Here is a 71,610-nt window from a genome sequence, read left to right on the forward strand (position 1 = left end):
GGACGTAGCGTCTGATTTACAGTTTGGGACGTGTATATTCATTTGAAAATTTGCTACCTGAAGAAGGCAAAATACTTCGAATGTTTAATAAATGAAATTTTATTACATAGGCAGAGGCTAAAAAATTCAGCTCGACGAGGTGAAATGCCAAAAGTCTGGAGCGTTCAAAACTAAAAACAATCACTGATGGTGGTGATGGCCTTGGCTGATTCTGAACTGCTGAGAAGTGACTTTCTAGGAAAGATGATATAACAAATCCCTTTTGGGTTTCAGTTTGTCCTGAAACTATAAATAAATGCTACAGACAGGCTCCAGAAGATGGGGATGTGCCCGCGGGGTGGAATTTCAGAATTTCCGCAGTACATGAATCTCAGCGATTTTCTTTCAGCACAAACTCATGGAGCTCTCTCAGCCACCAGCTTTCTCTTGGGTGCTGCTTTCGCTAAATGAGCTGCGACATTCCACACCAGTGGAGAAACTCCGTTTGGGTGGAGGTGGATATAACCCATCTAGTGCAGATTTAAAGGGTAAGGGATATTTTAAAGAGAGTCTCCTAGCTGTCCAGTTATTGTTGGACGGTTTCTCCTGTCCGTCCTCATTTCCAGCTGCGGTTTATTCAGCGCTGTGGAAGCCGGTCCAGCCACAGCCCGAACTGCAGGAAATCTGAGACAAGGAACAGCCCCAGAAAGGACAGATGAGGAAAAAACACCGACAACTCTTCCTCTCTATGTAAAATAAGCTGATTCAGGCTGTCAGTATGAAAAACAGCCTGCGGGATAAGAATATACATGCAGCTGTCTTTCCAGTCATAGAAGCTGAAGCGGGGGTTGGATCGGTGCTCTGAACGTGTTACAGAACTCGCCGGTTCGGATGGGGAGAAAGGCTTTTTGGAACTCGACGCCCTGATTAATGCTATCGGATATCACCCGTTTTCCTGACACGTGAACTAGAATTTGCCGACTTTTTGTAAGGCCTGCCAGAGGGACAATTTGATACTAAACGTTAATTTATTTGAGTGTGTCTATCACTAAGGGAAGCTCCCTCAACCAGCTTGTTCATGGAGCCCGGAGGCCGTAGTGCAGTTAAAGTCCTGTTAAAGTTCTTCACACAAAAGTTCTCAATCCTCCTACATGGAAACATATAAGATCTGTGTTTGATTGTGTTTTTCTTCCTGAAATTTAATTTTGGTGAGTCTTGAAAGCTGAGATTAAATCTCCGAACGCAACGTGGGTAAAGGGGAACTGTGAGAACGCATTTTTGGTTTTGCATTCATGTTTAAAATAGACATAGTTTTATCACCCTTAGCCATGTGGCATTTTTTTTTTCCAAAACTGTGTAGCAGGGTGAGTTGCTTTGCTTTTTCATGTGAGTGAGGAACATTGATTTTACTTAAATGGCAGAGTGATCGTGCAGATGCAGTTGACACACGCCAGGTGCCTTAGTAACTCAACACAGTTTTGTAACCTGTGGAAGGGGAGCGATTCGTACGTAGAGCAAAAAAAGCCTTCGCCAACCTCTTCCAACCCAACGTTTGAGGAAATGTTTGCTCAATCTAAATCGCCATCTCACCCAGCTGCTGACTCATGAACCAGGGTCAGTTTGCTTAGGAACTGCTTGTGCCTTGCTATGCACATGAAAGTATTAAGTTGTCCGTTTAGCAAAGTGTCGTTTTTCAAGACGGCGCTTGTCGCTTTAAGCACATGCCCAGTGCTGGTTTGTGTGTAGCGTACATTCATGCCAAGTGTTTCTGAATTTTCTTGCGGAATGCGAACATTTCGGTAGGTTTTCGAGGAACGTTCTCATTGTGAGCAGCAGCCCCAGCTTTGCTCCAGCGGGCCAGCCGCTCGCAGGCAGATGTTGCTCTGAACACACTGGCAGAATCAACTCAGCCCTTCAGTCAGCGGCAAGAAAATTTGCTCAAGGGCTGCTTTCTACAGGGGAATGCCTTTGGAGGAATGTGGTAGCAAAGCCGTGGCTGCTTCAGTTTTCTCTGCTTCGAGACAGAAGCCCCGCTCCGTTCCTTGGCCGGCAGCATCCTTGTGTCTTGCAGGGCAGGGAGGGAATGTTCCATGTCTGGGATGGTTCTGCAAAGACCCCGGTACCATTACAAAGCGGCCGCTCTGCTCGAGGACGCCGAGTGGTGGTGTTACCGCGGTTAAACGGGGCCGTCGCGTGTGCAGTGGGATGTGTCGGTGATGACACGGTCCTGCAGACGCGCTTTGGCCAGGGATCACGTCGGGTCTCAGAAGAGAGGCCACGAAACCGGGAGCTTTCTGCGCCTGGACAGGAGCTCTTGGGAAACCTACGTTACTGCCGAATCTGAGGATGATTCCGTGATTTTCGCTTTTTATATCCTGCGCTGAACCAGAGCTCTTCCAGGACACAAGACGCCTGGTAGTTTATCACAGGTAGGACTAAACTTCACCTGTGTGTTCACGTAGGGTCTGACTGCACATGCCCCAGAACAGCAGTGGTAACATTTAATATCATAGTCTCCGCAGCCTAAAATTTGGTAAAGTTTTACTCTATCTGATTTGGAAACACAGGATGTCATAAATAAATACCAACGACTCGCACATTTGCGTGGAAAAATGAAACCAGAGGACCTGAAGTCCTTGGCACTGGGCAGCCTGTTCCAATGCCCCGCAACCCTTTCTGGGGAGAATTTGTTCCTGATGTCCAATCAAACAACAAATTGCTCTGGCGAACAGGCTGTGCTCCCAGAAGTTTTTTTAAATATTGTTTTTCTCTTTTTTTTTTTTTTTTTCCAGCTGCATGCCCAAAACACCTGGGGTGGGTGGTGGTGGTGGTGTTTGGGTTTGGTTTGTTTGGTTTGGTTTTTTGGTGGTTGTTGGTGGTGTTTCTGTGGGGGTTTTTTTGTTTTTGTTTGGTTTTTTTGTTTGCTTGTTTTGGGTTTTTTGTTGTTGTTGTTTTTGGTAATTTGTGGGGTTTTTTGGTTTTTTGTTTGGTTTTTTTGTTCGTTTTTTTGCTTGTTTGGTTTGGGGTTTTGGGGGTTTTTTTTGTTATTTTTGGTGGGTTTAGGGTTTTTTTGTTTTTTGGTTGGTTTTTTGTTTGTTTGTTTTTATTTTTTTGTTTGTTCGTTTTTGGTTCTTTGTTTCGTTTAGGTTTGTGGTTTTTTTGGTGGCTTTTTTGTGGTTTTGTTTTTGTTTGGTTGGTTTTTTGTTTGCTTTTGGGTTTTTTTGGGTTTTTTTTGTTTTGTTTTCTCCTGACAGCTCATAAACAGCTGGAACTCCCGGGGTCCCGGCAGGAGCGGGCGGTGGGTTTTTTCCCCGCCCCGGGCTGCCGGTGCTCCCGCCGGTGTCCGCAGGGCGGGGACGCGGGGACGCGGGGACGCGGGGACGCGGGGACGCGGGGACGCGGGGACGCGGGGACGCGGGGACGCGGGGACGCGGGGACGCGGGGACGCGGGGACGCGGGGACGCGGGGACGCGGGGACGCGGGGCCAGCGGCGCGTTCGGCGGGTGACGCTGCCCCCTGGTGGGGCCCGCGCGCACAGCACCTGCCCCGCGGGGGACACGGTGACAGCGACCGGGGGACCCCGCCCCGATCCCGGGGAAAGACTCCGCTTGGCTTCGTGGTCTTTGCAGTTCCATCCGCAAGGGCGACAACTTGCCAGCGCCGTTCGTAACGCTGGTGCTGCTAAAGTGATTTTTTTAAAATTTCGAAGTACTAGAGAGAGGGCAGAGGAGGGAACGGAGCTGGTGGGGGGCTGGAGCACAAGGGTGACGGGAGCGGCCGAGGGAGCTGGGGGTTCAGCTGGAGAACAGGAGCTGAGGGGAGACCTTCTGATCTCTGACCTGCCTGAAAGGAGCTTGGAGCCAGGGGGGGTCGGGCTCTGCTCCCAAACAGCAAGTGACAGGACAAGAGGAAATGGCCTCAAGTTGTGCCAGGGGAGGTTTAGATTGGATATCACGAAAAAATTCTTCACGGAAAGGGCTGTTGGGCACTGGAACAGGCTGCCCAGGGCAGTGGTGGAGTCACCATCCCTGGAGGGGTTTAAAAGGCGTTTAGATGAGGTCCGTAGGGACACGGTTTAGTGCTGGAGTTGGGTTATGGTTGGACTCGATGGTCCTGAGGGTCTCTTCCGAGTGAAATGGTTCTATGATTCTAGCAACAACTTGCATGAAATATATTAATACATGACTTGAGGCAGCATACTTTGTGCTAAGCCCTAACTAATGCTGGCCAAAAGCAACCTTGTGGAGCACGTTACTGCCGAGAGAGAGACACTGGGACGGTACAAGCCCTGCTCCTATTCTGCGCTAAGCTCATCGTTCCTTCCTGCTCAGAAAACCATTATTTCTCCCTTTTCCCCCCATCCAGCAGGGACACCAAAATGGGGCGGTGTCGCTCAGCTGGGCCGAGGCAGGAAGGGCGCTCCGCAGCCCCCCGCCATGCCCGCCCAGAGGAAGGGGCTGCGGGCGCTGTGCCCCCCGCAGCGCCGTCACCCCCCAGCCGCCGTGGCCCCTCAGCGCCCGGCCCCGCCGCAGATGGAGCCGACCCGCGGGCAGAGGCGGCCGCGCGTGCCGCTCGTCTATGTCAACAGCTTCGGCTCCCATCGCTGCGGCTCCGTCATCCGCTATGGCGGGGGCTGCCGGGAGGACGAGGCGGGCCGGGCTGGGCCCCCGCTTTCCCAGCCGAGCCCCCCTGGCGATGCCGGGGGACAGATGGCCGCCCTCATGCCAGGGGACAAGGCCGGCCCTGGGGCCAGGGCGCGGGCAGCGGGGAGCTGCGGCGTGGTGAAGCCTGTCAGGCGCCATCACGGTACGTGTCACCTCCGTGCGGCCCGGGAGAGCGCAGGGCTGCCCCCGCCATGGCCCCTTTTCTGGCGGGAAAGCGTTTTCCTGCGGCGCGTTGTTGATACCGTCCCAGCAGGGTCTTCCCTCTCAGTCACTGTGCACACTGAGGGGTGAATGTGAATTTTTTTTTTTATTATTGTGCCCGGTACGGTTGGAGTGAGTATTTAGGCAGGAGGTGGAACACGGTGTTAAGCTTCCATGAGTGAAAAATTCAATATTTTTGCCCCAAACTCTTACGCCGTTGAGCTACAGCGTCTCCATCCTGTGCGGTGCGGCGGCCGCCTGCAGGGCAGGTGTCCCTGTCCCTTCCTGTGACAGCCATAAGGCCCAAAATAAAACACATGCAGCAGGGCTGCTCTGTTATCCACCCAACCTCTGCGTCCTTCCTGCCTCTTCTCACGGGATCCCCGCTTAACCAGCCAGCCATTGTGCTGCTGGCCGCCTTTTGGCTGGGAGGGCCCGAAGGTGTTTCTTAATTTTCTTTCTTTGTGGCTGCACAGGATGAAACGGAGTGAAAATGGAGAATGTGACCTGGCTTCTGGAGAAGAAGCTGGGGTGTGAGCTGGAAATGATGGGTGATGTGGACAGGGTGGTTCTGAATTATACTGGCTTGTTGCTCTTGAGACATTTTTGCTTTCTTAAATTCTTTTCCTCCTCCTAAAAGCCTTTTTTTTTTTTTCTTTCAAAGATGACAAAAAGTGAAATGTTGCGTTAGTTTGTAATTAACAGCACCGGTTCTGCTGGGTTATTATCTAAGCGATGCCAACATGTGGCTCGGAGGCAGCCTGTGACTATTGGTAACTCTTGTCTTCATTTTTTGGTGGCTTTACAGGCTTGAAATGTGTTTTGTGGAGTTTGAAAGATACCCCCCTGCCCCTTACTTATCATGGAGAAAATAAGCAAGATGATAGCACAACGTGAGAACCGATATTCTGTATCCTGCTGGGACCAGAAATAAGTATTCCTCTGGAAGATGAGGGATCTACAGCTTCCTCAGCAATGTATTGTAAATGCTCAGAATATGTTTTCTAAGCTCTCTTTCTAGGTGACCGTCGAGAGGCTAAGGCTGACACCTTTGACTTTCCCTTCCCTTCAAGAAATGTTGATAAAGTGATTAAACGAAAGAAGCAAAAGGTATAAAATGTGGGAGCTGAATGAGCTGCCTTTGCATTTGAGAAAATTGCTTCCTGCTTGTTCTGTATATGTCTATGTAAGAGCATGAGGGCGATTAAAAGATCAAATTGGTAGTCTGTTACTGAAAACTTTACTTACAGAAAAGAAAAATGTCATTATTTTCCCTCTCTGGAGGCTTTAAAATTCTGGCTCTCATTCAATAAAGCACTTAAGTGTGTGCTTACCTTGAAAAATGAGAGTAAGCTGTTGACTTGGAGCCTGTACTGAATTGCTTTGCTGGATTCAGGCCAGGGTGCCGCACACCTTGCTGCGTGAAACTCGGCACGGAAAAGCTCTGCAGCTCCTCTTCCTCTTACATTTTTAAGCAAAGAAACCCCACAGGTTACAAATAAGCGAAGGCAAGAATCAGAGGTATTAACACCGTAGTAGCAGCAATACCAAATTACTTTCTTTTTCACAAGTGTATTTCTGTTCCTGTCCAGTAGTTCAACAAACGCTTGAAATTTTAACAGGCACATTTATTAAAACAGTAACTCATTATGAGATTTTTTGTAACGTGTGAAGTACAAGTAATCAGCTAGACTATAATACAGTAATGTCACAGATGCTTGATTTAAAACCAGCAAAACACTACTGACTTCAGAGGAACAGCAAATAACATACTATAATATTGCTCTTCTAGTACATTACATAGTCTTCAAAAAGAAGGAGGAATATGTGTAATGTTTTAGCAATAAATGTCCATGAGAAAGGAATTATCTTTAGATTTAAACTAGTTTCGCGGATGGGGTGCAGCAAAAGTAATAACGTTAGCATGTTAACAGCCATTTATATTTGTTAGGTGTGTCCCTGAATGCCTGTGTCAACAATGCCAATTTAATATTTTCAATATTCAATTGGAAATGTACCAAGTATAGATGGAGTTTTGTGCTTCTGAAATAAAGGTCATCAACATCTATAAACCAGATTAATATGGATTTGACATGAAATATGGAAGGCTGTTGCTATTCTAGAATCTGGCCATGGGGTCTGCATTATGCTGCTGTTGAGAGATTACATGGGAAAGTGTTTGCTCCTGGAAAAAAAAAAAGCAATCTTGTACCATTCTCGTTTTTTCTCCCATTTTAGATGACTTTGGAGAGAGTTTAATGGCTCTATACAAGTTTTCATAAGCTCTTCTTCTCTAGAAGGGCACTTCATAAGTCCTGGATAAACAAGAGTTCTAGGCAAAACTAGTAGAAAATTCTAGACTAATTAATGTTTTTTTAAATTTTTAAATAGAGTTGATTCTTCTAGCATATCCCACATATATATCCCTCCTCCACATCTCCCCCTTCCCAATCCTCAGCAAAACCCAGTTGAACTCCATAGTCCTGGAGAATTCAAAGTTCTACTGTATAGGAGATGTTTTAATACAACCTTTGTATATGGCTCACTGAGGAAGTTCAATTTTATCTTTCAGTCCAAAGCCTGGCTTAAGGTTTGGAAAGTAATTTTAAAAATGCTTGAAGAAAACGAAAAGTTCAGAAGTCGACTCTTGACTTGCAGTCAGCTTAATGGAGAAGGTAAGTAGTGAACTGATAATGTTTTACTAGAGAAAACAAATTATTAATGCAAGTGCTTTGACTTAAGATACATAAGTTTAAGGTCCATTCAACTCTTTGGGTTTTACAGCTCACAAATTATGGAATTAATTGCATACTTTGGATACTTCTAGCCAGGTTTGAAAAACCCTTGTGTTTCATTGAGGATCTTAGATGTATTAATTCGGAAGAAGCATGGCAGAAGTGTTTACTGCAGTCTAACATTAAAGACATGAACACAAAATATCTGCACATTTTTCTGAACACATTAAATATGTAATTAAACTATTATTCGCAGATCACTCTAAGGAAGTACTTGTATGAATAATAATTTATATTTTCACATAGGAAAATAGTAGTTGGTTTCATACAGACAATAAATAAATTAGATGCTCCCAAAGGTAACACAATCTGGCATAACCATCAAACATGTTCTCACCCTGTGCCCTGAATTACAGCTATTTCATTACTGGAAAATGACTCAGGAATTAAAACTTGTGCTCTGCTTTGAGACAACTTATATTAGAGACATTGTAGTTGCTGCACAATTTGAGATAATACAGTGTATGCTTACGGATGTAATTGCGATTTCTGACCTCACAGTCTGACAAGCTTTTAGGAAAAAGAATATGCTAATCCATGAAGAGTTACCAGGCAAGTTAAAAAATGGCATATTCACCTGCGGCGGCTCTGCTCAACTTACGTTTGTGTTGATGGAAGTTTTCCATGTGTAGGCATGTTAGGATATATTAATATACAAAAATGTATGCTCATTGTTGCCCGTACTCTATTTTTGTATAACGCTATATGTTGCATACTGATTCAATTTCCGCATACATGACCAAAAAAATACTCCCTCAAAAATTTTCTTCATGAGAACCAAAGGAGTGCTGGTTCAAACCAGAAATCTGCCTACCCCGAGGGATGTCCCCTGCGACCTACAGGGGATGTTATTGGAACAGTAGAAGAAATTCCACAATATGCTGCAATGACACATTCTGCAATTATTCTGCATGATGTGGAAAAGCAATTCTTCTGTTTGCTTGAAAGCCAATTCCTGATTAATTCTGGTATTATGAGATGCCGAGTATTAATTATGTGCTATTCATATTCTTTATACCGATCACGATTCCATTGGTCTCTGTCATATTTCCATTTAGTTCTCTCTTTCTCAGGCAGAGAAATTCCAGCCTACTAAATCTCTCCTCATAGGGAAACTGTTTCCTGGCTCCGATAAGCCTTATCCTCTTATCTTTGCCATCAATTCAAACGCTATCGACTTCTCTGTATGGTGCATAGTTCATCCATATTACTGCACATTTGTCTGCAGTAATTAGAGTAATTATTTGCAACTGATTCATGCCTGTGTAAGTGAGCACCTGTGAAATATAAGAATTCCACAGGGCTGAGCGTGGGAATTCTTCCTTCTGAGCCCATCCCTCCCTGCTCATGAGGAAACATTTAGCTAAGGGGTGAGTGTCCTTTGCAGGATTTTTTCCTCTGTACCACCTGTTGCAGAAGCTGCTGTAACATTGCGCTTCTCCACCTGATCCGAAGGGTTTGATCGAGCAGCTCCCACGGACTTTTCTCCTGCAGCTTCGATCGTTGCAGCAGGTTTTGTGCACAGCTGTGAACGGGTACCTAGGACTTAGTAGTCACTGAAGACAAAAATAAGCCTTCTGGGATTTTAATTTACATGCTTTTAAGAAAGAGGAAAACAAGAGACAAGGAAAAATCTTGAATATGTTACTGCCTCCAAAATTGCAAGTTATTGTAAAAAAAACCCCGAGAATTCTGCGGATGCAAAAGATGTCCTGGGCGGATTTACCATCTCAACATAATGGCCGCTAATGTGCCTTTCTGTTTGTCATGGATGAGCAATGTGCTGTTTTGCCAAGCTTGGCTTTATGGGCCTGGCCCATTCCCCTTTCAGGCACTCACTTCTTTTTGGCATCTGAAGGGAGAATATTATATAGAATTTCCTGTGTCTTAAAAAAAAAAAAACCCAAACAACCCACTCGCCCCCCAACCCCCCAACTCTTACTCTATCTTTAATTGTAATTATGCCTCATTTCTCCAGAGCTTTAAATGACAATCTACTATTAAGCTCTATTTAGGTGAAAACCGTCAATTCTAATACTTTCCTTCTAATTAGCAGATTTTACACAACATCAAGGAGATAAGTCTCCTATTGATCTGAATTTTTCATTAAACAAGAAGCAAATGGAATAATTCTAGCAGACATTTAGATATGTATCAACAATCTGAATAAACTGGATTCATTTTTTTTTACTAGATTAACAAAGCTAGAAAATGAATGCAGCAGTTTGTTGTCTCTATAAATAGTTTTCCTGAGAGAGCAAAAATCTGCTTGAATTCTAATGGTACCTATTTAATCCTTGGAATACTGCAATTAAGATTAGATTCAGTGTGGCTGAAAATGCTGATGTACCTCCGCATAATATTCTCCTACAGGCAATGATATGAACCAAAGTTCACAGAATGAAACGTCCTGCCTGGACAGGGTATGTATGTAGACCATAAATTGCCAAGCAAGCTTAAATGCTAAAATAAACAAAATATCATATTTAAAAGATGCAGTGATATTGTTTAATGTTATTAGTAAGTACCAATTGTATAGGTCACTCTTATTGACATCGGGCTCAAATGTTCATCAAGATTTCATCATGTTTGGGAAGCAGAACAGCTCTGTCTTCAGCAGGAAGGGCTGCGTGCATTGCAAGGCTGGGAGGTGGATTTTTACCTTTTTATTGAGCTAAATCTTTCTTTGATGGTCTGAAGTAAAATCTGAATAGAGTTTTTATTCGTCACACTTGATATCTGGCTTTTTTATACTGAAGGGAATGCACAATTTCACTTTTGTCCTCTTTTCTCTAGGAGGAGTCCGTCTTTGGCTGGGTATAGCGCGAGAATAAAGGAAGATTCAATCCAAACCGAAAGTGTTTGTTTTGATCTAGTTCTTGCTGAAGCTGCTTGCAAGTCTGCAAGTGATTTCAGTGAACACAGGTTCTTTGTTGTCTGTTTGCTGTATGTGCTTCTCCTGTTTAAGAGGTTTCTTCTTACAGTGGCTTAAACAGTTCAGTTGTGAGATATTCATTTCAATTCATTAAATCTAGTTTTTCACATAGCTATTAGTTTTTGAAAGCTTTTTAATGAGCATAATATTGTGTCAGTTTGCTTGCAAAAGAATAGAGATACACATTTACTGTTGACTATTTATAGCTATTTTCTGTAGCTTGTCAGAATCATAAACAAACACAAATTCAATAAGGCTGAACTCCACACAAGAGATAAAGAAATACTTTGTTTTCTTACTGATTTGAACAAATTTGACTTCATTATATTAAAATAATTTGCAATTATCCTTCTGTTCATTCATCCATTTATACATGAATCTCAACGAGTATTTTGAATATGAAACCAGGTGAATGTTTTCTGCCTTACTGTTCAGCATGAAGCACATAATGATATCATCATCATCAGAAGGGATTGTTTATCTAGCTGGCTTCAGTAACACAATATCATTTTCTTCTGTTATGGAGTTTCATACTTGAGCTCTTGATTGACTGTTAAACCCTTTTAAACTAGCAAATGGTGTAAATGGAACATGCAGACTGCATAAAAATAGTATGTATATGGATTTCATCTCTGTAGATAAAACATTCACCTGTCACAATTAGCCGTCCTTGGTTTCAATAAAAGGATTGTTTTCTCGTTGCATAATGTCTTAGTGTTTGCAGATATAATGACTGGAATGTCAGCATGTTGGGCTTTAACAACATGTTAGTGATTGTGTCATTAAGCAGCAAAGCATCGGGAAGGGTTTAATCTCTGTTTTCTCCATAGTAAAACTGCAAGTATATAACTGGAATGTGCCTTTTTGATGACAGCTCTGGCATCAAGGTTCTCTTCGGATTTGTGGTTGAGTAATATTCCGATTTTACTTAAAATAGTTGACATTTCAGCTTGGAAAAGGAAGTGAGAAAGCAAAGTATTCAATCAAAATGTGATCATTTTTCTGGCAGAGCAAAAATGTCATAGTTCTTTGGTATTTTCAAAATACATGTTTGAAGTCACATGTATTTTAATTTTTTTTCTTTGTACTAAGGGAGATGATCTCTGAATTCCCACAGTTCAACCAATGAAATGTTTGCATGGAGAGTATTTAGTTTATAATCCTGGATTACAAATTGTAGAGTTGTTGCTCTAATGTTTCTTTTCTTGTAAACTATGGCTGCGGTTGGTAACTTTACTGGCACAGACGCGGCCCTGGAAACAAAGCTTTTCTTCCAGGTACATAATTGCTACTTTTACAGGGTAGATGAGACGCATTGGCCTAAATCTCTGAACGAAATTCAGCCAACTCATTACGATTCTTTGGATAAATATAGATCTTTGTCTGTGGGACTATGCTAAATAATTTTAAAAGGAAGAAATTATAAAAGATAAATATGGCCCTGGATCATCCCCATCCATTTACCTCTTACGATCTGTCCGGGTCGGTTGTCAGTAGCTGCTGGGGCTGCCTGACAGCGTTTTACCCGCTCACTGCAGCCACTTCACAGGTGGAAATCACCCAAAGGGCCAAGGGAAGACTCTGGCCTTACGAAAGAGATTCGCTCTTTTATTGGTACACATGTGGGAATGGAGGGTTCCCCGGCTTCCCCTGTGTCTGGGGACCGGGGAGCTGTGACCGTCCAGCCCCAGCACTGCCCACCTTCAGTGGCTTTGCTGCATTTTTGGGGGAAATGGAGCAGCCTGGATTGATGTGCTGTGCTGCTCCATCTCCATCCCGGTGTGATTAGAGGGGAGGACCTATGCAACATCAAGCTTGCCATACGGCTTTATACTTGTTAACATCCCGCTAATCAAGGGAAAGAAACAACCACTGCCTGCCTTATTGATCCCAGCGAATCTGTCTTCCTGCCTGCTTGTCTCAGCTCTTGCCCCCTTCCCCTCTGTTCTGCTTTTGTCTCACTTCCAGCTCACTCCCGAATGCAGTTTGTGTCCAGAGCGGAGACTGGTCAGCAGCAGCACTTCTCAGCCTGCGACGTGTGTGAAACCACAAGTAAGAAACCCTGGGGTGGTGATGATATGATTAATTAGTTGAAGTCTGCTAATGGAAAGTTGGCAGTACTTTGAAATGGATCTTGCGCTTCAAGTCACTTTGGGCCAGAGCAGGTAATACAGTGGGGCAAAAAGAGATGTGGTCGTTTAGGTTCGATTTCTAACTCTTTGGGTGACAAAGTCCAGCTTATTAATGTAGGGACAAGATTTCAAAGGTACTGTTGTGAATCGAGGTAGCTAGAGCAGTTAAGCTGCTGAAAAAAACAGTCTGGAGAAAAACCTAGCTCAAGGTACACAAACCAGACCAGCTGACACATCCACCATCACTATCTGCTCAGACCCCCCTAGTAATGCATTCTTTTTTTTTTTTATATGACCATTTAAGTGTAAACTGCAGAAGTGACTGTAATTGTTGTGTTGCATTAAAATATATTTATATGATCCAAGTAAGCGATAACTTCGACAAGTAAGAAAAAAAAGGTCAGTTTATACAGGAAAAAACTTTATTTAAACCCTCTTTGTTAAAAAGAGTCAGAAATAAAAAAGGGAACCTTGGGGCACTAGACCATATACTTGAGATTCAGAAAACAGCTGATCCTTTTCTGGAGTCCTTGGTCATCACTGCAGAACCAAAAGCAAGTGTCACACTGTCCTGCTGTGCTTTCCTGGGAAGTGGTGTTGTTCTTTCACATTCTTCAAAATGCAGATCAGCTACCTGAAGTTTTTAATAACAAATCTCACTTGGAGCGTGAACCGAAGCAGATGTGCAAATATAGGTGGTCACGCTTCGTCTTTGTTTTGCCTCGTTCTCAATACGTGATTTACCTTTCTACAGAAAACAAAAACTTTGCCGTATTCTAGAAGTTCAGAAATGTTTCATCTCAACCCTCTGAACAGTTGCCAAGAGATCCGGGGAGGCACCTTTTGTTATAGAGGTGGGAGTGAGCACCCAGAGCAGCTGAAAGCATTGCTGCTGGATTCTTATTATCTGTAAATAATAGTGTCAGCCACTTGTCTCAAAATCTTAAAGCTGGTGTGAATAAGTGTTCTTTTGTACTGTGTTTTCATAAATACAAATGACTCTACATGAAGGTAAGCAATGGAGAGTAAGACCTTAGGTTTTTCTATTAGTATTTATTCCATGCTAGTTAGACATTTACTGGTAAAACAAAGTTTAGCTGGAAGTGGTATTAATACATCTGTGAGGCCTGAAATGTTTTGAAGTTGTCCCACTTGGCAAGTTCTCGCCAAACTGAGCTCCCCCGGTTCCTGGAGCACTTCTTGGCAGGTCACCCAGGCACCGCAGCCTCCGAGGCTTGAAACCCCAGCTGGTGGGCTTGCTCTGCCGCTTCCGACCTGCTGGAAAGCTGAAAGCGAGAAAATCCTGGGAGCTTGAACTCCGCTTTGGTTTCCATGGAAGCACTAAGAGGCCCAGCTGAAGCGGGAGCGCCGGAGCTCCTGCCCTCCCTGACGCGGAGCGGTGGCTTTGGGCAGCCTGCCCGGGGCGGCCCTCAGCAGCACGGCTGTGCTGGAGCCAGGGGGTCTGGGGAGCTCCCTCAGCTGCTGGGTGGAACTGGCATCCGCAGATCTGCTGCTGTTGCCAGAGACGATGCTGCTGATCAGCCGCAGGCTTGGGAACTTAGGAATTGTGTTTAGATGTTTCTGAAGTGACCTTTCTGGGAATTTCCAGTTTGTGGGCACGTTCAGAAGAGTTTGTTTCCTGCTTGATTTGGACCCAAGCCACCAATTCAGAGAAAGCCTCATTTCCTGCAGACTGGAGGCTTGGCTTGCCGGGCAGCTCTTCTGCTCGTGCCCCATCTGCTCTGGTGTCGTGATGAACTGGATTTCTCTGCCCTAACAGCAGGGGTTCTGCAGTCCCATGGCCCGTGAGGTTATCATAACTTGGCCATTACAACGTAATCGATCACCGAGGTTAATAATATTTCATTGCTGATTCCTTCCATGGAAAGATTTCAGCTCTCAAGCAAAACATGGGAACAGGATGCAGAGTTTCTAACATGGTCAGATTTTGGGAAAGTATAAGGTGACCTTTGTCTTCACTGAACATTTACATCCAGTAAATGTCTTTGTCTTTAGGGCCCTCTCTGGTAGTCAATGCTCATGTTTTAACTTCAAAGCTTCTAATACAATTTTGCATGGACTCTGACTAAAGAACAGCCTTCAGCAGGCAGTTCGAGTCTCTTTTTTTGTGGGGAGGGAAGTGACTGAAAGCAAATTTTGGGCATATGTGACATTTATGTGTGCAGTAGGTCCTTAAATACTAAACAAAAGAGGATGCAACTTTGATTTATAGCTCTTGTAAATAATTCTCAGCAACATGGGCAGGTTTTATGTATATTTTCGTTGCATAAGCACTTATATAACTGTGATGACAGGAATTTGCATAAAAAACAAAGCAGCCACACTTTGATGACTTTAACATTATAGGCTTTCCAGCAAATTGAAGTAGCAGGGGAATCTATCGCTTAATTGGAACCTTACTTTATGAGGAAAAGAGCAAAATGTATTGAAGCATATTAAGGCCTCAGTGAATTTTTAATAAATATTCCCAGGAAATTACTCACTTGTTAGGGACGGCGTCATGGCCAGCTGATCTGATGCAGAAAAATTCTTGTTTGAAAGTTTCTGCCTGCCTTGTAGCTAGTGAAAAATCAATGTGTGTGGCTGCAGTTTCATTTTGTTAGAAGCGAAAGGTATGGAGGCCCCTAAGGAAAAAGGGAGAATGCCTTGATCCAGAGGGGCTGAATACCGCCGGGAAGACGCTGAGAACTTTCACCTCACATCGACTGTGGCACCTCTTAGAATGAGCTGGATTGCACCTTCTGTGCTGCATTTATGGGGCATATTAATGAGAATATCTCCTTCTTTCCCTAAATTGTGAACCCACGTGTGTCTCGTCCGAGTGGTTCAGCTGAACTGTGGATGTTGCTGCTTGTGGACGTGTCTGATCTGTGCAGTCTCACAGGGATCATGACAAGATGACGTTCATGCTGTGAATGTGTGACATTTTTGCACGCTTGGCATTCCTGCATAGATGGCAATGGCAGCAGATGAAAAGTGTTGTGCAGGAAGGTTCACTAAGGCTCTGACAAATGCTCCCTCTCTTCCAGAATCTTTGTAATCTCTTGCATTTTGAAATGAATAATAAATTAACACGGCTTTTTTTCCTGTTCTGCTCTATGCTTGTTTTCTTGTTCCTAATGCACGTGTGACAGGAAGGCGGCGGCGCCAGTGTAATTCTGTGTAATGAACAAGCTCCTCCACAGCAACGACTACAAGCAGTTAACCCCAACTTAAAATGTCCGTGATCACTTTTTACATCTCTTGGTATTTTAAATTTCTTTAACTATACAGGGAGTAAAAATTCTTGACTGTGGTGCTAATTTGTGGCGTGATTTCCCCTTTGCTTGACCCTGTCAAACGAGACTGAGCAAATCGACAGGGGATGTGCAGTGAGGAGCAGGTTGGAGCACGGGCAGGGAACAGAGACTTGAACTTTTAGAACCTCTACAGGTCTGAAGTTCATGCAAGCAAGCATTTCAGTGGCAATAGTCCCACATTTTGGGTTTTGGATGAGGTTCTGGTGAGATTCCTCCCCATGTCAATGTGCTCTAAATGTTACTTTCCGTCCACATTGTAGTGTTTTCTCCAGGAAAACACAGATCAGAATTCTGACTGTACGTGTTTGTTAAGTCACAGGACTGAGAATTAGGGCTGGGTTGGGCTTCGACTGTCTCCTGAACTTCTGTACTGGTTTTCATTGTTGCATTAGACTAATTTTGAAAGGATTTAATGTGAATATTCAAGAAATAAACCTGATCTTTTGGTAGCGGAGTCTGAGGTGGCTGATGTCCCTCCCAGGGTTCTCCTACCTTGACAACCTTGCCTGGTCTGACCTCCTGGGACTTTGTCCTCACTTTGTGCCTTCAAGTTTTGTAGTTTCTCTTCTCAGTAATTCCTACTGCCTGTTCACGTGATTTTAAACACTGTCCTTGAAAGCCTGATCCTAGTTTTTCAATATATGAAAACAGATAAAAATAATGTTACTTATAATAATTAATAAGAACGCTATAGGGAAAAATGCACGGTGTGCAAGAAATTTGTTTTAGGAAGGGAGACAAAGAGCATAAGAGTTTCACAGATAAAGGAGCAAGTAAGTAAAATAATATTCATTAACATTGAAGAGAAGTTGACTTACATGTTCAGGTTTGAAGTGGGCAGAGGTTGAACTACTCTGTGACTGATATTTTGTTTACAAGTTGCGGAATTTACAACACAGCGAAATGTTATTCCCTATTATAAATATTATGCCTCTTAAGGACAGCAAATAATCTCAAGTGTAAACTGATAATGAAAACAGTAATTCTGCTCTGATTTTTTTAAACTGGAAATAGAAGATAATATATCGTGGGAGTCTTATTAAAAGAATAAAAAGAGGCGCTTTTCTTTTTGGCAGGATAAATATATTGTTTATTCCTCTGGAGTCTCCTGTTGCTCATATTGCTGCTTTGTCTTATTGCCGGTCACTGAGCTGCTCCATGTAGGTGGAAATGTCAGACTTTGTATTTGCTCCAGAAGAAAATCGGCATGTTACTCTCTGACTTCTCATATGGGGTTTGGTTTGCTATGATGCTGTCCCTAGAGAATGTTTGCTTTTAGGATCTTGGTGGCAACTTTAGGCATCTATTTTTTTCCATAAAACATCCTGCTACATACATTTACTCCTGGTAGTTTGTCTGCTTGCGAGAGAGGCATTTTGCAAAGCGTTCTTTTCAAACCGAAATGGGGCATATGGAACCTAAGTAGTTACAGGGCTCGTTCAGTCTCACAGAGGAAATGGAAGTTACTGGATGTAAAACCAAGGAGGGCTTTGAGAGATCCAGCATCTTTCTGCACATCTCCCTCCACCACACTGCCAAAATTCTCAGATGGTGCCACTGAACGTTTTTGCTTAAAATGGGCTTTTACACTGAAAAGCCATAACGTAAAATTAGCATCTGCTCACTTACTGCAGGTTCTCGCTGCTAGGACTTACAACTAACAGTCTTCTAGTGAAAAAGTGGCTCCGACTGCCAGTGCTGGTGATGTCGACCTGCGTTCTCTGGGTTGTACGGAATATCTCCAGCAGAGCTTAGTTTTGATTGGTTAACAGTAGATTTGCAGCTCCATGAAAGGTATTTTACAGTGGTAGTAACGTACGAGGAAGAATGGGATTCACCTCATTGCCCCTTAGCTATGTTACTCTGAAGAGTATTCAAGTATAACCAACAAAAGTTTAATATATTAGGCCCTGTGAGGATATCAGTGTATTCCAGGGATTAGACACACTGAGCAAGCAGATAACCTCATTTGCAACCTGGTTTTTCATTGTGTAACCACCTTTTCCATGGGTTTGCACAAGTGATTCTGGAGATTTAACATCAGTGTGTTTGTGAGGTGTTGCTTAAGCCATCTCTTAAGCCAGAGGATCTGGCGAAGTGTTGCTAAGGTAGTATTTTGGCTAGCAGGATATTAGTTACTAATATGCATGAAAATGATTTGGTTTTCAGATCATAGGACGCATTTGCGAGCTGTGAAAGCCATCACTTTGCTTTTCAACAGAGCTCTCATGTCCCTTGGTAATCACCAGATAAAGGTGGAAACCCACAATGCCACCTCTATGGAGTTACAATGCAATGTTTCCTTTGCATTTTTAAATAACATTTCCTAGCCCCTTAGTTGAAAATAGCCATTTTGCTGACAGCAGAGCTAGAGAAGTTCAAATGTATGCATTCGGTGGAAGATAACTACAGAGGCTGTGAATCTCTTTGAATGGTCAAATCACTTCTGATGATGTGACCTGTAATATATTGAAAGTTGGGGAAAGAGTTGCTGCAATTGCACTTTCTTGCTCAGACCAGCTGCCATATGGGGAGAGGCTGAGAGAGTCGTGATTGTTCAGCCTGGAGAAGGCTCAGGGGTCTCAGAACCAGCCTCAGTTGTCCCCAGTGACAGGACAAGGGACAGTGGGCCCAAAATGAAACACAGAAAATTTCATGGCAACATAAGAAAACCTGTTTTACTATGAGGGTGGCTGAACACTGGAACAGGTTTACCAGAGCGTTTGCAGTGTCTCCATCCTTGCAGATATTCAAAACCCAACTGGACGTGGCCCTGAGCAACCTGCTCTTGTTGTCCTTACTCTAAGCAGGGGTTGGACTGGGTGGTCTCCAGAGGTTCCTGCCAGACTCAGTGATGCTGGACATGAGGAGAAGAAATACTCTGAGAGGAGCCCGGTCTAGTGCCCTCCAGGACCAGAGGCTTCTGCTCGGGATCTGGAGAACGCACAACGTCTGGGACGAGACTCATCTTCTGTCATTGTTTGCAAGGTACGTGCTTTGGAATTTTCTTACAACCTCCACATTTTGAAGGCCCTAATGGTCATCCTGTGCCAAACTACCACAGTGGCATTCATCCCTGTGCAGAGCACGAGCAAAGGACTTTGCAGAGTTTGAAACTTGCAATGTATTTGCACAGATCCTGGCCCAGATGAGCATTGGTGGTTGGCTTGTGGTATTACTGCAATATTAAATCATCATATTGTAGTAGTTTAATCAATAATCTTTAGTGAGTGGGTTTATGTGCTTTTCAGACCTACAGAGTGCAAAGTCCCACACTTTCCCTTACCTGCAGGACACAACCTGCTGGCTTTCTCTGTACATATCTATTCGTGGTCCAGACTGCAGCCACCTGGAGCTGGAGTTGGAGTGAAAATCTTGTTGAGTCTGGAGCTGAACATGCCTCTAATGGATGGGAATTCTGCTACTCAGCTTAAGAAATCTTCACTGAATTCCATGAATATGAACTCCCAAAGTCTTATGCCATGATCAGTTTTTTGCAAATGGTTCTGAGAACATCAAAAACTGACCTGCTGAGAATTTTTAACACTCTGAGCAAAAGTTATTCAAAGTTAAATTTTATATATGACAGAAGCTTACTCTTAAAAACACTCTTGGATGAAATTTTCTGTGGAAGTTTGGCCTTATGCAGAAATGTGATACAGAAAATTCCAACCCAAGCATTAAAAACTGGCAAAGCTACTGGAAAGAAGCTCTTTAATGGGCCGCGTATGATGATGATATTAGTAGAAGGTAGTTTTAGCCGCCCCACCTCTACTGACTGTCTCTCAGCACTTCTCACTCTAGACATTAAACTGCTGTACTGTGAACAAGCTCATCCCAAAACATAAAGCGCTTTCACTTGCTCTGCCAAAGCATGGCTGTAAATGGATTTTCACAAGTGGATTCTAAAAGGCTTTATTATGGAAACAATTCATGCTTTTCCCGAGTATATTTAGGTCTTGCAAAAGATGCCAAGTTGCAAGCTCTGGAGGCAAATTCTATATTTATAAACAAATCAGGTTAAAGTCATCCCAAAGTGTCCCGTGTCTCTAAGCAAAGTGCTCCAGCCTCATCCTGCAGGAGCTGGTGACCTCGGTGACGCTGGGGGGGTGGACAGTGTTTGTGGGCAGACCACTTTGTGGCGGTACCTGCTGTCGTGGGGTGACCTGTTACCAGTCTGGGTCCTGGAAACTGAAGGAGAGTTCCCTAGAAAGCCGAGCAGGGCCAGCGCTTGTTCCCGTCCTGCTGTTCCAGCACTCGAGTGGGCACCAGGGAGCAGTGACTGACCTGGTGATGGACACAGCGCTCACTGGTGATCTGGGGCCAGGAGGTGCCCAGTGGACGCGGCAGCAGCAGCAGTCGTGTCTCCAGCCCCCAGCCCTCCCTGTGACCTGGGGAAGCATCACAGTCTGTGTGTGGCCCTCTCTGCCCTTTGTGCAGCTGCATTTCCGCATGCACCGCAAAATGAAATATTACTGAAATATAACAAGGGCAAGTGTAGAGTCCTGCATCTGGGCAGGAACAACCCCAGGCTCCAGTATAAGTTGGGGAACGACCTGTTGGAGAGCAGTGTGTAGGGGAAAGGGACCTGGGGGTCCTGGTGACAGCAGGGTGACCATGAGCCAGCACTGGGCCCTTGTGGCCAGGAAGGCCAATGGTACCTGGGGGGGATTAGAAGGGGGGTGGTCAGTAGGTCAGAGAGGTTCTCCTGCCCCTCTGCTCTGCCCTGGTGAGACCTCATCTGGAATATTGTGTCCAGTTCTGGGCCCCTCAGTTCCAGAAGGACAGGGAACTGCTGGAGAGAGTCCAGCGCAGCCACGGAGATGCTGAAGGGAGTGGAGCATCTCCCGTGTGAGGAAAGGCTGAGGAGCTGGGGCTCTGGAGCTGGAGGAGACTGAGGGGTGACTCATTCATGGTGATCAATATGGAAAGGGAGAGTGTCAGGAGGATGGAGCCAGGCTCTTTGGGGTGACAACCAGTGATGGGACAAGGGGCAATGGGTGCAAACTGGAACACAGGAGGTTCCACTTAAATTTGAGAAGAAACTTCTTCCCGGTGAGGGTGCCAGAGCCTGGCCCAGGCTGCCCAGGGAGGTTGTGGAGTCTCCTTCTCTGCAGACATTCCAACCCGCCTGGACACCTTCCTGTGTAACCTCACCTGGGTGTTCCTGCTCCGGCGGGGGGGTTGCACTGGGTGAGCTTTCGAGGTCCCTTCCAATCCCTGACATCCTGTGACTCTGCGATCCCTGCAGCGCTGGGATGTCCCCCCCGGTGCAGCCCCATCCGAACCCGCTCCCCCCCGCCTCCCCCCGCCCCCCTCCTCCCCCCGCCAGCCTGCAGGGGGCGCCCCGCCTCCCGTGCGCGGCGGGGCCGCCAGGGGGTGCCCGAGGCCGCGGGGCGTGCGCGGCGGCGGCGGCGGCGGCGGAGGGGGGGGGGGAGCGGGGGGGGAGCTGCCGCCCGCGCCCGCCCTCAGTCGCGCGTGCGGAGCCGCAGCCGAGCGCAGGGCGCAGCGCTGTCCCTTCAGCACCGCGACCCCGCGCCTCCGTACCGCCCGTGGAAACCTAACGGGAAGCTTCCCCTGCCACCCCCCGCTCCGAGCCGCCGCCTTCCCCCGCACCGCCCCCCCCCGCCGCCGCAGCGCCCGGGCCGAGCCGCCGCCAGTCGCCGAGTGGTCTGCAGTAAGTAGGGGCTCGGGGGCGGCGGGAGGGGCGCAGGGGGGTGCCCGCAGCCCCCCCCCCCCAAATCCTCAGCATCCCCCCCTGCAGCGCGCCCCGCAGAGGGAGCTGCGAGGCGGGGGGGACACCCCCAAGTCTCCAAGGGTGCGGGGTTTGCAAAGGGGGGGTCAGCGCCCTCAGTGGGGCTGCAAAATGAAAAAAACCAGGGCGGGTGTGGCGGGTGTCCAAAGCATCGGTGGGGCCGGGCTGCCCGCGGGGGGTGCGCCCCGTCCCCCCGGTGCTTGGAGCTGTTTTGGGGCTGGGTGCGTTGGGAGCAGCCGTGCAGGGCTTGTAAGGGGTGTCGGGGTGTCCGCGTAGGGCAAAACGCACGGGTGAGGTCGGGTCGCGGTGTGGGGCGCGGCGTGTCCGGCCACCCAGGTGTGCAAGCCAGGTAACCCGTGCGCAAAGTCAAACCGAGCGGGGCGAGGCAGAAACCCCCCCCTTCCCACCGCCCTTGTGACACCGCTCGTCTCGCTGGTTTTAGGTCTGGAAAGCAAGGTCCAAGGATGGTGAAGCTGGGGAGTAATTTGAACGACAAGAACAACAAACAGCCACCCACCGAAGATGGTTTTCAGACAGTTCCTTTGATCACACCTTTGGAAGTAAATCACCTGCAGTTCCCGGCTCCGGAAAAGGTAAAACAAAATTGAATGGCACTCCTGCATGATTATGCACACGTATATACCCCTTGGTTTTCACTGCCTTGGTGATTTTACTGCTCTCTGATTATATGAATGAGGCATAGTGGTTATTCAATAAATAAAAGGAGGTTTCCTTTCATAGTGTGTTTATCTGTTTTAACATGGCAAATAAGCACACAGCTGTCCCCCAATGCCTTCCCTCCTCAAAAAAACCCCAAATGTTTCTTCATAAATATAACTGGAAAAGCCCGAGCGTGTTTCTCTTGCAAATGCTGGAGAAACTGAAGAACAATTTACAGTGTGTTATTATTATCAGTAAGATCAATTGAGAGTAACGTGACAACTCTTCTGAAATAAGCAGCTATTTTAATTATCTCAGTTAAGGTTTGTTTTATTTTCTCTGGCTTTGCAAAGCTTATTTGGGCATTGAGGATGTGATTTCTCTGAGGCTTGTGGCTGTGTCCCCATGCCCTGGGTGGGACAGCTTTGTCCCCTGCCCACTCACTGCTGTCAGAACCGAATGCAGCACTAAAATGCCCAGAAATGCGCATTTGCTGTCGGCTGCGTTTCGGTGGTTGGGGTTTTTTAGATGCAGTGTGTACGAGGAAATCTTTTGTCTCTGTCGGTGCAATGATGATGCGTATCAATATAACCTGGTGAAGACATGATGAGACTGTAAAAATCTGTGTGCCCTGACAGTCCTTACAAAAACAAAGCCTGTCTGCAATGTAGTTCCCAGATGCCACAGAGATGGAGCCAACTCGCCCAAAAGTACAGACGGAATGATTAGATCTCACAGGATAATGGAATAATAGTAAAATTAACACTGATGATTATTGAACGTGTATCCTGTTTTTACCGTAGTACAAAATGAATTTTCTCTAAATACACCAGGAGAACACGATGATGGATGTGATAAAACTGTCTAGATAGATAAATTATGTTTATTTTATGATAGAGCTGAGTCAACTGCCTTGACATCCTGGGAACCAGAGCCGTGCCAGACAAAGGAGCTGGTTCCATTCTCCATGTGCCTCGTGGCAATCAAGAGTAACTTCGCTGCATTAAGGAGACTTACACTTCCGTGAATTGTTGTGAATGAGAGACTAAACCTGCCCTTATCTATGACTCTGATAAATGAGATTAAGGAAAATAATTCAAGCAAAGCAGTATGATTTATCATAAACATCTGAAAAGCTCAGAGGGAACTATGGATGTGTAAAAGTAACTCATTTGATGCTGGTACCAACGGCTCGTTGAGATCACACGCTGTCACATGAGGTGAAATTTAAATGACTCATGTATCAGATGAGACATGGATAAACTAACAAAAATCCTTTCAAGCTAATAAAGTGGTAATGAGTGTTCTCATGACCACCATGTTCCAATTGCTTGTTGGTGAATAAACACCGGAGTGTATTGGTCTGGTGTGATTCCTTGCTGATTTTTCTGTTTAAACATGCCTACATCAATAATTCACATGTTGTTAGGTTACATTACCTTCATTAGCATACATTACTGTCAATGCACCTCCTGACATCCATATTTTTCTTTGCTGGAAGAGTGAGATGTATCTCCGGGAGTGCTGAGCGTGATTCAGAACTCATTAGAGTCACTGGTATTGATTTCTGCAGGCTGTGCTTCAGCTCCTGCGCGCGGGAGGCCTGGAGTTAACGGCGACTGGAGATCTTTACAAGGAGAAGAGGTTATTTATGATAAAAGCAAAATAATTCACAATCTGTTTCCTTTGCTCTTTGTAGAACAGATTCTGTTGGGGCAAGTCCGCCCTGGGGCAGAGGGGCTGTTTAAAGACCTGCTAATAAGGAGTTGAGCCTCAGGTGAAAAGCTTGGACAAAGGTTAAGTGAGAGGGAGAAATTTCAGCTTTGTGTTAATACTTAGGAAAGCAAAGCTGCTGCAGAATTCAGTCAGACTGTGAGCCCGAGGAAGAGTAGACGTGGATTTCAAGTCTTTCAGAGTGTATTTGTGTTTGGACTTGCCTTGCAGTCAGGGTTGGGTTAAAAAAGTAAAAAAACCCTAAAATTGATTTGACTTTTTTTCTGTCTATTCCTAAAACCTGCCAGTAGTTGATTTTTAGCTTGGGAAAGTGAGAACACAAGCCAAGGTGCTTCCTGTGTCTCTTGCAAAGGATGATGCATAAATGACCAGAGCCAAAGCAGGTTTGGTGTTGGGTGCAGCAGCTCAGAAGGGCTTTGCTCGCTGGTTTTCTGAAATGCAAAGCCCTTGCTGCTGATTAACCACAAGGAGGCAACGGTCCCGGCCCTGCTGCGATTGCACACAGAGCTGGTGTGCCCTGGCATCTTGAGTCAAATCTGGGGGGGGAAAAAAAGCAAACCAACTGCTGTTACCACCAGTGTGCAGTAATGACTTCACCTGGTCTACGTATAGTACATGGCAAAGGTCTGCAAGCTCTGTTAATTTATAGGCTTTTTCCCGTTGAGTCTTAGACACCTTCATGCAAGTTGAAGAAAAACAAACCTGTTGTTTGTCAGTGTTCTTACCTTTGCAGATCCTTAAAAGCACCCCACAACGCCCATGGAATCTACAGGCTGAAAAATGTGTTCTAAGGGCTGTAAATACTTGATTTTCCATCATTGTAAGGATATTTTTCTAACTGGATCACTTGAGAGTCACTCAGAGTGACTCTCAGCATTAACCTCTGCAGGTGTTTGACCAGAGCTTCATCTCTTTCAAAATATTTTCTGCATTTCACTCCCCTTTCTGAGAAAGGATACAGAGAAAGAATATAAAAATGAGGCTTTAACTCATGTGGTTTAATCCCTGAAGCCCATCTCTTTTCAGATAGCTCTTTGATTGTAAGAAATCCTCTGGCGGTGGGGGTGATAGGGGGAAACACTTTGTAAAGGGTATGACAAAACTTGCCGGCTGTCCTTTTGGGGATGCTTTCCTAACAGGCTTGCTTTTCGAAGCGCTGTGAGCTTAGCAGCTCTCTCCGACTTCCACCTTGATGCTGTTGGAAAAATCCAGGCAGGAATTCAGGAGGTTTGAATTTGGCAACCTTTTTTCTTTTTTTTTTTTTTTTTTTAAATTATTGGCCACTGGACTGACTTTTTCTTTTTCCACCAGACGAGGATGTCTCTTCCCACGGCCTGTGCTATTCCTCCTGCAGCATCAGCATTCTCCTTGTTCTGTCAGCAGTTATGTGGCTGCGATGGGTGCAATGTCCCCGGGACAGTGATTTCTCCCCTCGGGTGCTAAGCCTGCTGTGTATTTATATTTATTGACTATCTTCAAGCATTTTCCTTGCCCCCCTCTTCTCTTGCTGGGGCGGCATTTGCAGAGAGCAGAGACAGATGCTCTTCAATCATTTTTGCGTGGCCTTTTTTTCTGAAATCCCTCCATGTAACAGGAATAATGGCCATCACCGGTGGCAAGCCCTTCACCTGGCTTTTTGTGTCTCTGAATTTAATTTCTACTGTATTCAAAAAGCAAAAAAGAAGCAGCCTTTTTTTCTTTGAGGACAAAAGGGGCAAAGGCTAGCTGTTCACTTGTTTTCCTAGGCACAGACAAACTGCTTTGGCAGTGGTCGTTACGTGTCTCTGCAATGAGAACACTAAAAGATACGCAGCTTTTCTGGGACCACACTGTTTCACTGTAATTTTAAATGAGACCAACAACTGGGGACCCCTTGGTCTCATAGGCTCGCTTCAGTATAATCCAGCAGGAAATGTCTCTGTTCTGGCAGTAAAACCCCTAATTTTACATAACACAAAAGTACGTGAAAGCTATTGTCAGGGCCGAAAAAAACATCCGGCGTCTCTTTTGTGGTGAAGGCTGCAGAAGGCTTATCATGTGCTCCATTGTTCTTGATTTTGAATGCATCTGGAGGCTTGAGAAATCATTTATTTGGTGACAAATTCCTGCCGTCCAACCCAGGAAAGAAAAAAAAATAGGTGTAACTGTGCTCTTCGGATGCTTTTCCCACCCCGTGCTCCTGCCTCTCGCCGTCCCTGGCTGCGTTCCTCTCCGAGCGGCCGAGACCGCGGCGTTTATGCAGAGTAATCAAGGCTTCCTGAAAATCAGGGGGGTCCCTGGGGTTCACAGCCTGTCCCTGTTGGTTTAACAGAAAATAATGTTTTGTCCTGGCCAGCTGAGCAGGCATAATTAATAGTACGCCGGGTGAGTGCTTTTGTACCTGGGGGACTGCTTGCAGCTCTGCCCTGAAATACTGATGCGAGGCTTTCCTCTGCACGGCGCTCCAGCCAGCCCCAAGGTGCTCCCCGTGGGGCGGCGCGGGGCTGGTTGCGGGGTGCTGCTGCATGGTGTGGGGCCAGGGGAGGCTCAGTCCCCCGCGACGCCGCCCGGGGGGCTCCTGATGCAGCCGAGGGCCGTGTCTGCGCCCCCGCCGAGTTGGGTGGGATGGAGCAAACGGCAAAAGGAGAGGTGGGGCAGGGCCGGTCGTGGTGACGGCCGAAGGAGGGAAGAGTGAAAGGGAGGAGGAGGATACAAAGGGAATAAAAGTGTGGAAAAAAAGAAGGGAATAAAAAGAGAGCGTTGCAAATGTGAAGGAGTGCCAGGCCGTCCTGCCTTTCCCCATCCTTTCCTTTCTTCACTTGGGATACTCTAATCCCCACCAATACCAAAGCCTGAGCTTTCCTCTCCTGCAAAACCTGTCCCCGTTCTGCACTGTGCAAATCCATTTGTCCTCTAGATGTGTATTTGAATGTAAACACCGCCTCTGCTTATCGAGCTGTAATAAATAGCGCGGGGCTTCTGGGGTAACCTTTTTGATTTTGTTGGAGTGTCTGGGACAGCCCTGCTTGGGGTTTTGGCAGTCCAGGCTCCTTTTCCTTGGACGCAGCCGCCGTGGGGTTATCGTTCCCAGCGCACGCTGCCCCGCTGGGCACGGGCTGTGCCCCGCGATGCTCGCCGCCCTCGCACACACCCGGGGCAGCGTTCGGCTGCCTCTCTTGCATACGGAAAACACGGTGCTGCTTTTGAGCATGGGAAGTCTCAGGATTTGTGCAGCCTGTGCAGAAATTTCTCTCCCTAACCGCGCTGCTACCGATGTCTGAGTGGGGTTTGTTAAAGCCAGCTCGTGTCTGGTTTTGTGAGCTCCACTGCATCCCTTAAACCCTGTTATGTCTGCGCTGCAATCCCAGAGCCGTGTTCTGCAGAAACAGCAGGAATGGACACAGAAATGTGTTAAGAAATGGATGTTTGGCTAAGCCCATTGTGATCTATTCTCTATTCTAACATGAAAGCCCATTGCTGCAGGTGGAAGTTATTTCAGCGAGGCTGTGAAGTGAACCCTGCATACCAGTAACTTACTGGTCTGGAAAGTAAGACTGGGCAGATTCTTGACGAGTGTAAATCAGTGTAGTTTAGATGAAATCAATGGGGCTCTGCTAATTTACCGTGGCCAATCTGCCATCACTGTAGTGGAGTGATTGATTCTTTTGTCTGCTTTGCTATACCCTCTCCTGGCTGAACCTACTGAAATCAATTTTTGTCACCCCTCCACAGCCTCCTGTGGGTTCCCGATGGTTATGGTCACCTAGGGATTTGTAGGGAGACTTAGCTGAATAATTTCCAAGCTCCCTTTGTGCTTGCGAGCTGTGCCTTTCCCTTCTCAGCTGCTTTCAGCTCCCAATGCAGCCTGTGCTTTCTGTGCTGCCTTTCATCGGTGATGCCAGGGCTGATTACATTTGCTGTCTTTGTCCTTTTGTGATGTTCCTTATGCCTGGAATATCCTGGCACTGATTCAGGAGACCACTTTTTTCTACCACCCTCTGTGAAACTCATTTCCAGCACAACATCCATTAGATGAGCTGATACAGGAAAAAAAAAGGAGAGTATTTCTACTGACTGTGGCTTTCTCCATTCACTATGGATTTGATCCCTGGGCATTCTTTTTTTTCTTTACCTTCCTTTCGCTGTTCGATATTTCAGATATTCCACGTATTCGAATAGTGACTAGGAGACCATGGGGGCTACAGTTACATACATCCCAAATGCCAATTGTAATTCTAATCTCTGGGAAGTGTGCCTGCTGAGATGTGTTCATCCTGTAGATCTGGAAGCACAGCTTTCTCACCCGCAGGATGGGACAGAGTCATAATTATTTGGGAAAGTTTTAAAAGACCTAATTGTCTAAAAATCCTTGAATTTGCAGCACAGTGATTGCAGGTAGTCTCTGATGACTAGTTACAGAATCATAAGAATCATGTTGGGTGGAAGAGACCCTCAGGATCATCGAGTCCAACCATAACGTAACCGAACTCTAGCACTAAACCATGTCCCTAAGAACCTCGTCTAAACGCCTTTTAAACCCCTCCAGGGATGGTGACTCCACCACTGCCCTGGGCAGCCTGTTCCAATGCCCAACAACCCTTTACATGAAGAATTTTTTCCTGATATCCAATCTAAACCTCCCCTGGCGCAACTTGAGGCCATTTCCTCTTGTCCTATCACTTGCTACTTGGGAGAAGAGACCAACCCCCTCCATGCTCCAACCTCCTTTCAGGCAGTTGTAGAGAGTGATAAGCTCTCCCCTGAGTCCATCCAGTCCAACGTGTCCTGTTTGTGGCAGCAGCCAGTGCAAGAGTCAGCAGGAGGTACAGGAGATGCTGCAGTAGGCATGGAGCTGCACATGTCTATGAATGTTCATCCTAAGCCTGCAAAGAAAGAGATTGTTTTAAGCCCTGAAACATGATTCTTGCATCTCTTTTCCTATACTCTTTTGCTGCTAGGTGTTTTAACTTCAGCTGCTGTTGGCAACGCGCGCATCTCGTTTGCTTTTTGATGCCGGCTGTGTGTGAGGATTAGGGCTTGTAGGTCACTGGAGAATTTTGCGTGCGAGCAGGTGGTTTTAGCCATCCCTTGTCTTGTAGCGTATGAGCATAGGAAGTGACTGAGCCACAGCAGATTTAGTGCCAAGCCTGGGGGTCACCGCGCTGCTCCCATCAGTACCCGGCCAGCCCGCTGCAGCTGGGACTCTAAGCGATTTCACAGCCATTGATGCTCACTTGGGTAACGAAAGCAAAAGAAGCTCCCATGTCAGTGCCAGCAATGAGTTTACATTTTCTGTTCTCTCTCTGCAAGGAACTAAGAAAGGCATGTCTTTGGAAGCCAAGAGTCTCATTTTCATTTAAAAGTGAGCATGACTAATCCACATGGAACCGAGGGGTGTATTACAACCATTTGGTGGGACTACAAAGTCCAGCTTTGAACCTGGAGGAAACCTTTCTCCTTAGTAGGAGAAACACATTTTGTTTATCTCTTCTGTCAATCTGAAAGCCACTCTGAGTGAGAGACTCTTCATTATTAATAATCCCAGGAAGTAGTATTTTAAATTTTTATGGTTTGCACTTTGCAGCACCTGAACCACAATATATTACATGCACCGTGGCAGTGAAGTGGGAATTACAGGAGGGCTGCATGTCCTTTTCCAGATGAATAATTTAAAGTTTTCACAATGCCAGTTATGTTAAATATTATTACTCATTTCTTCAGGGAAAACCATAGAGCTCAAATGCAAATATAAAGTGGCAATAAATGATGTTACATTTAGCCAGTCTGAGACAAGACTCAGAATTCATATCAGTTCATTTTCTGAAACACTTACTTCATCCCATTGCAAGAAAATCCTTTTTAAGGTTCCATGGTTAGTGTGATATTTTCCCATTTGTCACATTTCACATCTACTCTGCTCCTTCCTCCTGAAAGCAAATGCTTTTAATATAGTCAGCTTGGTTAGAAGCTGGCTTTCTTTTTTCTTTCAGCACCCAGAATCTCTTGATTTCCCAGCACTCTCCTACTGTTTACTTTCTCAGGGCTGTCGATGATGGATTTCCTGCTGGTGTACACAGACTCTCGTCTGTTCTCACCTCAGCACATCTATAATTTTCCAAAGCATCACAACAGAGAAGGTGCCTGGTCCTGCATTCATTAAAGCTGAGGAAAAGTTTCGTATTGATTCCAGGGGTGTCACCAGCAGTAAGCCTAGAATAATAAGTGCATTTAGTTTTAGGACTCGATAAATGTATCAGCGAACAGCATCATTAGAAAAATCTTGCTCGTGTGGAGCAGCATGACAAGTGTGGCTTGTTGTCGTGTCGTGTCTGGGTTTTTATAACTTTTATGGGCCATTCTCTATAGCGTGCTACTGAGCTCTTGCAGAAAAGCTTCTGAGGGATTGGAATGAGGAACCAGAAGATGCAAGAAAGAGAACAGAAAGTAACAACCTTTCAAGACATGGAGAATGTTATTACATCTGCTAACCTAGGATGATTGAGGACAACAATTCTGCAGAGAGCATCATTTTCCATAGAGCATCTGACTCCTACCCAGCCCAGCCATGTCTCTTGCTAGCTCCTAATCTCAAAAATGTTATATTTATATGGAAAATGAATTGGAGCTACTTTTATCCCTCAGTTGATGAAAAACTGAGAAAACACGGTGCACTGTGAGTTGCAGCAAGTGTGGTCTGTCCTCCTGACTCAACCCCCAATTGCTGGTGTGACTCAGTATGTTACCAGAATTCTTTTCTTCTCTTTTTTTTTTCCTACTCTGCCATCAGTAATATGGAGATATGGGGGTCATGCTGGTGTGTAAAGTGCTTTGAGCGTCTTGCTGAAGAATGCCCCAGGAGCCCTGAGCATCGGTGTTAGAACTGGCTGTGGGAAGGTTCTTGAGCCCAGCTTAAGCTCTGACCTGGCCAAAGCACTTGAATGCACGCTTAACTTTAAATATCTGACTAATCCTGCTGATGTTAATAGGACTCTTAATAGGACTGCTTGCGTGCTTAAGTGCTTTGGTGAATTGGAAGTTAATGAGTTCACATGATAAACTTAAGTTTCGGAGGAAGCTGCAAGGACTGGCAGTGCAGACTCCCATAATTGGACAGGTCTTTTTGCTGCTCTGTGGAAGCCTTTTTCTCTTATATTCTTGCAACCAGTGTGCAAACTTTAGCAGGAAAGCAGCTTTCAAAGAACAGTTTTATTTTGGATGTAAAATGAAGAAAGTCCCAGGTAATTTACTTGTGTCTCCTTTGTTGCATCTGCCATAAACTGCACAGTCTCTCTGCATTTTAAAGGCGGGGGTGTCTGGGAAATAATGTGAAAACTTTAAGAACAGGTTACAACAGCAACATAATTTGCAGGGAGATCCCCTGAGCTGGTGTTCTTCTCGACTCCATCCACAGTACTGGCTTTAAAGTGCTGTAGATAGGCTGGGCTGAGCTGGCAGGGAGGCAGATCCCTGGTGCACGATCACAATGCAGAAAATGAGGCACAGGCAGAAGCTGGTGCTAGATCAGGGTTGAGATAACGAAACGCAAAGGCTGACAAGTGTCCAAGAAAAGTTCAAAGGGCATTTATCTGGATATTGCAAAGGCTCAGACAATCCAAAAAGCTGATGGGACTGTTCTTGCTTTTTAATGTTCATTTGCAGGTGATCAGGTTGCTTCATGAGATTAATAATATTAATAAAGATGCTGAGGGATCTGGAGCATCTTTCTTATGAGGAAAGGCTCAGCGAGCTGGGGCTGTTCAGCTGGAGAAGAGAAGCCGAGAGGGGATCTCATCAATGCTTATAGATATCTCCAGGGTGGGTGTCAGAGGATGGACCAGACTCCTTTCAGTGGTGCCCAACGACAGGATGAGGGGCAACGGGCACGGACTGAAACACAGGAGGTTCCATCTGAATACGAGGAGAAACTTCTTTCCTTTGAGGTGCCAGAGCCCTGGACCAGGCTGCCCAGAGAGGTTGTGGAGTCTCCTTCTCTGCAGACATTCAAACCCACCTGGACACATTCCTGTGTGATCTGCTCTGGTGACCCTGCTTTAGCAGGTGGGTTGGACTGGGAGATCTCCAGAGGTCCCTTCCAACCCCAACCATCCTGTGATTCTGTGTTGCTGCAGTGGGGGTGGAGAGGGGTCTAACTGTATTTTCTGAGGAGTATTCAGTAGGCTACTTGTTCATTTAAGTGCTGGTTCAATTGTTTGCATTTATTGTCCGTACTCATGAGGCCAGCGCACAGCCAAGCGCTGCTGCCCCCTCTGGGATTTACCCCCATGCAGCAGTTTATTTCCACCGTAACAGCATTGCAGAGAATGAGGAGCTGGGCATTTCTTTCACTTTAGTTTGCTTTGAATTGCAGCCTACCCAGGACCTCAATTTTATACTCCCTTTTAGCAGTTTCAATCACGAATAACTCTATTGTAAAGTCAGCAAGGCTGCAAAATGGTCAAGAAGAGGGAAGGGGGATGATTCTGTTTGCTGTGGTTTGTATTAAACGCCAGTAGCTCTCCCAGGAAACCTGTCATGGTGTGAGATGGATGTACCTTGTTTGCATTGAAACAGTGGGATCCAGGGCTCTGATGGAACCGCTTTGGGGCAGCCGGTGATAAATGAACACTGAACCTTGCGCTGCGGAGTCAGTGGGGTTTTTATTACTGTACATCCAATTTGGTTAGAATTTCTGGAAGACTTTACTGCCAGGAATTTTTTCTCGGTGACAAAATGGAAAGAAAAGGTGAAAAAGGAGTGCTGGCAGGGAATAGGGGAAGGCAAATCTTCTTTCCCACCCAACCCCAATCAGAAAACTGGAAAATGAAAACAGAACAAGCAACCAAAATAGGAAATAACCAATAATGCTACAAATATAGAAAAAAAAAAATCTTTATAAGATTAATTATTCCTTTTCTAAATTTGCGCTTAGATTAATACTTGGTGCTTTAGAAAAGTTCTCGTGGGTTGTGACCAGCTCTCATGTGGAGTTGTTTCAGAGGCACGAGTGACATTTGCACGGGAGGCTGTCAGGGTAGCAGACGCTCCGCTGGACGCTGCGTGTGTGTGTGCCTCTGCATCCTCACCCGCAGTGTGCGCTCCCGGCTCTGGGGGCTGCCGGGGTGGCCCTGGCCGGGCCGGTCTCGCCGCAGGAGGCTCCAGGAGTGTGAGGAACACAATTCGGTTCCCAGAGCCTTTGCGTGTGCTCCCCGAGGCAGCTCGTTGGATGGAGAGGGGTGAACGTTGCTGCCAAAGTGGGACCCGTGCTCGGGCGTATTTATTTGGACTGTAGGCGACTGAACAAGAGGCAGCTCTTGTCTTCTAAATTTGCACCCAGTGCCCTCAGGAAAATTGCATTTTTATCGTTCCTGCCACAATATTGAACGCTACCCCCACGCTACAGGTTTCCAGTTTTCTGTTTGTCCTTTGTCATTTTATTTCCGCGCTCTCCTTCAAAGAGGAGACCTGGCTGACTGACCCGTCTTTCTTCTGCCGAGTAATTCCACCAGATGTCTGACAAAGGTACTCCTGCAGAGCAGATATTTAGCTTTTGCAATGCCAAAAGGCATTTAGCAAAGGTACGTCTTAGCTCCTCTACTAAAGCTTTTTGATACCTCTGCATATTTCCCTGCAAAACACTGACCAGCGGAATGGCTCCGGCCCTGTGTGCACGAACACATGTCACTGCTGGCACAGGCAGCAAATGGGTTTCAAGGAGCTTCTGATCTGGCCGGGGACTGAGCTGCTTTATTTATTCGCAGACGTGATAGACGTTACTACTGGACTTGAATGTGATGCCTTGTGAAGGGCTGTGTGGGTTTATTTTCAGTCTCATGCTGGATCCCTGTAGATAGCATAATGCAAATTCTCTTGCTTATAAGATATTGGTTGAGTGTAACAACAATTAAAAAACACCCAGAAGAAAACCAGCATTAATGGCACAGAGTGAAAGAAGATGAAATTACATCTAGAAACAAGCGAGCCTTTAAATTTTCTTCTTATATTCTGGCTTTGTGGTCCTCCACTAAGATCTAACGTTAGAGTTTGTGAGAAAGCCCTCGTGTACGTTTAAAGATTTTGTTTGCAACTGAGATTTATGTCAGGCAGGAAGCGTGAATTTGGGAGAATTGGACACTGTGACCGGTGGATTTGAAAGCAGAAAACACAATTTCTGAAGGCTGGTTGGCAGGTGTTGGCGGCCGACACGCTGTAATTTACTGTTCTGGGTTTGCAAAAGGCCAGCGAGGAGGGTGGGAAGCTGGGGGCCAGGTGTGTGGAGTCCTGAGTGCACTTGCCTCCTTTTGAGTGAAAAAATGAGGTTATTGCTTGTTCAGAGCTCAGAGCTAAACTGGGCCAGTTTGTCCTGGATGGAGAGGGAGCTTTGCTTTATTTACTCCACTCTGCATTTCAGAGCACAGTGGGATTAGATTCAGTAATAGGTTCAGACCAGAGTTAGGGTTCGTCCCAAACCTACCGGATCACGGTTGCCCCCGTGTGTCATATCTCATCATCTATGTTGTGTCATCAGAAATCGTGAGTTCCAAAATGCTAATATAAATATGTTTGAGCGGCTTTTCGTCCCCTCCTCTTCCCAAGTCTTAGTGTTGCAAATGCTACTGTAATAAATATTATTGAGAGGGATTCACTGAAGGATGTAAATATTCATCACTCTTTAACGATTTGCATTTGAATCCAGAAAATTGGCTTATGACTCCACGCTGATTTTCTCTCACTGATTTTTCATGTGGCGTGAAGTGCAGGAGGATTAAATACCTGGGGTTTTCTCTGGTCCAAATCAGACTTTGCTGTCTTCATTTGGAAATAAGGTCTTCATCAGCTGGTAACTCAACCTTGTGCATCACTTAATCTTTTTCAGTCCTTCAAGACCTCAACCCCCTTTCTATAGATGAACTCCAGCTCTTGGCCAGTGCTGAAGACAAGGCCATTTTGTCTTCTCTTGCATTTTCCAGCGAGATGAAGGCAGTGTAGCTATCCTGGCATGCTCTCACATCGCTGTTGTGCTGCATACGCTCATGGATGGGTAGTTTTTGAGATTCTTGTGTATAATGGGATGGATACACTCACTCCTCTGAGGGACTATTAGTTTCAGAGCACAGCCCTGATGCTCGTCCCCTCTGGGAGCAGCTGGCATTACGTGTTACCTTTTCTGTGTTTGCCCTGAGTGGATTTTGCCCAAAATATTTAGAGTCATTCTAGGTTACAAATAAATTTGATGTGGATTGACAATGCAGTTTTGGTAATTTGACCGTAGCCTTTTAAAAGCCACTGGGGGCTTCTCCATTGGCATAAGACACCTCATTTTTATAACATCAGTAGGACCTGGATTAGTCAGCAAGTGACACTGAGATCTTCTGGGGAAAACCCGAGGTGATAGTATGAGATTAATATTGATAATCTGGAGCCTGAATAAATGAGACATCAAATGGCCTAAGTTTAAATTGGCTTCAGTGGAACTTGTTAGGATGGGGCTTTTAATAAGTGAGGCTCCTCTTTAGGATGGGCTGTTATTCTGCATGTTCTGCCTGTTGAATACAATATAGAAATTATATGCTTAGTCCTAAACAAAATGCGTGTCAGACGTTTTGCTGTCTTCTATTTTAAAACTCAATGTGATAAGATCACTGGCCTAGGTCTGTGTATCTGCCTATTTGTCTGTCTCTCTTAGTTGCGGAGGGTATGATTTGTTTGTGTTAATTTGTGGTCCCAAGGTACTTGTGTAGGTCCAGGGGATGGTTTATATAGAAAAACTGCGATAACAACAACAACAACTAAAAAATGTATGCTTGGTGCAGAAACCTTAAAAGTGTCGGTATTTTCCAGGTAATTGTGAAAACAAGAACAGAGTATCAGCCTGACCAGAAGAACAAAGGAAAACTCAGAGTGCCCAAAATTGCTGAATTCACAGTCAGTTTCACTGATGGTGTAACAGAAAGACTAAAGGTAAGAAATGGTTATTCTGCTGCCTTCTGATGCAAATGCTATTTGTTTTAAAATAACCGAATCAAAGTGACAGTAAGGACATAACAAATTTAACACTCCACTCATCGCTAAGGTCGAAGTGAGGTTTATCTCCAGCAGTATAAAGCTTTTTCTTTTTTTTTTTTGGACAGTCATGAAAATACCTTTTCATAACCAGATCTAAAGTAGGAAATGTTTTCCTTTTCCCAGGAAGACTTATATAAATATTTTCCAGCCCAAATTGAAAGTAAATCAAGTTTGACTCTTTTTTCTTCTCGGACATTTGTGTTTAAAAAGAATTAAAAAATCACAGTGAAGCTTGACTGAACCAGTTTGTTTCTCCTTTTAAAAATTCTTCTGTCTTGTAGTCAAGGAACCCTTTTCATATTTAAAATATTTTATTATTACATATTTATACTATTATAGGTTAAAATCCATTTCAAACTGGATTAAAAATATATGTTAGACAAGTATCCAAGCATATCCTATCCTGTAAGCAGTTTTGCTTCACAGGAACTGGAATTTTTCGATGAAAAATGTTTCCTTGAGAAAATTTCAACAGGCTCTACTCAAACATGGAAAGAAACTTTGTGAATTATTGAGTGCCCTCGGTTCCTGTTGGCTGCAGCATATTAGAACAGCTCAGTTCCTCCTAAAATTCAGTTCCAAGTGTGTAGCTGCTGGCGATTTCTCCCTTTTCATTGAGAAGATACGGTGCTTTTTCTAACCCACAGAGCATGGCAGTGATAACCATGTGAGATCTGATTTCACATTTCCAAAATCAGAGGAAACATCAATGATTTGAGTAGAAAACATAGCAGATAGGCAGTGCCTAGCTATAGTGCTGCTCCTCAGAAAGCAAGGATTTGGCGTATAAATTTTTGTGAAAGGGTGTCATCCCCGACAATCAACAGGAATTGACTCAAGGGACTGCGTGGCCTCTCATTTGGCCCAGTTGTTCTTAGTCTTGCAAGAAATAAAAAAGTTTATTATAATAATTTTCTAGTACTTTAGAAGAAAACTATCACCTTTAAAATTGGGAAGTGATCCATAACAAATGGTTACCGTTCATCCTCGATGAACTTCATGATAAGGTTTGTTCAGCTTTTGAAAGGAGAAATGTTTAGCTACTCTCTTCTAAAGACTATAGAAGGACACTGTTTCTGTTTTTTTCCCAAAATTCACTAACACGTCGTTCACAAGGACAATTCTGTTGCTTTCACCCAGGATATTTAAAGCCGTAATTTATTCTTAGGAGGTCTGTGAAAAAAGGTTTATAGCTTTTTTTTTTTACTTTTTTTTTTTCTTTTTTCAGTGGACATCACATGTTTTGATCTAAATTACTTATCAGGGACTTACACGCTGTTGATTCGGACTGAAGTCTTCACTGGTCTCATTGCATGCGTAGCACCTGTTTACCACCAATAGTGACTCCCCATTGCTACCACTGGTAACTTCAACAGCCACAGTTAAATCCCCAAGCTTGGAAACCACAGCAGATGTTTTCCAGTGTGAGCAACATACAAATCAGAACCAGACACACTGTGCCTGAGAAACAACAGTAAATGTGGAGTCTCCTGGAAGCGATGCGTTGGCTTGTGACCCGCAGGAAATGGCATTATTGATATTGCAAGTACCAGTGCTTCACTGGGTATTTAAAACTTAATCCTGCAGCCCTGAACAGTGTTAAGGTCAGCGCGAGACCAAGTTTTAATCCCATCAAAAGATCTGGCCTCGTTATTTCAAAAAACAATCAAGAACATCTCATCCGTACACACCATGTATGCTGGTGGCCCATAGGTTAGATACACAGCTCCCCCACGGCTATGGATAAATCTCATTTCATCTACTCCTGCTAGAGAGCATCTTCTTTTTCTCTGCCTCCTGCCCTGCAGCCTGGCAGCACCACACTTTCATTTTCCAGCTATTTCCTTTCCCTAAAGTCCATATGATTTTCATTCTGGGCTCTTCAATGTCAACTTATTAATCACTCAGCCCCTCGTCTAATACTGGATAAGACTGTAAGCCTCTCCCTGCCTGCTTTTCATAAGGCTTCCATGTCTCGTATTAAGCTTGTAATATTATTTCCTGACAAAAATGAGCTCAGATAATAGGTAATATTTCATTAAATCTTGTACTTTTTTTTATTGCATCACATTTTTTTATACCAGAGCACATTTTTAGTGACATTATTAAAAATACTGCCCTCTGGTTATACACAGGCCTGTTATTTGGTACTGATGAAATCATTTTACATTTGTTTTTTGTAAGAGGAAATCACAGCAAATACTTAACTTTTACGGTGTCAGTTTAGCTACACTTTAAAAAGCTTGAAAAATGGTAGTATAAATGAGATCATATTTTCTTTTGCTGGCTGGTCGCTTTATATAGCTTTCCAGTATGTGGTGCGTTGGAAATACCATCCATACCTTCTTCTAACGCACTTACTAAAATCAAAGTATTTGTCTATACTTGAGCCAGGCTGTTGGTAGCTATATACTGGCAGAAGCAAGTAAATCATCCCATTGATTTCTGCAAGAGAAATAACGGAGGGAAAGGCAAAAAGTCCATTCAAGTGTAGATGGTCCATTGGTTTAGTGCACTCTAAATATGTCAGATCTGTATGGGAAATGCGGGTACAACTAGGGTGAGTCCACAGCAATGCTTGAATTCAAGGGTTTTTGTCGGGAGCAATTTCGCTATCATGGCTCTACTAATCTGAGGAGGAACCCGTCTCGGTGTGTGGTACCTGTGTGCTGGGGCAAGAGCCGGGACAGAAAGAGGGTGCAGAGAAATAGCCAAGAGATCCTCTTCTGTCTGCTATTGCACTCCTTTGGCATCCTGGAAAACATGAAGTGAGATGTCTTGTATTTTATTTTTCACCCAAAGAGTGCAGTTATTGTCACTTGAAAGAGAAATATGGCAAAGTGAATCTCTGTCATTACTAAGTATTTGTGGAAAAATGCTGCAGGGATTCCATCCTTATGGCTGTGCTCCCCACCCACTAATAATATCTTTGGAGAGGGTTTTAACATTCCTGTTTCGGTAAATGAAGTGCTTTTCTTTCCTCTACTTCTGGTCACTTGGTATGGAAATGCTCTCAGGGAAGAAGGAAATTTTTCCCAAGTTGTCTATTTTTTTTTTCTCAAGTCATGTAGCTGCATTATACAGAAGAGCAGGATCTCTGACGTAAATGTTGGGACCATATGATCATGGCAGTCAAATCCACAGATGCCCTTTATTCCACCTTTTGGGTATCTTTTATTGAAGAGGCTAATGAATTATTAGACACCTTTCTCGCATGAGCAAGCCAAAGCCAGAATCTAAGCTTATGCATGCATATTTTTCATCCATCCAGAATAGCACAGATCTGAGCTCTTTAATTATCGTAGAGACTGTCCCTAGGCGACGGTTCTTATTTCACACCACCTCTTCCAGTAATTTTAGATCGCTCCTGCAACTTGTCACATCTCCTAATAGATGAGACTATGATTCTCTGTAGCTCAGCACACAGTGTCCTGGAAGTTGGACCAATTAGGCTAATTCTTCAGCGGGATGAGTCACCCCATACATACTTTATAACAAATGTTTAAATAGTTGCATGTAGATAGGTTACAAGAAAATGATGTTAAAATAGCATTATGGTTGAGCCCTCCATACGTAAAAGAAATTTCCTTTATCATTTTACTGCTTCTCAGGGAAGCAATGACAACATTTTTTCCAAGCTGACTGGCAATGGTTTATAGACCTCGCCTCCTCCGGACTGTTTATGCCTTTTGAGTGTGTCCCTCTAGGCATTTTTTGAACTGCAAAGATCTTATTTTGCAGTAACAATTAATACCAAGGTTTCTCAGTCTGGAGGGGAATAGTGGCTGGTGTTTGCCTTCCATTTTGCACGCTTTGGAAGCGGTGCGTGTTACCACGCTTGGCCATCCAGTGATGACACTAGGAAAGGTCTGCAAGTGTGATGACTCCACAGGATCATGTTCCTTTGTGGGACAACAGACCTAACCATTTGCATTTGAGAGAGGGCTTACTGCTTTTTGCCAGTGATATCTTATGTTACAGCTTTTAAGAACAATCTCTCGTATGCAAGTATCTTCATTCTCATGAGTTTCTGCCCTTATTTCTTTCAGTCAGTACTGAAATGAGATCAAATGCTCTTTCACTGTTCAAGCAGATTATCCATTGAATGAAAGGACTTGTTACTTCTGGAAAACAGGGTTTCTCATGACTCCTTTTGTCTTCTGGCCGGTCCAGATAACACAGAAATCAACTGGAATCATTTATAAGGTGAAGAGTGGGTTTCTACTCACTTTCTTGACTGTTACTTACCTGGAGCTTGTGTTCAACACATCAGCATCTGGCTTAAGAAGAAACAAGCTGGTGAAGCGTTGCTGATGGATTTTTGCTTAATCCAGTCAGACCCACTGAGTGCAGGTAGACCTGTCCTAGCCCTGAGTTTGCCCAGATTTTTCTATCTCCAAATAGCACCAGAAAAGGTACTGGAGTGGCTTTTCAGCGTAGGTTTACAACACAGAGCGTCGGATTGACATACGTAACTGCCCGTCAGTTACTGGTTTTGCGCGAATTGCTCTTTATTACAGAGCTTCACATGCAACCCATTTGACCTCTGTTACCCTGTTTCCCTGAAAATAAGACAGGGTCTTATATTAATTTTTGCTCCAAAACGTATTACTTTTTTACATGTATAGCTGCCTGGACACTATTTAAATTGACTTTTTTAGGAACTGTAACTAGGACTTATTTTTGGAGTAGGGCTTATATTTCGAGCATCCTCAAAAATGCTGAAAGTCATGCTAGGGCTTATTTTCAGGGTAGGTCTTATTTTCAGGGATCATGGCATCACTAAATGCCATAGAGCTATTCATTACTACTTTTTTGGGGAGACAATGACTTAATAACTATTAGCTGTGTTATAGTTACCTACTGTAGTTAGCTGACTTCTCAAGCCTTCCACAGTTCTTTCCTTTTCATGGATAATTTTCTTAACAAAGCTGAAGTTACCGGTTTTTCAGAGTTGGAATAATTAAACTGTGTACTTGTCTTTAACAGAATAAGTTGGGAGTGGGTGTACAGGGGAGAAATTGAGATACTTAAGATGTTTTCTTGTGAGCAATTTAGCTACCTGGAAGAATCATCTGCAAGTATTGTTCATTACGTTGCTGAAGAACACTGGGAACTTCTCTCTTTTTGCTACAAGTTGGCACGATCCATTTTCAGAGTCACTGGCTATGTAAGCCGTTCCTTTTGAGTATGCAATGACAAGATATTTCTTATCCCTAGATCAACCCTTGCCTCCCTCCACTCTGAAACTGCTGTGACAGATGCAGATCCGGTATCCAGGGGATGTCATTATTCACCACACTTTTCAGCAGGTTCTTAAAATATAGTGGAACCCATTCGAAAGTTTCTGTCATTGAAATGCTCACGCCTTGAAACAATTATGTTTGTCTGACCGAATGTGAAAGACTTAGAACAAAATTGGTTTGTGTCCGGCCGCACCCTGCAAAACAAGATTCCCTTAATTGTGAAGTTATCAGAGGGCAGGAGTAACTCCGAGAGAAAAGGCTCCTCTGAGTGTGAGCACAGGACCATTTTCCTTACTGCTTTTTAATACTACCAAACACAATGTTACCATGGTGACTGCCACATCACGTCGGTTATCTGGGAGATGCAGAGTGGCTGCTGAAAGATCCCATTACGCTGACTAATGTGCGCGGTGCTCGAGGGAGGGAACATGCTCTGATACACAGGGATTTTTCTCACTTTGGTGATAATTGCTAATGTGGCTGAGATGTTTCCGGGCTGCGCAGCATTCGGATGGGCTGTGCGATCCAGGAGAACAAGGAACGGAGGGGAGGAAAACCAGAAAGGCGGGAGGTCGGGGCGATAGTGTTCAGGCATCTTTTTGCACCAGCACTGAGGATGGGTCAGTGTTTCCCCGTTGAGCCTTGGAGAGGTGTCAGTATGAAGGGGTTGATCTCGGCCTCCAGGGGCTGATTTGGAGGCTCGTTCGCTCCCTTGGGGAGTTCTCAGCTATAATATCATCAGGCGATCTCCTTTCCCGGTGGGCATGTTCTTCTTGCGGGGGCGTCAGGCGGTTCTCACTATGACTTGTCTCTAAAGGCCAAGCTTTGCCTTGTCTTTGGAGCCAGAGTATTTTCCTCTGCAATGCAGAGGGTCACAGTTTCTCCTTTGTCAAAAATCCACTGCCCAGCCCTTTCTGGCCTTGTGTCCACTTACATCTGATGCAAACGGGCACCTGTGTGGATCCAGACTCTCACTTACAGTGTGTCTGGAGGGAAGCGAGAAATGTCGCTCATCATTTTTCTGCCTGGGCTCAGAAACCGTTCTTCTCCTCCTCTGGCTGTGATGGGAAGAGAAGAGGATCGGTCACATCTGTCCCAGTTGGTCTCGCAGCCGGCACGGCAGGTAGATTGATGGAGCCATTTGTGATCATCAGTGACAATTCGGAGCTGTGGGGAGGAGCTGACTGTGGATTTGTGGCTCAGCTGGCAGAAAACAGATATTTCTGGTCACATCTCAAGGTGTGGTACTATAAACCCTGCAAGGTTTCCCTGTCTGGGTAAAAGTCTGTGGTTTTTGTAAGAGTTCTCAGCTAATACCTGCCCTTCTGGCACAGGCTGGGTCCCAAGAAGCTAAAGCCAGGAAGAGTTTCCATGTGTAAAACACAGAGAAAAAACCCTATATTTTGATTTAACTAGAATGTTCTATACGGCTGGCTTAGGGACCATGTAGCAAAGCAAAGGAAAAAAAGAAAAAGACATAGCATTTATATGAAATGGATCGTTGCTTATTCTTATTTTTATAGAAACACACACGCACACTGTTCTGCAAAGTCAGAAAAATCACCTCAAATATATTTTATTTTTGCCATCTGCAAGCACCGACAGAGTAATCAGCAGAAGAGACTTGTTCAGGGTTATTTTTTTCCTTTAATTGATTTTCGGAGAGAAGAAGAAAGTTAATTGCTATGCAGAAAATGTCTAAAAATGGAAGTCACAGAGAATATTCACGACTAAGGGTTTGTGGGGTAGACCTGCTGAATGTAAATTCTCTGAACTATGATATATTGGAGGAAGAAAGGAGTTACCGAGCAGAAACCGCAACTAACCCTATGCTTTGGAACAAAATGCTTGAAAAAGATTTTCATGAGCGACTGCATGGAGATACCCATTCTGCTAATTACAAAATGTAATTGCAGTTTCTATTTCATCTGAATGATTTCTTATGCTGCATCTTTGTCTGCAACAACACAAAGCCGTGTTATGTTCTGATACCTCTGCCACCCTACGGTAAACCCTATTTGTTGGGTGATTTTCTTGTCAGCATTTGGGGTGGAATGAAATATGCTTAATACCAGTTTGGCTAATGTAGCAAAAGGGACCAAATGAGATGGAGAAGGAGAGAGTTTTCAGCAGACTGAAGCCAAAGCAAAGTTTATTGACTGTCGTGAAGTCCATTCTGAGTCTTGTAGCCAAACCACAGAATGCTAAAAAAAAATAAGAATCAGAGAAGAGAAATGCTTCACTCTTCATTTTCCATGTACTGTTTCATTCTCTCTATTTATAAAGCAGTACAGGCTACTGATTGAATGTTAAACAGACCTGAGCTCCCTCTTGTTAGTGCTTGCAGATGTATTAAGCCAGTTGTGTCAGATCCACAGCTAATGGAACTGGCCTCGTGCCTTTGATGGCATCATAATCAGCTAGATTATTCATTTTTGTTGTTTGTTTTTAAAAGAGGAGCTTTTGTAAGTCATTTGCAGCAATAAAGCTTCACATTTCTAATTTAAAATGGAAAGGCTTTTAATTGTTAAGTTAGCCAAGGGACACGTTGCTCACCAAGTCCTCACTTCGTCCTTGTATGAAGCACCCACATAATAAGAGTAAATTTTTGTAAGAGAAATGGGTGTAGTAGACCATGAATGCTGCCATGTTATTAGCTTTATTTCCTGACCCGTGATGGTGGACATAGATGCTGAAATGCATATGAATATGTTGACCTTCTGGAAGGAATGAACTTCCAATTGATTTTTTTTTTTTTTTGACCACAAGAGTGCACTGAGCATCGGTGTTTTAATTTGTGCAAGCTTGACCTTGGATTTCATTTTATTTAAGAAGTCCATGAGACCGGGGGGTGGCAGGGGAAAGTTATCTCATGCCCTGGCACATGGTGTTGGTGCTTGGGTGGTTTTGCACAAATGGGCCCAGAAAAAGCTGAACTTTTGGGGACTGAGACGCTTGCAGCTTTGGGTGGATCTTGTTGGCGTGTCTGTGAGCAGGGAGCTCGCTGCGGAGCCGGACCCGACTGTGAGTCAGGTACCGAAGAAAGGCAGCAGAGCAAAAACTCAACCTGCATTTCCCAAGTCTTTTGCCATGTTCTCACTCATGGCCCCTAATGCTTTCCCTGCACCAAATGCAACGTGAGGGAAGCGGGCAGAGGGGGTGATTTTGCATGTATGAGACTCTTCAGAGGTTACGTCTTGGCAGGCAAAGGGTAGGCAAGGAGACATTTTATCGATGACTTGATTTGCCTTGTATTCCTCCTAATGCATTTTAAAAGGGCCCTTGATGAGCTGAGGCACCTGTTGTCATGTCCCACATGAAGGGACCGAAGGAATTGTCACAGCCAAAGCTTTGCACAGTGCGATGGGAAACTGCAGCATGTCCCCGATGAAGGGATATCTGCGGAGATGATGTATCTGCCTGCTGCAATCCCATTAATTGAAAAGCCATCTCAAATTAGTGATCTAGAAGGAAGCCCCTTCCAGCATTGCTCAGCTCATGAAATGGTATGTCAGGTGTGATCAGGGCCATGGGTTTGGGAAGAAAAGCACCTTTATAAGCCGTGGTCCTGAGTCACCCCAGTTGTTTAATTTTAGGTTTTTGCTTCTTTTCTTTTGAAGGTAGCAGAGTCACAGAAATAAGGACAGAAGGCTTATGATAGTTGAAAAGGGGAGAAAATATTCTTCTAGGAGGAGGGCGGGGAAGAAAAGACCTTTAAATACCTGTGTGTTCTGCCAAAAAGGTCAGGTACTTATTTGGTGTTCCTAGAAGCAATATTATAGCATCTCAATATGCCAGGCTATTCTGATGAAGGATTTTTTAATGACATTAAATGGCAGAAACGAAAAAGCAAACCAAACAGAGCTTTTTACCTACCTAAGTAGAAATTCACTAATATTCGATGATGGAAGCATCCTTATTGAAAATGTCATTTTAGACCTTCTGTAAGGAATGGGGGCTTGGCAAATGAGCCATGAATTTTCCTTTCAAGGGGTTTGACTTGGCACAGAAAGACGTCATGCAGATCGCAGCTGGCACCAGACACAGTTAAAAAGATCTGAGGCTATTAGTGCCTAAACAGCCACTAGAAATTATATTACATGATGGAGACTGGCTAACATAATTGAGCCAGCTAGTTATTGTGTGCATAATTTAATTATTTGACAAATTGCTTAGATACATGGTGTTCTTGTTCCACGCTCGTGCTGCACTCACAGTGTTACAAGGCGCAGGGCAGAGGAATTGCTGGTGGGTACGTTGTCATCTTGGAAGGTGGATGTTTCTTTTTAAGGTTTGCAAACTTGGAGAGGGTCACTGGTGTAGTCCCGGTGAGGTGGCACCTGCGGAGATGGGTAGAGATGGCGGGGACATGGCTGGGATACCAAACTGGCTCGGAGACAGCTGGTGCTGTTTCAGATCAACACCTTCGAGGCTTTAGGGTAGTTGGAGAAATGACCCTCTCATTTATCTGCTTTGTGAGTCTTTTGGACTTTGATTGCTGGGCTGAATAGAACCCATGAAATAGTGGAGCAGATGCGAGATGTTTTTGAACCCCAAGATTATACCATCCTCATGGATGGTGTTCAGTGTTCTTAGGATAATTGGGGGCAATTTATGGTTATGGATTCTAAGATAAAGGATGAAAAAGAAACTCACATAAGTGTCGTGTAAGAAGCCATGCGTTCCTAAGGAGTATTTTCCCGTAGCTCTGAAGATTTAGGTACATGACTAAGGACATTTCCCTCTTACAAAGCATCTCCTGAGAGATGCTGTTTAAGAATCTGGACACCATCTGGAATAAAGCTGTGCTGTAATAATAAAGGACAAATCCTACATCTTCCTGAACAGTATCAAGCAAATATGAAGACCCAATTGTGTCACTTTTTTCAGTTAGCCTTTCAAATTTTCAGCGACTAAGCTGTTGCCATAAAATCAGAAAAAGCAGCAACTTATTGCAAAAAGACTGTAAAAAATCAGAAGTGAAATGCCATTTTTGAAGAAGTGCAGCCTCATCGTTTTTACCTGCAGCCCAGGCTGTGTAACAGGGTGCCGGGCAATGCACCACACTTTTTCTCTGGCCGAGTCTAAACAGTGGAGCAGCTCTTCTTGGGGTGTACGTCAGAGTCCTTATGCCCCCAGTCGATCCATCCAAGTGACCTGTCAGCCTGTGGCTCCCTCCCCGCCTCCGTGCCTGGGTTTTCTTACATTAGCAGCCTGGATTCAAAGCATGGAGTGATTCAGGCTTGGGTTTTATCCTGGCATGCCGGTGGGGGGCAGTCCGGAGGGACACCGGGAGTTGGGAAATGCTCCTGAGTCTTTCACTTCAGCCGTAGCTTTCATGTCGAGATCTGATGTTGGCAGTCTTACATCTAATGATCAGCTGGAAGAAGTTCTGAGATGAAGGGGAAAAAATTACCCTCCGGAATTTTTCACTGTCAGGCAGAAATCTTTATCATGAGATCACGAGCGTGTGAACGTACACTGAGATGCCCTCACAGCTGAGACCTTTCTACTGAGCAGCAGGACCTCTGGGACTGGCCCTGTGGCAAATGCGGTGATGATTTTGTGATTTTTTTTTTTCTCACGTGCGAGTTAACTAGGTTGCCAATGAATTGATAGGTTTCCAGGTGTAATGGCATTGCCGTAAACTGTGGAAAAAGCCTTGTTGCCTCTCCAAGCATAGCTCTTGTGCCCTTCTGTGAGGATAACCTTGACAGAATTTCTGCTAATTTTTAAATTTTGCCTCAATCAAAGTATTTTTTCTCCTACAAAGTGAAAATAAAGAACAAGATAATTTCTTCAATGGAATGACCCAGAGGCAGACGCGTCAGAGCACAATGGACAATTTCTTACCCCTCTCAACACACCTGAGCCTACAAAAGTTGCCTAATGATTTTAGTGTCCTGTAGGAAACTAAAGGAGGTTTAGACACCTGACTGCCCTTGCGGATCTGGATCTGAATGACTGGTTCATGCCATCAAATACAAGAACTCAGTGGGGGAAGAGGGGGCTTTACCTTTTGTTTTATTAAGCCCTACTTCAAGCCATGTGGAGGCTCTCCATACAAATGTCTAATCTTTTTGGAATCTTACCGAGCTCCTTCTGCCACCCATGTTGTACAGAGTAAATTTGTTAGATTAATTGTGATTAATTTAATGGAATAACTGTGGTTTGGGTTAGAAGAAACAGCTCTTCTTCCAAAGGTGTTGCTGCACAGTTTTGTAGGATGTCTTCTGTGTTTCACTGTGAGGTGGTTTGCATTTGAACGCCCATGTTATTTCCTCTCCCTATCCAATTTTTTTTTTTTTACCCTTTTTATGCTGAGTCTCCACAGTGTGTGACGCCATCGAGGGAGCCTGTGAACAAAACGTAAAGGTGGAACAACAAGCCCTGACACCGGGGCCATGATTATAAGTTATGTTCCTCCGGCTGCTAATGCAAGTAATACGTGGCTTAAGTGGGAACAAAACCACCCCCCCGGCAGCTCACCAGCACAGGTTGGGTGCCGAATACTAATGGAGAGCTGTCTGCATCCAGTCCCCACTGGGAAAAAAAATATATTTGTCAACTCAGTTCAAACGGTGCATAAATTTGAGGGACCTGCCATCTGCTGACAGACCCTTCCCCACCTGCCCTGTCTGAAAATCCTTCCTTGGGAACATCTGCTCTGTGCAATAGTGTTCCCAAAAATCTAAGGGAGCCCCTAAGGCTCGATTTTTGGAGGAGCCAGCAGCTCTTAGCCTTTGTTGACTGCCATAGGGAGTGAAGGGTGCACACCCTCTCTGAAAACTAAGGGCGTAAATCCAAAATCTTTTGCAATAAGGAATAAAAATGTAGAAACCTTGCAACGAAAGTGGCTATTAAAAGAATGCCCTGCTGTTCGGATGTGGCATTGTTCTCTGGTTTGCTTTTAAATAAGGGTTTTTCACTGTAGCTAGAGAGGGAAAAAGTGAATTTTTGATGAAAAAAAAAAACATGGGCAGCTGTTGAAATCAAAGAGAGTAGGAAGGATATTTCGATGGACAGCGTGAGAACCAGGTTAACTGGAGCACCATTGCAATTAGATACAATCTCGCTGGAGCAAAACCTAGTGGCGACTTAACGTCCTGTCGCCTGATGAGAATTTATCTTTTTTTTTTGGCCCATGGTGTTGTGAAAATGCAACATTTACTTCACCTGTGGGAAAGGCAGGGAGGAACCAAGCCAGGTGCGCTGTTGTGGATGGGAGATTGACATTGTCTTTCACAGGTGTTAAGAGCCTCTTCCCATGTTTTGTAGAGGATGGGGAGGTTTTTTGTCTGATAATGATGTTCTCTCTTCTCCATTCCAGCAGACACTCCTCCCCTAAGGGAACCTTTGAGAGTCATATAAGACTTTGGGGAAGGGGCAGGCAAATCTGCTACCCTCTGCTACCCACCCGAGCAGGTACACGTGACAGATTCGTGCCTGCGGCACTTCTAGGTTTTATCTGCGCACTAAATTTTATTTCCCCTCCGTGAGTGTTTATATTGCTTAGAGTCTGCCAGGGTTCATGTTAATCATAAAAAAGAGTGGATGTTTATTAGGTATTGCAGCTCTGTGATTCTTTGGTGTTTGAATGTTCATGAAGCTTTGTATGTTCTGGAATGGCTTGAGAGGTGGATCTTAGCTCTGGCATGGCAAAATATCTGGGGGCGGGGGGGCGTGGATTTTTCTTCCCTTTCCTCTGGGTTTTAATATTTTACATGACATTTCATCCCAGAGCAATTTTACACGACGTGTCATCGTGTGTAATGTTGTGTCACGCTGTAATTTTGCAAGTGCGTGAAGCAGCAGGAGGGAGGTGAGAACGGGCTCCATTACAGCCCAGAGGGAGGGACCTGATCCTGGGGGTGATGAATTGGGTGTCAGCACTTTGCCAGAGCACAGTGACAGAGCAGAGGGGAATTTATGATTTTTAGGGGCTCAGTGGGCAGACAAGAGGAAAGGAGCCAGTCAAATTGCATTACTAGTGGTCATTTCCATAGGCTATGCGTGTGCATGGGATTTAACAAAAGAAGCGACGTTCATTCTCGCTCCAGACTTTGTTGCTTCTTTTTCTGAAAGCTAAAGGAAGAATTTTAGGAAGGTTGTATTTACTAAAGAAAGCTAGAGGATGAGCAGCTTCTCGTTGCTCAGGAACAGGAGGTACTTTCTCACCGAGTTACACTCCATGCATTCCCTGGTAGCATTTGGTGTAATTTCGTTGCCCTTTTTCTCTTCCTTTACCCTCAGCACGAGTTTGTTCTTTCAGGTTAACCCAAGCAAGATTTCTTTTTTACACTGTGCATTGTATTTAGGACAGAGCAGCCAAACTGGAGAGCCGAGCATTTCCTAGTTTCTGAATTTCTAGCCAGAGTTGCTTTCTAAGCATTGGCTCTGGTAGAGCAAGATGTACATCTTGCTTTAGTGCCATCAAACTGACCTCGAAGGGGACTCGTGTCTTGGTCATCTTTGTATTACTGCATAACTTGTCATTGGCAGAAGTACCAGGCCTAATGTGCTCCTCTTTTAATTGGGGAAGAGTTGATGGACACTCACTCTACATGGGGAAATGCACTTCCACGCTGGGTTGTGATGGGTCTTGTTGGAGAGGGGACTTTTTCCCAGGTCCATTAGAAAAAGTAGAGAGTCTTAGCATGATTAGTCTGGGAAGTCTCACCTTTTGACTATACTATTTCAAAGTGACATTTTAACATTTATTTTCAAGTGTAGTATGACTTCTCTTTGAGGCAGAAATCATGGCAAGTTACATTTCCATCTCCATTAAATCCAACTGAAACTTCTTCCTCCTCAGCACTACGAAAAGGGACAAGGTTGGGAACCCATGGGCTACCACAAAGCTGGTCTGAAATATTTCCATTCAAACTTGCAGGCAAGTGTGCTTTGATGGAAAGGAGGTGGAGCCCATATTTTCTTGGTCAGACTAGTGCAATTCATACAACTGCACTCCTTTTCTACCAGCTACCTTTTCAGCACACCAGGACTCTTACACATGTTCTCTGATGAGGTCCAGCAGTAAGTGCTTCTCCCTCTGCAGCTGCCTTTTTCTTAACTGACCCATTTTGCAGGAAATGAGGCCCCAAGGAGGAGGTTAATACAGGCAGTTATTCTAAAAGGCGGGTTGGGGCTTCGGTGAACTGTTCATCACCAGAAAAGCCTGTTAGCCCCAATTTTCTTACCTTTTAATACTTTATTCTAAAATATTCTGACTTAAAAATGAACTTATGAACTCTCCTACTAGATAACAGTCTCCACACCTCTCTCTTTCCTGACTTTTGAACTGGATTTGTTGGGTCAGATTTAACACCATACATGCGGGTTTACCTTCGCTCTTTTTGTCTTAAAACAGCCTCCAAAATTGTAGCTCTGGATCTTCCAGCATTGCAGGTGGCGTTGCCAGGTCTGCTTTAGCTTCTCTGAGTAACGGTCCCAGTACGCTGTGCGAGATGTATAATAGGAACACATCTCACCAGGCAGTGCATCTTTCTGCAGGATTGATGAGGGTGAGAAGTCTTTTCCTGCACTGCAAGCAGCTACCGTGGCCCCTTGGAGTCTGCACAGGCGTTGCATATCATAGAGGTTGTCAGAATTACAGCTGCTATGATGGCCGAAGGAGAGAATTAGAGCAAAATTCAGTGTGAAACAATATTAAGCAATTAGTATGTCTTTGTTGATATAATATTACTAATATTACATAGTTACTTTTATATTAATAATATTATATTGATGAATTCTGTGGCCAGCTTACCTTTTATTATCTGCTGTTCTTGACAAGCCTGTCCACTATACTGTAGGAATTATCTCTGTATTTCCCCACTTTCTACCATCACCAATCTCCTGTATATTAGCTGAGGAACAAATTCCACCTGTACCTACTATTCAATTTCTTTGAACACCCATACAAGAAAATTAAAAGGATTGTGACATAACTGCAACAACAAAAGAGTGGATGAACCCTAAATGACTAGATAGAGCTCAAAAATGTCCTGGCTAGGGCAGTAAATGATGATGATTGCCTCTAGTACTGGTAGGTGCAGCCCTGATATTTGGGTGGGGGCATGTTTTTAAGGATGAGCATGTGCATGGTAGGGTGGTGGGATGCGTGCAGTCCCTGCCATGTCCTACCGTTGTGGTTCTCTCAGAGGACGGCTTTTGCTGTGACCACAGAAAACTTGCTGTCATGGGCTCGGTTTCTGGTGCCACGATGGGAAAGTTGGACTCAGAAGCAAACAGACTGAGGTTGTGGGTAGGAAGAAGCCTGGTTGCTCACTATCCCTCCTGTCAACCCATGCCTGACCTCAATATTTTGCTGTAAGAACTCCTCAGCGTGAGCTCTCAGGCTGACGGAGCACGGGAGCGTTGCAGCCCCTTCCCCGTGCAGAAAACCATCCTGCACAACGTGCGCTGCTGGCGCTCCGTCCCAGGGAGCCGGGGCAAGCCGGGGCCAGCCGCAGCTCCCTCCCCGCGCTGCTGGCCGTGCAGCAGCTCCGAATGCTTCCCTGCTGCTGTTCCCACCCCCGCCGTCTCTGCGAGTGAGTTCATTTGATTAGGAGCTCTGATTTGCGTGGTAACACTGGAGCCCCAGGGATTATGATTTTTTTGGGTTTTTTTGCATGCCAATCTAGATCAGCGTAAGACAGCGTTGACAGGAGGGGTTGCTGTGTTTAGGCAGTAGAAGTCCAGAGCCATTTATGCTGCATTTGCGGAATGACCGGCTGGGACCAAGAAAGCTTTGGGGGAGAGGAGTATGAGAGTGCATTTGAGACCCCTGCTCGGTCCTTAGGGAGGACACAGCTCAGCTAAAATCAAGTCCAGACATCTGAATGGGGCCAGGAAACTCGCTCTTGGACGAACTGTTCCAGAGGGACCTGGAAGGGCTGGAGAGAAGGGAGCTACCGCGATGAAACAGAATGGTGCAGCAAAGCAACCTGCTTGGGGATGAGGAGAGGGGGAATATTTGACGCAAAGAGGGTGTCGTGTCTGGTACCTCCAACACCAGCATCTGCTCTTGGACATGCTGTGGGATTTACAGGCTGGGATTTGTTGGTGCTCAGGGCATTCTCCTTTTACAGCATTGATAAATAAAGGAGGATTCCCTTTCTCCCAGCCTCCCTTCTGCAGGGTACTCAAGGCACAACTTATCCTTGTCGCATTGCCTAGAAGGCACAAAGGGATGTGTCCTACAAAGGCTTCATTTATCCTACCTGCCCACCTGCCTCTGCTATCAGAAAAGCAGGATCTTGCCATGGTTATAAGGCAGCTTATCTGGACGGATTAGAGCCCGAATGTGGAGTCTGGCTGCTGACAGGTCCTGCTGGGCCAGCAGATGATGCCGAGCATGGGAACACAAAGCCACCGAGAGCACCAAATGCCTCAGCAAAACCCATACATTTGCAAGGGATTAAACAGAGGAATGTGCACTCCTGAAGATCTGTGGGGGATGGAAATGATGTGCGAATTCAGGGCTATTGGATGTAGCTTTCACTCAATTACCATGCTTAGTTAAGTACTGCACAGTGGAGTGAAGACTGCAGGCTGTTAGGATGGCTGTTACTATAAGTCATTTAATTATGAGGTTGCTCGTATGCCATTTTAACATGTGTAGAGTAATACTATCCCTCTTTTTTAGGTCACTATTCTCATAAGTCTGGCTCTTGCATTCCTTGCCTGCATAGTGTTTCTTGTGGTATACAAAGCCTTTACTTATGACCACAGTTGCCCAGATGGATTTGTTTATAAGGTAAGAAACTTCAGATGGATGAATTGCCTGAGATAATGATAGACTCTAATTGACTACACGGTTAGAGTCTAGTCTGCTTTTTTGACCAGGCCAAATGGAACATTTGGCAAGAATGTGTTGAAATGGGAAAAGCGTTATGGGAAATGTGGACTTCCATCTGCCTCCATCAGCTACTGTTACACTGTAATTGTTGGGATTAGCATTTGGTGAACACTACAGACAGATGTTCAGGAACAATCCCTCATATTTGTGAATGGATTTATTGCAGCTGGAATCCCGTGTTTGCTTCCCAAACGGTCAAGTGACTGGGGTTTATTGGCATACCTTTTAATGCAAAGCAAACTCCCAGAGTGCTGGCCTGTGTCCTTTTTTGTGAAAGAAATCTGGATCTGCGCATGTAGTTAATTTTTAGGTGTTTTTGAGCCTCTATCAAGAACAAAACCATGTAACTTAGTTAGTCAAACCCTGCTGCCCAGTGGTTTTATATTGAATATTCACAGAGAACTATCTACCTGGTCTGTTCAGATTAAAAGAAAAAAAAAATTGCAAAATAGTTCACTGACTTCGTACTGCGAATAAACTCATAAATTCACAGGAATCTTGACCACTCTGGGAATAGTCTGTGGGCTGGAAAATAGGGTAGGCATGTTGGTGTATTGGTCATTGTGAATTATTCTCTTAGGGTATATAAAAATGAAGTAAGAATGGAGTAATGAATTTCAGAATCAGATCCAGACCTGAACTTCTGAAACAGATTAAAGGTTTTGGGCTCAGATTTCAGCTAGTCACATTGAACTGGGAGTTGGGTTATCTCATAATTTAATAATAATTGTACCTGGGGCCCTTTTTGTCCTTGGTACTGCTTCAACTTGGGTGAATCCCAACTGGTCCGACACTTGTTGCTGTTTGATTGCACTTTGACAGCTGCTGCAAAGCGAATTGGTTTATCTGTGCAGTTCTTGGCACACAAGTGTCTGCGCCAGCGCGGCGTGGGCAGCGTCTGCACAGCCGAGAAGCTCTGACAAGGTGGTCATCCTGCAGCTCAGAGACAAAGCACCCTAACAGAGCAGCACGTCAGCCCTTGCTCTGCCTCTGCCTGTCCTCTCTCTGAGGATTAATTCTGGACTTTGCTCTGCAGAGCTTCCAGTCCAGCACGTGGAAGCTGCAGCTCAGCCGCCCCTGCTCGGACTGCAGCAAGGGGCCTCGGTCTCTGTGCGTGCCAGTAACGTACCGAACCGGTCAGAACTTCATTTTACAGTCCCCGCTTCCCATCCACGGATGAAATCAGCTGCCATCAGGGTTGCCAATAGCAACAGGTTTGAGGGCTGCTGCCCGACTCTAAACTTGGTGCGTCCCCACGGCGCTGCCAGGCAGTCAGGGCTGCACAGCAGACGCTGTCGCTGCAGCGAGTCCGCGTCAAACGTCATCCATGTGAACAGCTAACCCTGAGATTTTTAAAGCGAGAGCCTGAGGCTGATGGGACCACGTTTTACCTCTCTTGCTTTTTCCCTGTTTCCAGCACAAGCGGTGCATCCCGGCCTCGCTGGACGCGTACTACTCCGCACAGGATTCCAACTCCCGGGGCAGGTTCTACACCGTCATCAGCCACTACAGCATGGCCAAGCAGACCAGCTCCCGCGCCGTATCGCCCTGGCTGTCTTCAGGATCAGTAAACCACGAAGCCAAGGCTGCCAAGACAGAAGGTCATTAAAGCTAACAAGTGGTGAAGGGCAAAGCGGGAGGGTGGGGGGACAATACCATGTCTATACTGCATTGTTCTAGCTGAGGGTGCTGTGCTAACAGCACAGCAGGAATAAATAAAAACCAAGTGCAGGAGTCATCTTAATGGATATTTCTTTTCGTGCATTGTTCTTGTTGATTTGTAACCGAGTTGAGCTCTTGTACAAAGGCATGTTTGATGTTGACTGTACCTTACGATGTAAAAATATTTTTAAATCATTGCTTAACTATTTGTTAGAAAAAGAAACTAAAAAACAAAAAAAGCAAATTAGATAAACAGCCAGAGAGGATAAAAGCAGCAAAGAGAATCCCGCAAAGTATTATCCTTGCTGGAAAGCTGTAACACGGCTTAACACGCAGTGAAGGAAGAGCTGAAATCCTTTTGAGAGAGAGGGTAGAGAGAACCTGTTATGAAGACGATGTGATGTTTTGCTTGCCAAAGGGGGGATATATTGCTGTCGAATTGAATCTAGCATCAGTGTTCATCTGCTGACAGAGGAATGTGAGCATCCCCTCCTCCCTCAAACATACACGTGTGCAAAGACACATGCACACACAGCCCTGCACAGTGGTCTGAGTCAATCCGGAAAGATCGAGGCGTTTGTAATGAGCCACCACTGTGCTGGTGATCTTGGCTGGGCTCTGAGGCTGAAATCCCGGTTGGCATTTGGATACGGAGCAGGATGGAAGCAGACGGAGGCTGCCGTAGTGAAATCAAGAATATAATTTTGAGCACAGGGCTAGGAGTCAGGAGATCAGGGCTGTATTTCTGCTTCTGGCAAAGATTTCCTGCGTGACCTTTGGCAAGTTACATGAGGCTTCATCCCTTGGGAGCTCCCTCCGGAGGGTCACCATGAGACAAAGAAATGCCATTACAAATTGAGGAGCCTCTCAAGAGTGCTTATAGTATAGAACAGTATTAAGCTGCTGACTTTTCAGCCCCTAATTTTCCCTCACCTATGAAATGGGATGCTCCTGCTTCCCTCCTTCAGCTTCAGATACTTCAGTATTTAATGTCCTTGTAGGTAATTAGAGAGGGATGGCCATAGCGTGCACTCAGAGTACAAGGGTCCCATCAAATCTCCGCTTGCAAACACAGACCAGACCCCAAACTTAATCCAGTCCTGGCCGACGTAAAACATCCTCTCCCCACAAATGGCATGTGCAATTAGTACAGACTGGTGGGATTTGGGAAAAAAAAAAAAAAAAAAAAAAAAAAGATTATCTTCTTTTTTTCCGCTCCTGGGCAGCACAGGCCGGGTGAGACGGAGCAGCAGGAGCAGAGCACACAGAGAGGGCAAGGTTCACCTTTGACTACAGCTGCTTTTTCAGATTTGTGGCTAGACTGGGATGGAAATTAGGAACTGGCCCCTTCTTCCCCCACATTGGGCAGTTTTGTCCTCCATTTCACATACATAGACACTAGAGGGTGTAAATGAGGGCAGAACTCCTCAGTCCTAACAGGCGTCATGATAAATAACTGTATAGCGTAGCTAAAAATGTAGTGCCAAATGCCATTGTCTGATTTCCTATCCTTCCTTCCCCTTCCACCTGTAAATTCATTTCTCACTCAAAATGTACAAACCGCCCCGTCCACCAACAATCAAAACTCCAGCAAACCACTGGACAGTTTATAATTTTGTGGTGTATTTTTTGTCAGTAGGTAGCAGAGACTGAAGTATTTTTTGGTGTAATTCTTGGACTTTTCTGACGGGATTAAAATAAAGCTAGATGTGACCGAGTGTCTCTGTGGCTCTGGCAGGTTTATTTGGTGACCGGGGGTGGGGAGGAGGGGAACACGTGTTTGTGCCTGGGGATGCTGAGGGCGGCTGCAGCGGGGAGGACCTGAGGTGACTCTGGCTTTCAGGAGACATTTTCAGAGCTTTTCCTCTTCAGTCACTGGGGGTTTATTCAATCGCAAAGAGAAAAATAGTAGTTAAACCCAAGGTGATCTTCCAAGCAAGTGGAGATGCTTTCTATGGGTGATTGTTGTCTTTACGGAGGGCCGTTACAAAAAGAGCGCTGCAGGGAAATGCAGCTGCCAAAACCGAGAGCCACAGCTGAACTTTGAAAAAGTTGAGGTCTGTATCCAAACTCTGCGGCTTGGTTTCTAATGAAACCACAAGTATGTTCATCTCACATTGTGCAGAAAGCAGATTGTGTTTCCTCGAGTCCTTCAGCTCTTTGAAATGGAATGATACCCTGGCACTTAATTGGCTCATTCCCGAAGGCTGAAGAACATTTTATAAAAGCCTTTGGATGGCTTTCCTTCCAAAAAAAAGTATATTCAGAGTTGTGAAATTGAGCTACCATAAGATAGAAACCACTCTGGTGTTAGAGGTCACCACTGAGTACTTGCGAAATGTATTAAAAAGGATTCAGCGCGCTTTGCAGAATTGAGTCATGGGATAATTTGACCATGGTATTTCTATTGCCGCTCTCCCAGTAATACTCTAACCATATGTTTACTTTAATCTAAAAAGCCCAGGAATCAAATCATTTGAATTAAAAGGTTCTAGTTATTATTAGATAAGTGAGTCAGTGGGGATAACCATTCCTATTTAATAAAGATCAAAATCTGTATGGAGCAGAATGGAAAAAAAAGACCCAAGGAAGACTCATGGGAGAGCAAAAGAAACCAAACAACCCAACTTCAGCTGCAAGTTCCATTACTGAGAATGTTGTTATTACAGTTTTTGTACAAGCTGCAGTAGAGCTTCCAAGATCAACCACATATTTTAATCACAGTAACAGAGAGAGAGAGGGAGTAAATTGAAATTGTAGTACATCTTCTTATTTCAGTCTTTAAAAGCCTCCTTCAGGGTTGATGGTATGTTTCCAGTGCTGATTGAAGTAGCGTATTGGTGATAGCGCAGTCTCATCCTGGTTGTCATCTCTCTGTGAAGTCTAAAGCTCCTGCCTGGCTCTATAGAGCAGGGTTTTGTGAGCTTGTGTCTGGGTGAGGGCTCAGTCTCAGCTCTGGATGGTATCGGTGAACAAAAGCCTTCCCTGTGCTTCTCCCGACACGTGTGACGGGCAAGTCAAGTCAGCTCCAACCCCTTCACCTGTGACTGACCCTGCTAAGGCATCAGTCCCTTTGGGCGACCTTCTCCGTTATACTAAATTGCTGCAGTGGGTCCAGATTTTGAATTCTCCACCAAAATATGCTTTTGGGCCGCTGGGACTGGAAGAGTTGATCTGTCTTCTGAGACAGTCACGCAGGAGGTAGGTGCATGGACTGTTTGTCCTATCAGGAGTGGTAGCAAGGGATGAACAAGAAGTGTCAACATATGGATGAGCAAATGTTGTGGGGACAGGGACATACCGAGCAGGCGACAATCCTGTGGAATAACTGGCAGAACATGTGGGGAAAAAAATAGCTTTACAAAAGGTGTGGTGATGCCGTGATGGGAACTCAGCTGCCCGCAGCCTGGGCTCAGGAAGAGGAGGAAGAAATTGGGGCTGTTGGAGCCTGAGAAAGATCGAGAACAAGAGAAAAAGAGATGGCTACCAGCCAAGACAGGGAAGGAAGCATCACTTTCCTGTCGAAACCCAATGACCCTAGAGCAGTATATCCTACTTGACTAATACAGACTGTCTTGTTTCGGAAAAGCTGCCCATTGTTGCTACAAACATCTGCTGACTGCAGCGCGCTCCGAGGGGAATCGCTCCACTGCTGATTCAAATCCTCTTGGACCGTCTGCAAAAACCGTGCAAGAAAAGGAGATGCTGATGGCAGGACCCTGTGGCTGGTGGGACACACCACTGGCAAAACCAGCGGTGTCTGTCTGTCCCGGGTCTTGGAGGTGATTTCACGCTTTGGATCCATGTTAGAAAGACCCCTGAGGGTGCTGCCGGTGACTCTGAGATCAGAAAAGGAACAGTCTCTGTCCCTTTGCATGTGAATTTTTTTCCCCTTTATCCTCCTCCCTGCTTGCCAGCTGCTTCTGGTTTGTAATAATACCTCAAGTGATAAGTGTAAGGGTCATGCACTGAACTGTCTACAATCACATTTTATACGATTAGTCAGGGGTTTTTTAAAGCACCCTAATTATTACAGTCAAACCGGATTAAGCTATTCCTCTAATAGATTTTCAGTTCCTGTAAAATAGGCCAGAGAAAATGACTTACGGGAGGGGACGGGGGAAGGGAAGGCTCTTTCCTTCCATGTCTTTTGCCTTTGCTTTTTTTAAAATGCCGTGCAGTGGTGTTACAGGGATCCCACTGAGAGCCCTGGGTCAGTGCACAGAAAAGTCGGGGTGGCTGGTCCCCGTCTCACCTGGACTTGTGCTCTTTGAGGGGCAAAAAGAAGGTTAAAAATCCTTCTTTACTTTACTCAGCAGGGTGGCTGACAAGTAATTTGATGGCTTGTGGGTTGCTCCATCACGGAAAATAATCCACAGCAAGTTGAAGTACAGGAAGGTGATAAACGCATTGGCGTTATGCCCGAGCCGCTCATCAGTGGGAAAGGCTGGGCAGGATTAGTGCTGAAGAGGCTTTTGTCCTGCAGGCTGCGAATGGGCAGAGCAGGGCAAGAGGAAACGGAAAAGCCTCTCAACGGCAGGTTACACAGTTCGTCCTGGCCTGGCCGGTGCCCTGCTCGGACGTGACGGGATCGCCTGAGCCCGACCTGCTGCTGGGGACGCGGGTCCCTGCCCTGTGCTCCTGCCTGCGCGGCGGCGGCTGCCGGTGATCCCCGTTAGTGCGGGGCTGGGGGGTCGGAAACGAGACACCCCGTGGTTTCCCTTGCTGCTGATACAAAGCGCGAGCGCGGCTGGTGTTAGCAATAACAGAAGTGCTGCAAACCGAGGCAGCCGTTAATAAAATATTTACACCACATTTCAGTGCTGAGGCTTCCCTGTGGCAATCTGTGATCGATGGTGACATTATTACCCGCCTTCCCCTGTCTTCCCTCCATCAGCACGGCTTATTGAAGGCTGGCGTTCGCCAGCTGCAGATGGCCAAGGAGAGTCAGTCCGGCCCTTCAACAGCCTCGGGGGTTAAAAACAGCCGAGCTCATGCTATGCAAAGTCACAGCAAGCCCAGCTCTCCTATGGAGTCAGGACGTCCACACCAGCAGGTTGCTTTAAGCACACGGTGCAAGCCCGAGGGAGGTACCGGCAAGAGGAGCGATGCCCAGCGATGATGCCAGGTCCTGCCTGCACGTGGTGGTGGCACCAGGTCCCTGCAGAGACCAACGCTGGAGGCTCCACCGTTACCATCTTCCAGCTGGATAAGCACGCAGCTGCTGGCGGCCTTTTGATAACCCAAAAACCCAAGCTCCCAAGCCCTCGCGGTCACTAAATGTCTTCTCCACAAGCTGCTTTGCAGGCCTATGGGTGAACCCTGCTCGTCTGGACAACAGCCAGCGCAGGTGATTAGCTCACCCCGTCGCTCAATGGAAACAGCAACCGCAGCATTGCGCAGGTTTCTGCTAAACAGTCGCTTATTCCCAACCCCTCCAGTCGTGGCTACATTTCAACGGCGGGTAAATTGATTTCTGTGTATATTTTGTATGCCAGGTTATTACAATTACTCTTCAGGATCCTTTGGGATGAAAGGCTATTATAGAGATGAAAGCTCATTAACAATAAATATAAAGGGTCAAAACTCCCCATAAAAATGTATTAGAAACAGATTCCAGTTTGGAAACGTAAATATAGCATTTGGCAGAGGTCCGGACTGGCTAGTCCGGGTTGCAAGACAGCTTAATCCACTGGGAAGACGTGGCTATTTTTATAGCAGCCAGTAGAATTACCGTGTGAATTAAGGAGTTTTGGCTCACTGGAAAAACAACTCCCCACTGCCATCAAGAAGCAAAGAATTGTTGGGGGGAGGAGTGAAATAAAATAATTTATCTGTTGAAAATATAATTTTTATAGTATAGCTGGAGCATCTTTGGGAATTTACAAGTATAAATGTGAAAAAAACCAAAACCAAATGTGAATGGAATTTCAGAACTATAGTGGTAACAACGGAAGTACCAAAACACTGAAAAAAAACCCAACATTTTTTTCCAGATATACTTTCAATAATTCATTAGTGAAGGGGAAGGCAAACCTGTCTTTTCCCAAAAGCATTTGACTCACCAACATCTCCAACACTTTCCCATAGGAATATCTTGAGCAAACTCCAGCTGCCTCACACACGAGCCCACATCACAGCAGTTCACGGGTCCTTGTCCACCCAAACCACAGCTTCTCGTTGATGCCCTTTAGCTCTGCAGAGCTGCTGTGGTCCAGGAGCTGTGGCTGCTCCTGCACTCTCATAACACCAGAGCATCCCTGGGGACACTGGGAGGATGCGGGCGAACGCACACGGCAATGATTCAGAGTTACAACTGCTCCATGCATTTAAACAGGACCAGCATTTCAAACACAACCTCGTTAACTAACGGGTGCTAATTGCTCAGAGCAGGGTGCGGGTTCCACAAGCTCATTTGAGTGGAGATTTGGTTTGATGCTGCAACTAACGGGTATGTCAGAGGAACTATTTTTCTCAATCTGATCCTCGGGCTGAAGGTCTAGGGGAGAATAACAGAGGGAGAGAGGTGGGTTTCTGATTTTTGCTGAGGAAGAGCCCGTGTCAGCAGAAGTGGGATCCCGCCGGGCTCCGGCGTCCCGCTCAGCGTGAGCTGACTCAGGCTCCATTTCACTGAGGTGTCGCAGTCACTTAACATTTAAAAATGTAGCATTCTCTCCTTGCTCCACGTTATCCCCGGAGAAGGCATTTTTTCTGATGGTTTTGATCAATTGGCATAATTACTGAGACCTTAAAATGAGTAATTAAGATGTTAAAGGCTTTGGCTCATACAAATGACATTAATCTGTGCACACTCCACATCCCTGCTGTCGCCCTGCCTTGCGACCTATCCCATTATTTTTTTACATCTGTGTCTTGACCTTGCTTAAAAAAATGCCACTGAAGCTTAAAAAAAAAAAAAAAAAGATATGACACTTTAACCTCCTCAAACTAAATAAACAAAGAGGAGGAAAATCTATTCTATTCCTCGTTCAGCACCAGGGTTTTGTTGCTTTTCCTTTTCCTTGTTGCATTCAATCTGTGTGGCGCAGTGGTGACTGCCTATAAAAAAGGGATGCCTGGCCATCTCTTCAGCCCTTTTATTTCTAGTATATTTTGGCATGTGCGTGATGGAGAAGCTGTTGATTTTCTCACAGACACATATTAATAAACTACCCAATGGAGGGAGCGCTAGAAATAAAACATTCGGGTCCCTGCAACAGCTGATACTTTGTAGGTATTGGTGGCTGGCGCTGTGTGTGTTCCGCCAGCAGAGTTCTGTATCACCTAATTCCATCTCAAATCCCACCGCTGGCTCCTTGCAACGGGGCCCTCAGGGAGAGCCATGTAAACAAAACCCACAGCCCTGTGGTGGAAGAAACGCTGTTTTGAGAAGCTGAGCGACAGCTTCCACTGAGTCTATTTACATCTGCCTCTATTCTGCCACGGATAACGGAATTGTTCCTGGGGGAACCCTTTAAAATGGACATAAGGCAGCGAAATGCAGGAGGGTGGTGGTAAAGGGGAAATTTATGGGATGGAAAGAGAAGGAAAGCGACTGGAGAACAACAGGGATGGTATTTAGAGCTTCACACTTCAGCGGTACGTACATTGGTCAATCCAGCCTTAGCAAGGATTCCCGAGCAGACCATGCACCCTGCGCCGAGATGAACTCTGGCAGCAGAGTCCCCGTGCCCAGAGCTGCAGTGGTCTGGAAGGGGAGGACTGGGCAATCCCCAGTCTGGAAGACATCTAACCATTATTAAAGTCATAAACCAGACAAGAATTGTGTCCTACCCAACCGCTTGCCTTCATTTGCATGCTGTTCAGGCTCTGACTTCCATGTCCTCTAGGCTCAACTGTGAAGTCTGAGAACTTGAACTGGGAGACCCAGCTGGATGGTGGGAACCTCAGCACAGCCCGTGCAAACTCCTCTGCAGTTTTATCCAGCAAAGAGCCTCGCACAGGCTGAGTCCCTGCAGGGCCAGGAGCACCCGAGCCCAGCGGCACAGCCCCAGCAGAAGGCAGATCCTCGGGCTCAGGGCACCGCATGGACCCAGTCGCCCATTGGAATCCATCATGTTTGCATTTAATGGCAGGTCTGGATTCAGCCCCCTCTGGATGTGCCCTTGCCTGCATTCTGCCTTTAGAAAGGGGTTCTCCTTCTGCATTAACCTGGCACGAGTTCCCAACTCCCAAGAAACGTATCAGAGGTGGGAACAAAAAATGTCAATTTGTGCCAACTGTGAGCAAGTGAGCAGACACCTGAGCATCGCCAGGGTAATCCAACAGCTTTGGTTATGTGGCACTTTAGCTCAGATTTGCTGACTCCCATAAGAATAGAGACATTTAAATGATAGTGTGTGGGGGGTTTTGTGTTCTTTTTTTTTCTTTTTTATTACCAAATGGCAGTTGTCCTCTTCTGCTTATTGAGAGCTGCCGAGGCAGAGAGGTGTTCCTGCAGTGCAGACAGTGCAACGCATTGAAGCGGCATGAGCTTAAGCTTTGGTGCATATTTAAAATCAAACAGCACAAATAAGCTCTTGAAGAGCACTAAGGCCATAGCGAGGGCGCTTTTATCCGGGATGTATCTGCTGTGAGTAATTCCACCACTCACAGGAGCGAGAATCTCTCTGTAATCACTTGTGCTGGGACTAAACAAGACAACCTAATTACTTTCAGAGAGAGCATTTTACAGCCTGTAATTGGGTAGAAAGACGAGAGAAAGTTAGTTGGCGCGGTTAGGCTGCTGGTCTGGGATCCCTGATTACCTCTGCCTGCGATGCGTTTTGTGTCAGGGGGCTGCCTGCTGTGAGAAATAAAAACCATCACAGTCATTTTAGGAAAACAGCCTGATGCCACGTTCTGTCTTGACTGATGGAGAAACAACACCTCGAGGTTAAAGGGGAAAGTAGAGACTCGTGATGCCACGAGGGGTTGTTGCTTCTGGAGCCGTGCGAAGGGCTCGGGCGGGAGCAGGAGCTGGGACGGGCAGAGCCGGGGGCTCAGCAGAGCGCCAGCGGGGGATATAAAATTTCAATTTGAATTCTATTTCCCTGGACTGTTTGAAGACCACTCAGTTCAGCTTCCACTGGAAAGAAGAGCATTGTATTTGAGATGAAAAGCCCCTTCTTGGTTTTTTCTTCTTTTCGTTTTGCAATTTATTTTCCTCCCTAGCTACAGCATGGCTTCATTTACTTCAGCAGAACTCACTTCCCTGCTGCCCTCCCCTTGTTTCTAAAGTCTGTTCTTTATTTCTTTTCCCTGTACCAGGACTTTATGATGGCACAAGGAAAACAAGGCAAAAAACATCTTTCAGACCCAAACAGGCGGCCTCCTGGTCACCAGTTCCTTCAGACACATGGAAATGAGAAAATAAAAACTCAGAATCTGTGGCTGATACAAAACCTCTGTCCTGCAGGGTTAACTGACCATGAGAGGGGCTGGATGCCCTGATTAGGGATCTCCCTGAGCCAGGCACACACAGACCATGTTTTCCCTGGTGAAGATTACAGGTACCTTGCTGAAGGATCTCACCTGAGGCTGGATTTTCTTCATATCCTGTTTCTCCGAAAATAAGCCCTACCCCGAAAATAAGCCCTAGCACGATTCTTCAGGATTTTTGAGGATGCTCAAAATATAAGCCCTACTCCAAAAATAAGCCCTAGTTACAGTTCATTTTAAAAGTCAATTTAAACAGTGTCCAGGCAGCTATACATGTAAAAAAATAAGCACCTTTTGGAGCAAAAATTAATATAAGACCCTGTCTTATTTTGGGGGAAACAGGGTAAGAAGGACTTAATTTGTTAATATTTATGAGGCATGAAACAATTCTGCGAGGCTGCAGTTTGAGACCCACGTAGATTGCCATTTATAACCACATGTCCCTGCCCAGGAAGGCTGCCTCCTGCATCCATCGCTTTCCTTCCGAGAGCTGGTGAGGGCTGGAGCCGCAACACTCTGCTTGGGGCACAGAGCCAAAGGAACGGGATCTCCCACTTGTCTTTCAGCCCATGCTCCCATCCACTCGGGCTGGGAATGCCACCACCCGCCCCAAGAACAAGGTTTGGCCACATAATTGAAAAAAAATCACTTTTAAAAAAAACACCACCTGGGTATAATCTCATGTTGACTGTAAAGTCTGGCTGGAAGGAGAGTGAGTGAAGTTTAGGGAAGCTTTTGTCATTGCTACAAGACAATGAGTGGTGAGGAGTGTTAATGGCACCGCTCAGGCTGCGTGTTCCTTGGAGATAACAGCAGACGTATAGGCATTATCGGATTAATTATCAATGTAATGAGGCTGTACTATAAAAAGGACCAGATACTATATAACCCAGAATGACTGCAAGCACCTGCTGACAAATGGCTCTGTAGAGAAATAAGAGGATGTTACTGTCTGATCCCCCTGAATATAGAACGTGCCAAGGCTATCAAATGGATCCCAAACTAATCCTACCTCCAAATTGTTATGACGGCAAACGGGTGGGTGGTGACTGCCGAAGCGTGGAGAAAGCAGAGGAGTGTTGGTGCCCGGGGATCTTCGGTGCCAGTCCTTACACACTCCATCAGCTGGCTCGCTGCCGCTTTCTAATGTGAATTCAGTCTACGTTTGAAGGCAAAGCCCCCCGAGAGCAGCTGCCACGTGCTCCATCAGCAATCCCTCCCACCCTGAGGGTTCCTGGGGCTGGCCGGGGAGGATGTGCACGCTCACTTCTGCAGATGGCATGATTTGAGGTCATTTTGCTGGAACGGCAACTTGGAAGGGGAAGAAGCAGCCCTTCACCAGGGAAATGCTGAATTTTCTCCAAGAAACCCCCACTGTATTTCTGGGCAATTATTCCACAGCCGTCCTTGGTTCTGAAGTGAGTGTCCAGATTTTCAGAAGCGAACAAGCCCATTTAGGCCTGACGCCACAGGGGAACTGAGTCCTTTTCTAAAGGAGCATCCCTGCAGCTCCATTCCGGTGGGAAAGTCTCAGCTTCCTGGGAAGCTGCTGTTCAGCTACCATCATGCAAGGTCCTCACAGTGGGGAATGTCACCTTAGGGCAGGTTTGATGTGTTGAGCTCGGGAGCAAATCTTCCATTGACTGAAAATGTCTAGATTTCCACTTAGGTAACTTTCAGATACAGAGGAACTATTAAGGTTACTATGAATACTATTACTAAGGTAATTTCAGGTGTTCCAAATGCTTTTCTCTGAATCCTGTATGATGCCAAGAAACCTTGCTTTAGGGTTTAGTAACAAATAGTACCAAGGATGTATTTTTAGCCTTCTAAAACATTTTTCAAATAGTTTTTGGTGATATGTTTACCACACACAATATATATGACGCAGCAGAGTGGCTTAAGGGAATTTTCAGCTTGTTCTTGTAATAGTCAGAATCATTTACTCCCAGCTGCACCACTAGCAAATACTACACTCATCCCAAATTATAATGAGACGGTTTTGTCTTGTCCTTGTATTGCCCTTCAAAATTGTATTGCTAAACTCACTTGTCGTTATCTATATATCCTACAGATGCTAAGGACCAAGCGAGTTCGTATTAACGGAGGATCTGGCCCTCCGTTTTTTTAATAATTCACACCATTGATTTTTTTTACCCTGTGTTCCTGCAATCACCTGCAGGTTTTGCAAATTACATTGTAAACCCAGACTGTTGCTTTTTACTGGGCTGTACTAAGATCTATTTTTCTAATACGGTCCTATAATTTCTCTCCTCAAAGGTCTGTTTATGCCAGCTATAACTCTCTTTAATAGTCTTGTCTGTTTTCAGCAATTTTCCTACTCAGAAGCTAAGCAAACTGAAAGGAAATTATTTCATTTAGACAGGTGTAGAATAAAGAGCAACTATTTCCGCTATTATTAAATATGCTATTCTCTGCTCTCGGCACCTCCATTTTGTCAAAATATCAACACAAAGTACCAGAGTAAACACTCTTATCCCATATTAATTGCACTAATCCCTGGCATTCCAGAGAGAAAGTGTATTTAAAGGATCACTGGTGAGCCCTGAAGCATGATACATTTACTCTGACCTTGGTCTGTTTGATGCAACCATGGGAGTATCAAACTGAACTTCATCAGTTTTGTTCCCCAGAGGAGAATTCCCAGCCTGCGGAGCCTCCTCTTCCCAAATCCTGCTGCCATGGCAAACCGGGGTGCGCAGGCTCAGCCTTTGTGCACGGAGCCCTAATACAGGGGGAAAACTCCCCACGACTTCTTTTGTGAAGAACAGCTCATTTTTTCAGTCTGAAAGTTCATAAAGATGATGCTGAAGGGTGTGTGTGTGGGGAGGAGGCGGTGGAGGGGAGTACAAAGTCGGAGGAGGAGCTGGAAATGGAGGATGTTTCTTTGACACTCTCCTTTTCATATCAGAATATCCCCCTTTCCAAGTACTGGAAAGTCGAGCACTTCCAGCCACCCCCAGTGGGGGAGTTAAGGAAGAAGAGAAAGATTTTTTTGTTGTTCTTGCCTTTGTTCCAGCTGATTCTGCCATGTGGAGATTATATCAGTCTTAATGCCCCCCAGCTGTTAATCAGAACGATATGCAGGATATTAAAAAGCATTTGCGCTGCTCTTAACTACGGGAAGCTCCGAATACCCTCAGGTTGCCGTCGCTCCCAATTAGCCTCAGCGGCAGCTCCAGCCATGGGCAGCCCGGTGCTGGAGAGGGGTGGACAGGGCACAGCCGGGGCTCTGACCCGCGTGCGAGAGAACTGGAGGAGGCTGTGGTGTGGTATGAACCCCCCCGGTCACCTTGATGGCTTGTCAACGACAGCGAGAAGCTTCCTGCCCTACTTCGCCTGTCCCTTTGAGGCTGCACGTGACCTTGTTTGCAGAGGTTGCATTGCAGCCTATCTGTGTGCAATGGAGTCACCCCCAAAGAGGGGCAATGGTGGGGTGGTTTTGCATATTGGGCTGCGGTGATATTGCACTTGATCTGGGAGAAGGGAAGGGGAACTGTGCCATAACTTGGCTTTATTCCTTCAAACGGTGTGAGCCACATGCAGAGGTTTGTTATAAAGGACCTGGTGCCTCCGTCACGTGTGGTTGTGGGAACATCAGCAAGGCAGAAAAAGCAAACGATAACCACGATCGGGATTTGCATCGCAGCTCCTGGACCTGCACACAGAGTGGGCAGACAACTGTGGAGGACACCTGGCAAAGCTCGACAGCCTGGACATGGCTCTGAACAAAGACACGCGTAGGAGAGAGGAGCAGAGAGAAATCCCACCCTTGAATCACAGTCCCAGGACTGTGATTGCAAATGCTGTGTATGCAAAACTGAACAGAAAGTCCCCAGGGTAACTCCATCCCCAGGAAGATTCAAGTCCAAGCTGACCCCTGCGGTCCTGGCTTTGGCTTTCGGTGACTCTGCGTGACAAGGTGACACACCCTTTAGCGTGAATGAGGCAGCCGTACAATATACTTATATATTAACGCAGCTTGCAGCAAATGCCTGCCATTTTTATACAAGCACATATATAATTTAACAGAGTCCCTTTCAAAAAGGAGCACACAGTGGGAAGCCTTGATCCCCAAAGCACTTGGCTGGTATTTATAATCCAAACAAAGGGTGCACAGTCCTTGCACTTTTGTTTGCAAATCAGACGTTTGTGCAGCTTGCATAGGCTGCTAATGTGGCTTTGAGGAGAAGGCTGTAGAAAATTGTACGAGCTAGCAAAACATGAATTGCTGAGCGTAGCATTTCAGGATACTGAAGCAGTAAGTCTAATCACTGGGAAAGGAGGAAAGGAAATGGCTATAAATGCGTGATAATAGGACTGGGAGTGCAAGATCCTCCAGCGATGCTATTCCTGGCTTTCCCTGTTTCCAGTTTGTGTCACCACCACGACATAAACAGAAGGAGACAGTCATCGTCAGTCCCTGATTGTTGTGGGGTGACAAGAACAGGGCAAGGGGAGCCAAGGAATCCTGTCAAAAGCTTTCCTCTGAGCTTGAGACGCTGCCACCAGTACAATGGCCAGCAGGGCTTGGTGGATCCAGTTTCTCAGTTGTGTGTGACACCTCCTTCACGACATCCCAGGCGAGTGCACACAATGGTACATTTTTTACACCTTTTGACTTTTTTTACAACCCTCACCAAGTTACATTCACAGCTGCAGATGTGTATATACATATATTTTTTTTTATTATTTTTTTTCTGTCTCCAGTGAAACACACTGAGTGGCGAAGCCCACAGTAAAGCACTATCATACCTGTGTTTCTGCTAACCTTGCCAGGACCTTAAGGGAATATTTTAAGAAAAGGAATGCATGAAAAATTCCATTATTCTTATCTTCTTAAGTCGCTATCGTTTTGTCAGGCTCGTAGTGTAATACGTAGCTCATACTGGCAGAGTGTCCAGTGCTCAGTCCTGCCACGTTTGTCATATTGTGCGTCGTACCTCCCCCTGGCTAACTCTGTACATCCTCCTGTAATACAACTAATACACCCTGGAGCGTGTCTGCATAATAGGGATTACATCTTTCTACCTTTTATCTTTCCTTTTGCATATTGGGACAGACATGACTATACTTGTAGTTTCTTCGTTTAATCCAGCTTTGACAAGACTCTCATTTGCCACATAATTTTTTAACATGATCTTTTCAGAGAAAACCATCTCCACCTTGTTTTTTTCCCCATTCTTTAACTGCGTATTTCTCCCCTTTGTCTGTCTAAGGACTGTGTCTTATTTCCAAGGTAGTCCTCATTTTGTTTTGGTACTAAAGAACCAGTTAGACTATTGTCCGTCTCTGATACAGTTTCCTATTGTTATATGCTCCTATTCTGCAGCACCCACACATCTTTTCTCTGACCTTTCTGTCAGCATAAAACATATCACAAGTTCACAACTGTGATGTTATACATTGTGAATTTCTTCTTAATCCTTCTGTTTACACTGTCCAATTTACTCTTGCATCTGAATATCATATATACGCTTCATCATTTGTCTATACTGTGCATGTTAAACTTATGAGTTTAGCTAAATAAGATCTAATTTTATTGTACTTAACAGTTTTTTGCTTCTGAGGAGCTGCTAAATTATTATAGAAGTCAATTCTCTCAGTGTCTCCTAATATCCTGTTGACTGGTCCTCCATCACATCTGTGAAGGGCTTATTAGTACCCACACTTGTTCGACCTCAATATTCTTTCTATATATTTCAGAAGAAAAACAAAAATAAACTGCCTGCAGTTTTAGCCATAAAACACATATCAACTCTGTAATTCCAGATTCAATACCAAAAGAAATGCTTTTGGCCTCTCTTTTTTAGCAATTAAATAGTCCTCCTTTGTATGTATGAGCACTGAATCCAGTATTTAGCTTTGTACAAATGTTGTTATTATGAATGCTGCTGCAGTTGTTATTTCCCTCAAGGAAAGTCAAGAAAAATCCTACCCATTTCTATTCCTGGTATTATATAATTTAACTCCCATTTGGTGAAAGCCCATCACTATGGCAATGGCACCAGGCGTGATGTGCTGTGGCAAGGAGCCAGCACAGAGAAGAAAAGACATGGTCACGGCACCAACGCAGCAGCTCCAACAAGGGACAGGGGGTCAGCAGGTTGGGGTCCCGTCCCGTTTCTCCCCTGGAGCTGCAGCAGAACCATTTGCCCCGACAACGTGGTCGTTTCTGCCCGAGAAAGTGCGAAAGCGGCATCCTTGGGAACGGCAGTGAGAGGCAAAGCGGGCATCGCCTTTCCCCATCTGCAGGTGGTGATAACAAATTTGCACAGCTGTAAGACGCACTTTAGTTGGATGTCTCTCTGGAAACCAAGTTAGTCTAATAATTGTGATCGGTAATGACTGCTGCTCACCGGGGACAGTACTAGCAAGTTCTGCTTATCAAGGGCACGTTTAGGCACTGCCGCACTGTTGAAAGTGGTGCTCGCTTAGCACTGCAGAAAAGGGGCCCTGCTCCTCCTGTGTCTTTGCAATGCCCCTACCCTGCCGCTTCCCGAAGCTGGACCAGAGATCCAAATAAGAAGAAAATGCGAAGACACAACCAAAATGAGTTGCCCAGCCCAAGCCAGGATGGCTTTTGAAGGAAAAAGACATATGAAGAAATGATAGCTTTGTTTGATTCCTATTTATAATATTTTTTTTTTTTTCCTCTGATTTGTAGGGGTTTTTGCCCACCATGGCCTAAAATACAGGGAATTTTTGAAAGCATTCTCTTTCAGGCTCAGCAAAACCCTACAGAGCTTTCTCACCCCTGTGCCTTAACTGAACATGTATTTAATCTGATGCTGAATCAGGTTCCTAATCTAGATGTGAAACAAGGCTGGTGCAGCTGCTGGCTGGGCTGGAGAGGGCAGCCGGATGGGGCACGGCGGGATGGGCTGCAGCAACCAAAATTTCTCCTCATCCTTTAGAACATCCAGCCCTGATGGATGGACTCCCATATTCACCTCCCTCAGCTGGATTCTGTGGAGACTGGGAGAAGATGCTCAGGGTAGAGGATACTGTGACAACCTCCCTTAAGTGGTCCTCAGGAGGAGCAGCTTTATGTATTTCCCCTGCACGGATGAGAACAGAAAGCTGAAACAATACTGCAGTGATGTTATTAACGGTGACCCTGTAGTTACTGAGCTTTGTAAGGACATACGGAGCACCCA

The 71,610-nt window shown here is 45.3% G+C and overlaps 1 protein-coding gene across 1 annotated transcript; it reads left to right on the forward strand.

Annotated features, from left to right (window-relative positions):
- Nucleotides 1-21,478: 21,478 nt before the first annotated feature.
- NSG2 (neuronal vesicle trafficking associated 2) lies at nt 21,479-56,700 on the forward strand. Its single transcript, XM_065644110.1, has 5 exons — nt 21,479-21,703; nt 22,224-22,374; nt 35,993-36,112; nt 53,114-53,224; nt 54,744-56,700. Exons 2-5 carry the CDS (start codon nt 22,246-22,248, stop codon nt 54,933-54,935), a joined length of 552 nt encoding a protein of 183 aa, XP_065500182.1. The 5' UTR covers nt 21,479-21,703; nt 22,224-22,245; the 3' UTR covers nt 54,936-56,700.
- Nucleotides 56,701-71,610: the final 14,910 nt, after the last annotated feature.

This window comes from Caloenas nicobarica, chromosome 13 (assembly GCF_036013445.1).
Source record: "Caloenas nicobarica isolate bCalNic1 chromosome 13, bCalNic1.hap1, whole genome shotgun sequence".
Lineage (NCBI taxonomy): Eukaryota > Metazoa > Chordata > Aves > Columbiformes > Columbidae > Caloenas > Caloenas nicobarica.

Excerpts from the sequence above, each read along its gene's own strand:
- NSG2 (XM_065644110.1), top strand. The coding sequence starts at position 22,246 with ATGGTGAAGCTGGGGAGTAATTTGAACGACAAGAACAACAAACAGCCA. Across the intron at positions 22,375-35,992 it reads AGTTCCCGGCTCCGGAAAAG|GTAATTGTGAAAACAAGAAC; the intron begins GTAAAACAAAAT and ends GGTATTTTCCAG. Across the intron at positions 53,225-54,743 it reads CAGATGGATTTGTTTATAAG|CACAAGCGGTGCATCCCGGC; the intron begins GTAAGAAACTTC and ends CCCTGTTTCCAG.